A 72,089-nucleotide genomic window follows, 5' to 3' on the forward strand; every position below is an offset into this window, starting at 1 on the left:
CCTCTTATTACCCCTCCTCAAAAGAAGGTGGGGGGGGGAATACAATGAAATAGGGCTAGAGGTGAGATAAGGAGAGGACCTTAGGACCTTTATGGGCAAAACAGACTCAGCATAGAGAGATTAATATAATTTATTCTTATTATTAAGAGAATAGAGCAGTGAGAAACTAAAAGCAAGAAAATAAACTAAAACCTTCCCCCTCATCCACTCTCTCCTATGTCTTCCCCGTGAGCGGAGCAGGGGAACGGGGAACAGAGGCCATGGTCAGTCCATAATGCTTCATCTCTGCTGATCCTTCATCCTCCATACCGAGGGGTCCATCCCCCAGGAGCAAACTGCTCCAGCACGGGTCCCCCACGGGCGGCAGCTCCCCCCAGACCCCCTGCTCCTGCGTGGGCTCCTCTCCACGGGCTGCAGCTCCGGCCCGGGGCCTGCTCCTGCGGGGGCTCTCCATGGGCCGCAGCCTCCTCCAGGCCACATCCACCTGCTCCACCGGGGGCTCCTCCACGGGGGGGCTGCAGCGTGGAGATCTGCTCCGTGTGGGACCCATGGGCTGCAGGGGGATAGCCTGCTCCACCGGGGGCCTCTCCACAGGCCGCAGGGGAACTTCAGCACTGGCACCTGCTTCCCTCCTTCGCTGACCTTTATCTTTGCAGGATTGTTTCTCTCACATTTTCTCACTTTTCTCTCCCACCTGCTATTGCACAGTAGTTTTATGTTTGTTTGTTTGTTTGTTTTTGACTTTTTTTTTTTTTTAAATATGCTTTCCCAGCCTGCATCACTCACTGGCTCAGATCTGGTCACTAGTAAGTCCCTTTTGGAGCTGGCTTTTATCGAGCACGGGGATGCTTCCAGAATCTTCTCACAGAAGCCACAGCTGCAGCCCCCTGCCCTGCTACCAAAATCTTGCCTTGTAAGACAAATACAAACAAAACAAAACATTATTCCACATCTACATCATCAGAAGAACCCTAAAGTTGATCCATATCTTGCCTGCATGTTAAAGAGCCCAAATCTATATGAAAGAATATTTCTGGGAGAAGCAAAGGAGAAGGGAGAAGGGTAGGAAGATAAATAATGATAAAGATACTTATGAAACATAATAAGAGTAAAGACTGAGCAATGTTTCAAAATGATCAGTTCCTCAAAATCTTTCATCATCCAAAATACCATGCTCAATGAAAAGTGAATTGAAACACCTTTTTCCTCTGATGCTTTCCAAGAAAAAAAGTACATAAAAACTCTGGCTCAGAAAGTCCAACAAAGAATTAATGCCAGATGTCATCCTTGGAACAAAAGAATGAAAGCATAAATCAATGTCAAGTACACCTAAAATCTGTTAAAACCTCAAGATACCGATGCCTATGTTGAACACCTAGTCTGCTCACTATACAGGAACAGAGAAAAAATAAGCCGCAAAAACAACACACTTCCTGATTCCCACAGCAATTGAGAATATTAAATTAAGAATGTTGCCTGAAGGGCATTGTCTGTGTGGTGTATCTTTAACAAGACAAAGAAAACAGTTATTGGGGAAAGACCTGGAATCAGGTATGAACAGTTACATCCTGCAACATGCACTGCAATATTTTTTAAAATATGTGTTTATTCAAAGTTATTGTCATCTCTAAAATTTCTGTTTATTTGGCAAGGTTTTGGTAGCAGGAGGCCATAAGGGTGGCTTCTGTGAGAAGAATTCATAAGCTACCCCATGTTACATAAAGGCCCCGCTACTGGCCAGAGCCTGGCCAATAAGTGATGTTGTTTGCGCCTCTGTGAGACCATATTTAAGAAAGGGAAAAAAAAAATATGCTGCTACACAGCAGCTGGGGAGAGAGAGGAGTGAGAAGCAGCCTTGCAGGCACCAAGGTCAGTGCAGAAGGAGATGCTCCAGGTGCCAGAGCAGAAGTCCCCTGCGGGCTGTGGAGAGGCCCCCGGTGGAGCAGGCTGTCCCCCTGCAGCCCATGGGTCCCACACGGAGCAGATCTCCACGCTGCAGCCCGTGGAGGAGCCCCCGGTGGAGCAGGTGGATGTGGCCTGGAGGAGGCTGCGGCCCATGGAGAGCCCCCGCAGGAGCAGGCCCCGGGCCGGAGCTGCAGCCCGTGGAGAGGAGCCCACGCAGGAGCAGGGGGTCTGGGGGGAGCTGCCGCCCGTGGGGGACCCGTGCTGGAGCAGTTTGCTCCTGGGGGATGGACACCATGGTACGGAGCCGTGTGGGAGCAGTGCTTGAAGAGCTGCTGCCTGTGGGAAAGCCCCACAGGATCAGTTCAGGAAGGACGGCATCCCGTGGGAGGGACCCCACGGTGCAGGGGAAGAGAGTGATCGAGAAGGAGCAGTGGAGACAAAGTGCTATAGACTGACTGCAGTCCCCATTACCCCGTTCATCTGCGTCACTTGGGGGGAGGAGGTGAAGAGGGTGGATGGGGGGGAAGGGTGTTTTTAGTTTCTTTCCTTTGTTTCTCACTTGTCTAGCTTCTTGGTAATAGGCAATGAATCTTACTGTCTCCCTACTCTGAGTCTGTTTTGCCCGTCACGATAAATGTTGAGCAATCTCCCCATCCATAGCTCAACCCTTGAGCTCTTTGTGTCATATTTTCTCCCTTTTCTCCTCTTTGGGGAGGGGGAGTGAGACAGCGACCATGGTGGAACTCGGCTACCCATCTGAGTAAAACCACCACAGTTCAGGGACATTTCAAGCTCTGTTATCTCCAACTATTAACCTTTCATATTTTAGAGAATATGACAAATTCCAGGGATATCTATTGCACTCATTGTTAACAAAATATGCTTAATATTACTTTATTGTTGCAACCTCTGCCTCTAATTGATGCAGAACCCCTCAAATCAATGAAGCCTGCTCTCCTACTCCTGAAAGAAAAACAAAAATAAAAATCTACCAACCAATATACCCTAACTCAGCCTTGAAACAATTAAAAAAAAAAAAAAGACAAAACAAACAAACAAACAACAACAGCAAAAAGGTTCAATTGATTTGAAAAGAAGAAAACATTATGCATATTGAATAAAGTTATGATCTGCAGTTCCGGTAGCCTTTATAGTGTTATATTTCTTAATATACTTGAAAAACTGCCTAATTCATAAATTCACACTCCCAGATTCAAGAAGGTGACCATTTGAAGAGATGAGACTAGAACAGAAATCAGAGACTAAGGCTGCTGTATCTGAGAAGTCAATACAGACGTGTAAACTTCTCCCAAAGAGCCATGTGCTGAAGGATGACCAGTAACATGATTCTTCACTCAAGGTTTACCCTGCAGCATCTTATGAAGTCATCACCCTATCTATCTCCAGGTAGCACACTATAGAGAGATAATCAACAAACAAATTCGAATCCATTGTGAAAGCTAACATTTTATTTTATTACCCATTCTTCACTTAGGCCAACAGCCTACCGAAATCTGTTCATTAATAGCAGGCCTTCAAACTGACATCATAAAAAAAAATGTGGCTGTTTTTTTGAAACTAAAATGCCCCTAAATACTTTGATTCTCCTAAGCCTCAGTTTCTGCAGCATTCAAACTATTGCTTTTATTAGATACATTTCTTTATTATCAGGAAATGAGCTGCTTCTACTAAGTCAAGCTTGTCTTTACTCAGAGCATAGTTTAATTAATTGTCTAACCCCAATGTGAAAGACCTTATTCTTTAATTAACAATAAGCGCCCAAAAGTTACGCTTACCAATCTTATAATTTTGAGAAAGCTCTTGAGGATTAGCAATGATATTTGATGACTTAAAAATGTGTTATATGTCTTCTGTATATACAGAGGAACACTTCATTCTAAGTCTTTGGGGCTTTACTGACCTTAGCAAGTATTGCTAGGTCTGTGATCTGCTCCTCATCACCTAAAAATAAAAGGTTATTTTCAATTGTAAGTCTAAGAGCAAACCTATATACTCAGATCTTAGACATACAAGGCCAAAATAAAAATACTCCATAGAACAATCCATCTGTAATTATCTCACTGATGTGATTGAAAGCACTAACAAAAAACAACTTTATGACAAAGAACATGAACTGCACTTTTTCATTACCATTTACCATCAGTGTACTTAGAACATACTCTGTAGAGGCAAAATCTGGACCAAAGTCCTGCAGACAGTTATTCCCAAACTAAAGCTCCAGAATCCTCAACAAACCACGAAGTGGTATTTGCACATTTTTTGCAGAAAAATAGCCCACAAATTCTCATCTCTTCCAGGATATGGAGCAATGGAGAAAATACCAGTTCTCAAAATACTGATTAGCTTAACCTATAGCTTGCTGATAGGTTTCTCACCCTTAGTACTCTTAGTGAGCCCAGATCAGTTCGTTCAAATATATATATGTACCTGGAACTAAAGAGCTCTCCAGGTCTTCCAAGCCAATAAGAAACTGTAAGGTCAATGGCAGGATTGGAATTAAATCTTGGCCCATAGTGGAAAAAGACTTAAAAAGCCAATCCTCTCTTCCTCATTTTCTGTCCTGAATTTCATTTTTGAAAGAAAATGATTTCATCATGAAAATATAAAATAAAATAAAATAAAATAATTATTTTTTTAACCCACTAATGAATGGCTTGATGTTCTGTCTCCTGTTTTTCTAGTTTCAATATCTTATGTTAAGCATTGAATTTTGTAACAGGCATCAGTCATATCATATGTATGTCATTTGTCCATGGGATACTGAGACCATACAGCAATAAGTAGAAAAATTGAAAACTAGTCACCAAAAAGACATCTAAGGAAAGTTTTCATTTCATCTACCTGCTTGTTAAAGATCACAGAATACAAGTCTCAGCCTCTCAGCCAGTTTTCTGAACTGTAATTCTGTGGTTGGAGTTGTAGTCATGAGATTGAAGAGCTTTTGGTGGATTTGTTCCCATTGCTATACTTCTCTGTGACACTGTGAATATGGCAATTTGATGTTGAATTCGCTTGTGAATAGTGAATAGCTTGTGAAATGTTCTGTGTGGTTAAAATATGTGTGACTGTAGTAGCTGGGCTTTATGTTTTGTCATTTCTCACAATAGGACACAGAGAAATCCTTGGCAATGGTCTGTAAGTCTGTACACAAGACAATGTACAGCAAGACAACTCAGCCAAAAGGTACCTTGAATATCTAAGAACAGGAAGTAATTGACAGTATTTATAATTTCTTTCTGAAATTAGATAGTATTGTAGGGCACTAAAAATCCAAGCTGATGAGAACTGGGGCTAGCATAGAAGATGGAGAGAAAAGTAACAAAGAAATCAGAAACAGCTAGAAAGTGTTTAATCTATGTGGAGGGGTGAAGGAAAATGTCTTCTGTGAAAATGTGGTTTAGGTACTTTTTTTAGGTACTTTTTTTTTTTTTTTTTTTCCTGGATACAGTTGAATGCTGCTTCATCTTTAAGGTAAGCACTCTGCCAAACTAATAAGTGTCCTATAATGATGTATTTTGTGGATCTAGAGGGATTTTTTTTATTATTTTTTTATTTTTATTTTTTGTGAATCTATCACTGTTTTAGGATTAATGATGCTAAAAAGCTTGACATTTTTTATCTAATTTAATTTTTTTTGCCATCTGATTTGCAAGGATTCAACTAACTAGTTTTAGGGATTATATAATCTTACATCTGGAGGTCAAAGGCAAGCAGATGCAGGTTCTATACACAGATTCCAAAAGCTGTACAGGGTGTCTGTTTTCACTAGTAATTATTGAGCAATCAATTGTTAACCTGTGAGAATTAAAATGCTGATTATTTAGGTTATTTGGTTTCTACTGGTCTTCTAAAATGAGCATTAAGATCAGGGGATGCTAGCTAGGTCCTCGTGTTGTTCCACTGAAGAAGCTTAGCCTCAGTGTGCACTGCGCCTCCATTAGCTCAATGCCAACACAGTCTGAATGAATGAATTGCTGAGGTAAGTGGAAAAGCCTACAGGGTGTCTAAACTGACAAGAAGGCACAGAGACTTAGTAAGCAGCAGCCTTTAGTAATCCTGCTGATTGAGGGACAGCTACACATTGGGGTTATGCCATTGCTTGTCACATGAGGTGCAAAGTGCAAGTGCACTTGCTATGACTCCTCCACTCTGATAAAATGATCTGGGATCAAGGCAAGCTGAGGCAAAGCTGAGGCAAAGCTGGGTGCTTTGATATATATTTTACACACATATATATATTTTCTATATTGAATTCTATTTTCTCTTTCCTAGTGGTATACATTTTTAATCCATTCAGAGTGGTCAATCATTTTTGTTTGCTTGGTTGCTTTGTTTTAACTGGAAACTGAATAAGGCATGAACATGCACTTTAAGAGAACATTGGAAATGTCCTATATAGCAGTCAATTCAGAGTCTACAGTGTGTAAAAAATACCCATAAGTGTTTCTTCTAGACTACAGCTTTACTTTGAAAACAAATGAGTATTGACTGAGATCGTCTATGTAAGCTTGGTTCATTGCATGTTCTTTCTAAAGGGTAGTTCAGGAAAATCCTTATATTTATTATCCCTTCAGTCACCTCTTACCCATTCTTTAGACAAGATAGGAATCTATTTGCTTTGTGAGTCAGCTGTGTTTTCCCATTTACTCTTACAGCTTTGCAATTTTTCTTATTGTTCTTGTAAAATATGACAGCAGTTTAAATTCATACAGCATGATACCCAAAATAATGGTAAACAGTTATATCATTGGAATTTGATAATTCTTTTAAAAATCTTGCTCCCTTATGATGACGAGATTTTTTTAAGCATAGCTTTAATTAGGTGAATGATTTAAATATCTTTCTTTTTTTTTTTGCTAGTTCAATGTATAAAAATCTGTAATAAAATATATAAAACTATAATATTTTGAGCTTTTTCCAAATTAAAAATCAGTTGCACACAGTTGCACTAGGAAAAAAAAAATTATATATATATATATTTTTTTTTTTTTTCAGAAGAGAAGAACTGTATATTACAAAAAACAAAGTAGTCCCTATTGGAGTATTACAAAGTCTGAGATTTTATGTTTGGTTCTTATGATTAAAGCATTTACGGCATCATAAGAACTGTTTAATGAATGTACTGTCTTGTAATACCCCACAGGGTATACTTCATTCTCCTACTGTTACTGCTTTTGTCTCAGCAGATAATCCTACCAGTTTACTGTTAAGAAAGCAAAACTGTTACTGATCATGTATGTTTATTAGAAGCAGTTGGTCATGGAGAACACCAGTGGCTTGAATGATTCAAACTTATCTAGATATTTTACAGGTAATTACACACAAATGAGAATTGATAACTGCTGGGATTTTTCTGTTTTGCATATTATGCTTGATAATATATTGATACACATTGAAATAGCATTATACGTATTGCTGTAATGTGCCTGGACGTGATCAGATGTATAAACTCATGTCCTTAGGTTTTCTACAAGTTAATAATTTATGATCATTGGTTCTTTTCAATCTCCCAGGAATCACTTTTTTTCTGATGTTTCAATTCCTAAATCCAGTGTTGTGAAGTAGTTAAGAAACTTTTATTCTGTCTTTCTTTATATAAATGTAATGGCTAGGAATTTAGTCCAAAATTAGGCATGATTTAAAGCTATTAAATTGCCATGTAAGATTTGATAAATCTTGTTAACTTATTAAAAAACTAAAAAGAGAACCAACTTCCTACATGATTATAGAACAGATCAATAGGAGTGAATCTACAGAATGAAATCAATGGTGATAAAGACTTTATATGTGCACTATATGTAATTTGGCATTGTTTATTTTTTTATTATTTATTTTACTTTCAGGCTAGCTCTGATCTGATACAGTAAACTGAATAGGAATACCCTATATATACCCCTCTGAAACATGTCTTCCAGGTTACTTTTCATCAGAATTGCATCAAGTTTAAGCATGCCAAGACTGGAAATGATGCCTGTTGGAGATGCTTCCTCTTGGGGACTTGTTGAGACCTGGGAACTAAACATTTATTCTGTCACAGATATGACAGGTAAATTACATCTCCAGGTATGTACAAATGGGACTTTCCCTTGAAAGTGAAACATTCAGAAGGTCCAAAAGAAATTTAAACCAGCAGCTCTTTGGGGTTCTTTGATTTGTGGTGAGACATTTTGTAGACAATTCTAGAATGCGATTTTTTGTTACAAAAATATTCCTATAAAGCACTCCAGTTAAATATCAGATGGAATTGTCTAGATTATGTCTTCTATATTTTTAGATTCCTTTAAGAACTACTGTATGAATCACCTAATAACCTTGTCCCTTAAAATTTATGAAAAGACAGGAGATAACAGATGTTAAATCTAGAACATGGAGGAAGTTCTTTGTATTTTCCTGTTTATATAGATTTTTTTTTCTCCTTGTTCCCTGAAGCAGCAGAAGTTTCTAAACTTTTTCTCATGACTGATTACAGCATGAACTCTCTTTTTAAAAAGCTAAATGTATGGAATTCATCTTGGAAATCAGGACTCCCATCCTCTCTGAATTTATCTTTTGCTGAGTATCCTCTAAACTGTCTCATCATGGTGTGTTTCCTACTATTTGTTAGACATCACTTCTTATTTTTCAGCCCATATTTTGAAGAATAGTATGGGCTCTTGAGTCTGCAACTTCTGCCAACCATAACACGGAAAAGGCTTCTTTGCTTGTGTAAGGGAAGTGGTTATGAAGTCTCAACACAGTCTCAATGGGGGTCATATCTATGGCAGCAGCAGCAGCAGTATTTCTGTTCATTTGTAAATAGGAAAAATATTTTTTCAGTAATAACAGGGGTTTTATTTAGCTGCTTTATTTATTTTATTTATATTTTTGTAATACAACAAACTATGCTTTTCTTTCTCCAAAATTTCATATTTCATTTAAAATATATTTTGGAAAGGTTAATTCTAAATGCATTCTTTGAATTATAGTTATTGGAAAATATTAACTACTAGTGAACTTTACTCTCATTGCTACAAAAAGTCAAAATTTCAGGTTTGTGTCCAGCTAAAAGACAACAAAGCTGAGCTCATTTGAATGTCTAAACAGTCAGTCACATAGTTAAATATGTGTGGTACTCTTTGGCCACATTTAGAACAATACTACTGAGGAGTTCTAGGCACATGTCAAGGCCTATTTTATGTCATTTTTAATCCCCTGACTTTTTTTATTTGTTAATTTTGCCCTTTTTTTTTTTTAACTTCTATTTGAGGAACACCTCACCCGTACACAGACACAATGTATGTATTGACACAGAAGTATTTGATTGTGTAAGTATTATTTTGAAGGATTTTCAAAGCTATGTTGAAAGTTGCTGAGGGAGTGGGAATCATTCATTCAGCCAGTACAGTGTTCTTACATATTAAAGCAGAAATATTAGAAAGAGTTACCACTAGAACAATTTGCCAGCAATGCAAAGACTGAAACATATCCTGTTAAACAGTTCCTTCAATAAATATATAAATCCTAGTCTCTTTGTGAAAAAGTTGATGAGACCAAACATCTAAATTTGCTATATAAATTGCTAGTTGTCAGTTGTTCACCTCATTTTCTTGAGCCAATGTTTTATAGAAGACTTTCAAATTGCTTTCTTTTGTTGTCCTTTTGTGGCTCTTTTGAGCCTGAGGTGGTGAACATGCAGTTGTCCTTTTCTACAGTAATATGACTTGCTGGAAGACTGCATTCAGAGATACATTTCCACCTTTTCTTTCTCTTAGAAAAATTACACCCACCTCAGAGAAGACTGCAGTTATGAAAAATATCCCCAAAAGTTTTTAGGTGATCTTTGTTGATCTCAAAGTAAGTAAAATATTTGTCAAGCTTTTTCTCCCTGTGTTTCTCATTATTTTTCATTGAACCTTTTTCAGGTTTTCAGTAGTTTACCGCATAATGATGCTGATCTGTAGGTATTAGGGACATATCTTCTAGTTCCTGCTCTCTTTGTCTGTTGATCTATCATCCTGGAAGGCTGACACATAGCACAGTAGCAAGTGTAGGAGGACAGAATGAAAGGGAAACGTATAAGGCTTAAGGAACAGAATTTAAAGGGCCTATCTTGAGCATCCTGTGCATCAGAGCATTGGAGTTGATTTTGAACAAGTGTGCAAAAAGCCATCCCCCACATGGAGTAATCTTGTATCCCCACTCACCCCCCCAAAACAAACAAACAAACAAACAAACAAAAGCATAAACTTGGAACAAAAGGTCAGAATTCTTTAACTTTAGATTTTTTCTTTTTTCTTTAGTTTGGTCTTGATTCACATCCTAAGATGTTGTGTGCATAAACCCGGATAATAAACTATGTTTCTGCTTCTTTGCAGTTGTTGATCAAGGAACACATCTTTTCAGATATCTGACAGGTAGAGCTTTGCCAACAGAAGTCAGTACAGTAGACCTGGCCATAATTACCTGATGGTATCCCTATTAAAGCAGAATTACCATCCCCATTAAACAGCAGTTATTGCTATTAGGTATCATTAGTCTTAAATTGCTTCCTTGGGAAACATCTCAATTAAGCAAATTTCCCCGTTAAGTGCATCCTGATTAACTGGAGTGCACTGTACTGCTTTGTTTCCTCATGTACCCATTTCAGTAGCCTTCATCTCTCATTGATAACTTTCATAGAAATTACCTCTGGCCTTTCTAAGACTCACTAAAAAAGTACATCCAAATGAAGTACTGACTGCAAAAATCCTAGTTTTTGCTGTCTTGCCAAATTTGTTAATTGCATTTGAAATTCAAAGCCTAATCTTACAATCCTCCCACCTTATTTTTTTTTCCCTCCAGAATCAGGCATTCATTTTAATGAATGCATAATTCTGTTACAGGTTGAGGATGCATTCTGACTTTTGTAAAAGTCTGTGAATTATGGCCACACAAAAGAATAAGTGACATAATTTTACTTTTTGACATATTTTAGAGAAAAAAAAAACTCTGTTGAAACAATGTCACTTTTCTTCCTCTGTAATGCTTGTACTTCAGCGGTCAGGTGCAGTGTTTTTAAAAACAACACAGCAATGAATCTCAACACTTTTATTTTTTGAAAGTGCAGTTTTATTACCAACTTGTTAGAGGTGAAAATATAGCTAGATGTATTAAATGTAGTTGTTAATTCACAGTTCAATTTTCAACAATTAATATAGTTGTAAATGATGCTTGGGTAGAGGGCTAAGATATCGAAACAAACCATTAAATTAAACAAAATCTTCCAGTCAAATTTAAATGTATGAATACTAATGCAACTTCAAGCCAAGTTTAAACTAGAAGAGCATTCTTTTAATTATTGTGTTTTTAAAGTTAAATAGCTTACTTACATAAAAACTTTTTATAAGTACAAATTATAAAATTACATTAATAAAAACAAGTAAAACACATTGATTAGTGACTTATTTTTGAAACCTTAACCATTTTCATTCTACTTGGAAGAATAACTTTGCTTTTCAAAACAGTTGATATTCTTTGTTTACATTAAGTAAATTTTGATTATAATTTGTCATAATCGGCCATCTGCCTTGTCACTGTACACAACTTGAAAGTACTGTACCTATCCAATTTCTCAAATGTAGTCATGAAGAAGAAAAGAAAATGTCAAATGTATTCATTCAGTCCTTCAAGTTATTCTTTGGGACACTAGATATTCACAGAGAAATACTGAGTAAGCAATTTGATCTGACTTCTGAAGTTTTGCAATGGTGAGCACATACATACACAAATACTTCTGAAATTTTTTTAGAATCTTAGCTACTAAACATACCTTTCTTCCTTTCTTGGAAGCTGATTTCAGGCTGTAAATCAACATCTTCCATGAGAAGACTTTTTGGGAGAGTGTTTTTCATATTTTTGTAACAGTACTATATTTTATCTATCCATTTTCATAAGTCTTGATAGCTCATGACACTGCATTAAACAGTGTTATAAGATTGTAAAAGATTTTTCACTCTAAAAGCCAAGAAGTACCACTGCAATCTCTTTTCTCTTTTAATAAAACAGATGAGAAGATGTCCATAAAAAAAGTAAAATCATATACTTCTGATTTTAAAATTACCAGTGATGAGGAACTCATTGTAAAACATAGTAAACTTTCCAAGTGGTCTCACTCTTCTAAAAAGAGTCTGTGTTTTTGCTTGGAATTTATTTTCCTTTTGTTTCCAATACCTAGGCTTTGTTTGTTACACTGGAGATTATGTTATTTCCCTTATTTAAAGACTATACAAACAGTCCTGGGTTCCTCTCATAAAAACTGATCTAGTTGATATTCATGAGTCTTTAAAATATATTTTCAAATTATTTAGTAATTTTCATAACTGAATTCTTTCTAAAATTCTTCATTGTATCTGATTCGCAGAACTTGACAGTGAAATCAAGGAAAGGAGGGGAAAAAAATAAGTTGTAATGCTGCCAACCCTAGGTTAGCCTTGGCTAGTCTTCAGATTGACTACTTTCATTTGAGGAAAACAGACTATTAATTTCTGTCTCTTTAATAATGTAAGAATGTCTTATGTTCTTTGTTCCCAACTGTAGCATGTGCTGGATTGTAGAAGATGTATTTAGAGAATCTGTTTAAAGGTTACCAGCAGTTTAAATGAAACTGAGATAAGGATCTATGTGATAATTGTGCACGACACAACCCTTAAGGGCCCTTAAGTAAGGACTGAGGAGGTAAGCCTTAGTTTTCAGCCACTACCTCAGCCATGTATCATTTATCTATCTGGACCTGTCCAGGACCTTTTATGCAAATTCTGTGTTTCTTGTGATCACTGAACTTCCTCCTCACATCTCCGTCTTAAACCAACAATGCTACATTTAAGGTAAAATGTTCAACTGAGCGATGACTAATGTCTTGTTGGAGTTGCAATGCTGCCTTCAGCAATGAATTAACTAAGAAATATTCTGCCTTGCCTCTAGATGTGGTCAATCTGAGTATATAATTTGCTTGCTCCCAGCTGTTATGCTAATTCAAGTTTGCACATGTTCTTATTTCATACTATTTGCAAACTTGGTTGGTACTGACTTTTTTTCTTGTTTGTTTGTTACTGAGGAAAAACAGATGGTGTATAGAAAAGACTGTGTTCAACTTCCATAGACCTGCCTCTAATAAATCATGTCATGATAAATCACTTGGAATTGCTTGCAGGGGACCATCCAGATTGGACTCTCTTTTGCCATGTTGAAGTTGTGTGTCTCAATGCTTTATTTATCAAAATGTCATGTGATAATTTACATTTAACTATTACCTATGTGTGGGAACACCATTTATTCAAGAAATGACATCAGTTTAGTTTGAAAGGATCTATTTTCCAATCACATTAATTATATGTGATATCCATCCTTAATTCCTTATTAATTAATTTCATATTGACCATTCTTTTAGTCCATCTGACACTGACAGCTAGGAGACAGATGAATATTTATGCAGGATTCTTCCTTCACTTTAGTTAAGAATTTGTGTTCTATAGTATTTAGAAACCTCAAGGATGTTATGGTGGTAGCATGAAACTTCTAGTACATATTCCTGGACTGAAGTCCCCTATGAAAGGTAACTTCTTTCCATATCTCATTTTGTGATTTGATTTGGTAGTTTCACACACACTGTATCCATTAGAACATGAATCTGTACAATTTAATTCTTGTTCTCCTGAATTAGCCATTGTGGAGAAAAAAAAATAATAGCTTCCTTGATGGAATTCCGTTCTTCATTGCTCACTTAAACCTTCCTCAAATACAACTTAAAGTTTCTCAGTAATATCAGCTGGGTTGAGTGTTGCAAGGAAATTTCATATTTTACCTAAAAAGAGATTGAATTTTTTCTTCTGTCTTTGACATATTGATATGACTTAGTCATTTTTTGTCCAATTTGTACCTCTTGGATTTTATTTCATTTATTAGTGCTCTTTTGATTATGTGAGGCAGGGAATATTTGAACTGTGAGATTTGTCTCCATGGAAGGCAGATCAGCATTGCATAAAAGTGATCAGTCTAAATCAGACTGTTTTCATTGCCTGTCTTCTACTCCCATTGAGACAAATCCTAGGAGGACCCCTGGTCCTCCAGGGGTCTTAGTTCTTTGCAGCACCTTTGAGTTCTGTGAATTTTTCTGAAACCTGTAAGATATGCCAGTGTGTGTGCACGTAGGTGTTTCTGTTGGTTTGTGACAAAACTCAATCACAAATTCTGTTTTGGCTCAGCTGATACAGACAATCCCATTGTCATCAATTAAATCAAGTTATTCAGAGCAATTATGAAATATTTCTAACTCCTTGTAACTTTCTACATCAAACATTGTTATTTAACATAACGTATCAACTTGATTTAAAAAATGAACTGAAGACTCAGCATTTAATTACATTTGTTGTAAAAAGAAAAACAAGAATTTTTACCATGATTTTCCTGAATGACCATCTTTGCATTTTTATTGAATGCTGCTTGTCTCAGACTTTTAAGAAATCTGCAGTTATAGGATGTAATGGGAAAAATGCTGTAATCAAGAAAGTATTTCATTCAGTAAAAGAGCAAAATAGGACTAAATTAAATGGTCTTTCATGGTAGCTGGCAATCCTTTTTCTATATAGTGGAAAGGTGCTGAGAGCTGAGCAGTCATGAAACAATGAGCTTCAAGGCAAAGGAAGACTTCTGTAACTCTGTAACTACTCTTGTTCAATATGCACATTTTCTTGGATTAATTTTTTTTCTGCTTGAATAAATGAAAAAGTGTAGAGAGTTGTGGAATTTATTGTAAAAAGCTCTAAGAAAACCATATTTTACTCTTGCCTTCCAGCAAACAAATGAAAACCCAGAGATTTCTAATAGATTGAAACACATGCCCATAGGATTGATTGCTAGAGAAATATAGAGATAGCAATAAGTCAGTACTGGAATTTTTATATGAATTGTGTCAATCCTCTTAAAGGAAACCTCTGAAAAGCTGGCTAGCACATGACTGAAATTTTAATTGTAAAAATATATATAATCAAGAATAGAGGTTAGATGGGAACAAAAGAAAATGAAACTCACATTTCCACATACTATTAATCATTTCACATCAAAGGCCACAAGGCCATAAGGACTTTTTAAAAGTTTAAATGCTTCCTACAAAATTTATTATAAGTTTACAAAAGTTAGTTTCTTAATGAAGAAAAAACTTATTTGATCTGCAGTCAAGTTCACACAGAGTAAATTATACTTAAACCTCTACATCTACAAGTCAGCTCCTTGCTTGCTACCAGTACCATTTGGGAGTGAAACAACTTTCGTCTAAGATAAGTCTGGCATATTCTAAATAACAACTTATTGCAGAAGCTACTATGGACAGAGTGTATGGATGCACATCACCATATAGATAAGTGATTTCATAGAATCATGGAGTCATTAAGGTTGGAAAAGACCTCCAAGATCACCTGGTCCAACCATTCTACTACATCCTACTAGCAATGTCACCCACTAAACCCTAAGCACCAAGTCCAACCGTTCCTTAAACAGCCCTGGGGACAGCGACTCCACCACTTCCCTGGGCAACTCATTCCAATGTCTGACTACTCTTTCTGAGAATAAATTTATCCTAATTTCCAACCTAACCACTCCTGACCCTGGCACAACTTGAGGTCGTTCCCTCTAATCCTATCAGTAGTTACTTATGAGAAGAGGCTGACCCCTAGCTCCCCACACCTTCCTTTCAGGTAGCTGTAGAGAGCAATAAGGTCTCCCCTGAGCCTCCTGTTTTCCAGACTAAACAAACCTAGTTCCCTCAGCTGTTCCTCATAAGACTTGTGTCCTAGGCCCTTCATCAGCTTCGTAACCCTTGTCTCGATTAGCCATTCTGCCCCAAACCTATAGCATTGCATAGGGTTGTTGTGATCAAAGTGCAGGATCTGGCACTTAGCCATATTGAACCTCATCCCATTGGCCTTTGCCCATCGACCCATCCTGTCCAGGTCCCTCTGCAGGGCCTTCCTACCCTCTGTCAGATTGACACTTCCCTCCAACTTGGTGTCATCTGCAAACCTACTGAGGGTGCACTCAATTCCCTGATCCAAATCATCAATAAAGATATTAAAGAGGATGGCCCCAATACTGACCCCTGCGGAAGTCCACTTGTGACCAGCTGGATTTCACTCCATTCACCACTACTTCCTGGGCCCGGCTGTCCAGCCAGCTTTTAACCCAGCAAAGAGTGTACCTGTCCAAGCCAAGGGCTGCAAGTTTCTCCAGAGGAATAATATTGGGCGACCACGTCAAAGACGTTACTGAAAGTCTCTCCTGAGAAAGTACAATTAACTGAATGAAAATAAGCATGTAAATATAATTTAAAGAGTCTGAATCTGGCCTTATTTGTTTGGATGTTAGATCTGAAGCTGAAGATCTTTTCCTTTTTCTTTCTTTTCTTTTTTCTTTTAATGTAGTTCCTGAAAAAAAAAAAATAATTTAAAAATGTCACTTAGCAATGCATTATATTTGTCCAATCCTCATGCAGTTTTGCTCAGATGAAAATATAACTTGTGACTGTAGAAAAGAAAAAAATAAACAAATTAGTGTTGCCTAACAGTCTGATATTTGAAATAGGCAATATCTTTGCATACTCTGTGCATTGTGACATCTCTCCATAGCTACAATAACTTCAGTTAGATGCCAACAAATGGTTCAGTTTGAACCTATCTTTCACTTGCAGAACTAGCAGAGATCAGACAGTATATTATATTATATACTTTTTGTATATGATATGTATACTTTTTTAGTATATGATATTATATAATTTTTGCCTCTGGTTTCTGTGTGTCAAGCCAAACGATGAAGTGGTGAACAATTAAAATATCAATATTTAGAAGAAATGTGTTTGCAGCAGCAAACAACACAAATTTTGTCACTAATTGTGCTTTATTTTGCTCAAATAGTTGCAAGTGGTCAGAATAACTTTTTCTTGTACTAGTTACAAATGCACTTTTTTCCTTCCATAAAGAAAAAAACATTTGAGATTTATTTGGAATTCTAAGCATTTCAGGTCATTTAAGTCTCTGTCTTTGTTTTTTATTAACTTGATTAATCTTGTCAGTATGCTGATCACTGTAAGCAAAAGCTCATTGATAACATTTAAAAATAATTTTGACTTTAATACTTTAAAAAGATAGTACCTATTGCATTTACATGCAGCTATATGAGTAGTTATACCAGTTCTCTATGAGTTTTACAGTGCATAAACATATCTTTTTGTCATTTACTTATTTACTTAATGGCTTGTCTAATAAGGAAAATCACAAACTGAACATTAAATCTTCCACTTTTCTCTTGCCCTCCCCAGACAGCTCCTAAAACTGGATATATATGATGCAAATGTTGGGCGTTATACGGTATTAACCTGTTGTGCTACAGTAAAATGACCATGAATGAGATTTTGCTACAACTTTAATGACTGATGCTATTTCCCCTACTAATATTGAATAATAACTTTGCTTTCCAGTTGATCTCATATAAGTTAATGGGGCTTCTTGTAAAATTAGACATTATTTAACTGAATATGACCAGAATTTCATGGCTATTGAGATAAATGTGAAATTCATTAGTAATGGAATTAAAGTTAAAATTCTGGCATAAATTATAAACTGGGTAAGAGAGACAGATAAGGCTGAGAAAGAAAAGAAAACAACAACAAACAACAACCCTCCAAAGGTCTCTTAAAAGAATCTCCTGCTGGACCAACCTAGAAGGCAGAACAAGGTACATGGTTGAAATGTTTTGAACTGTATGCAATTTAAAAGCTATAGCTCCGCTCCTTGCTTGGGCAGATACCTGTTCCATTGTAGATCTCACAATCAAAATATTAACTCACTATGGGGCAGTAAGTCAATAATTCTAAAAAATTAAAAAAAAAGAAAAAAAAAGAGTGAAATATATATATTGTACAAGTACTGAAAAAATGCAGTGCTATAAATCAGAGGTGTATTATTGGAAATTGTACATTCTGTACTATTCACTTAATCTTGGGTTATCAGAAGTACTTAAAATTCCTTTCTGTGAAAATCATTGTCCAAAGTATCTTTTAAGAATCTAGGATAATGTCTCCAGAAAGATAATACAATAGCAGAAATTGGTATTCAGAAATAAAGGAAAAAGCAGTAGCTATAATTGAGAAATTTTCATAAGCTTTCAACTGATTAGTTTAAATAAAATAAAGGGAAAGGCAATGGATGTTGCTAATTAGCTATGTGAAAATACACTCATTTACAATGAAAGGTAACTTACAGTAAATTTGTACTCTCCAACACAAGAACTTTGATTCAGTGGCTCAATTATGGACAGACAGAGCCACAGCAGGCATTCTAGGATGTCTGAGACATTGATGTGAGACTGGCAGAGGTCAGGCAGATCCACTATGAGAACCAGATGCCTCTGGAGTGGCAACTGGAAGACAGGCAAAATATTTTCAAGTATCCAAACTGACAATAGGTATTCATGGATGGGAACTGAATGCAATTGAATGCAAAAAGTTCTCATTGGAAAATGATCATTTCTGGTCCAAAAATAGAGCAAAGCCTCATTTGAAAGAAGCTAGGCCACATTTAGAAAGAAGTAATTTAAGTGAAAAAACAACATACTCTTTATGCTTAAAATGTGATCATATCTTTACTAAAGGATTACAATTATTTTTCTGATAAGCATTATGTTAATCTAATCTTGATCTCTATATCAAAAATCAAGGAAATACTTTGAGATCTTGGCTTTCTAAATAGTTGGGAAATGTGCCTAAATACTAGCCCAGTCATCTGGGGTCCGACATTTATTTGTGAACAATTTAAAAGGGAAAAAAAAAATAAAAAATGCTAGGATGTCTTTTTTTTTTTTTTCATTCCAGCATTCCAGGCACACAAAAATATATTCATAAGAAATTTGAAAGGAAGGCATAGGATTTGTAAGAATAGTGCCAAGTAAATGTTACTAACATTAAGAAGTAGATATTTAAAACACTTAACAGATGTAGTTAGTTTTTCACATAATGTTATGTATTTCATGAGTTTGTAAAAATGAAGAATGAAGGGGTCATAATGATTGCAAAAGTGGAATTTAGTATGTAACTAATTGAATCTTGGAATTTGTTACACTTAAAAAGGTGATTCTCAAACCCTTTCGTCCAGAATGTGATCCAGAAGTGGTGAAGAACAGACACCCTTTCCTTGTTAAATCTTGATTATATGACGTTACATAAAAGTCAGTAAAATAGCTTGTGATCTAAGGTGATAGAAAAGGAAAATCCTGTCCCTGCTCTGTTATCCTACCATTATTCAAGCTTCAGCCTTCAGCATTTATATTGATGTATTAATTTTTGAGAAAAGCAAGTATTTCCTCTAGTGTAAACTTATGGTTTCCCATCAGCTTATAATGTTCTTTTGGAGGATAAATTAATATTCATGGTTTATCATTGGGTACTAAGACTGCGGATTATTACCAAACGAGGCAAATGTTTAAAACTAGAATTCTTTACTTATTAGAAATTATAGTACATTATTAATAAAGATTATTGTGATTATTGATAGGCCAAATAATGTGTTTTGTATTTGAAATACCCTGCAAGCAGGTCCACTGGAAAAAACTCTATTTGTTTACAGTTTAAATGATCTGAAAATAAACCTACTAGGAAACTTCAGTTTATTAAATGGAGAGAGAGAACGTTGAAATGTCAGTCTTAGATTATGTAGGCTTTTGGGTTTAATCTCTCAGGTCTATAAAACAATTAGAATATCACTGACATGAGTCTCACTTTGTACTGCTGGGAACAGCTACTCTAACATCAGAGAGAGATTTTGCGTTTATACCAGCTGTGGGTCTGGGTTATTTATCTGCCTATATTGCTAATTAGAGATATCTGTGTCTAATGAAAAATCACCCTATACATTTTTTTAATAGGTGATAAGGGAAATGGGAGATCAAGTGACATACAATAGGGGCAGGACTTCTTATATTTAAGATTGCTCAAGAATTCATATTCAAGACCAATCTGCCAATAGTTATGCAAGCTTTTATTTTCCCGTGTCAGGTATTCCTGATAAAGCTTTACAAAAAATAAATTATTAATAATAATAATAATAATAAAATAAAGAACAACAACAAAATAACTGAGGTTTCAGGGACAGAATGGAAAAAAAGCACAAATTTTGGCAAGAATCAGTGTGTAGGAACAGTAAGGGGACAGGATGACAGAATGTCAAGATATGATGAGCGTGTCAGAACAATAGGTGTAGACCTTAAAATCAGGCATCAGCATGGTGTTACACACAAATCAAACCACTGCACTGAAAAGAATATGAAAATGGCAACATCTGACTCTGAAAATGGAGTATAACATCATAATTTTTTAAAGAAGAAAAAATTTCCCTCATATTTGCTCTCAAAAAAGAGGACTCCAGAATAGGAGAGTTCTATGTATTGAACTAAAGTAAAGTGAGCAATGACTGTCAGCTGCCTTCCACGCCACGAACTAGTTCAAGAGGGGATGTTGAATTTGCCAGTGTGCAGTGTGCAGTAGGTGCTCAGTGCTAAGTGCACCATCCACCTAAGGTTTTATGGATGAGCTTTGAGATAGTAGCAACACAGGGTGACTGTATACTCAAGTCACCCCACTCAGCCTGAAAAGGAAGGACTTGGGATGTGCTGTAGAGTGTAAGTCTCATAAAACAAGATGGTAGGGAGGTAAGAGAGGAGGACAGACTGTTCTGTTTTGAGAACTGGGAGGAGGTATAGTAGGAAAAAATGTACAGGAGTAGACGCCACCTGACTAGTTTTTCCTCAGTTTTATAGCCTTTTTTGTACATACACAACAGCAATTGTGCTTGTTGTGACGATGCATTGATGACCAACTTCCTGCCTCAATTCTGATTTTTCTTCTTTCTACACATTGAGATTTGAGACTTTATAGTTAGGTAAGGTTAGTTAACTCTCCTTTATGTATTACTTTTCTTACCTTAAGGGAAAATCTTGAAGTCTTGTTCCAGAGCAGTCCTTACCAATGTGCTCTACAGAGTGAGCGCAGGGAGCAGTGATGTATGAGATGCCCTTTATCTACTTCATACAAGGTTAGCTTATAGTTGCTTTCCAAAAAGCCTGCTTAAAAAAAAAAAAAAAAGACATCTGCTTTTCTGTTTTGCATAATACTAATAATTATGTAATTATAGCTCATTAGCATGCATATGCACATGGTGTTTTGTTCTGTTTTGTGGCCTGACATATATAAAACTCACTACTATTTGGAAGATCATTTAAAAATAAACCATCATTGAACAAGAAGCCAGAAATGCGTGACAGGCTTTATTCAGAACAGAATACGCAAAATTTGTCTTGGCTGGGGTTTAGCTGCTTTTTAATAGACTATTAGCTCCAATTTGCTACTGCTTTATTTGTGACAATGCACTCTGATCTGAGCATTTTTTGTGAACTGTCTTGCTCTGAATATAACTACGAAAATATTCCAAAAATGCCATTCAGCAATGACATACAAGTTGAACTTGTGTGTGCTTAGCAAGAATTGCATCCATTAATTACAAGATGTTTTCTACCTCTGATTGAAAGCTTTCAGATGAACCATTTCTAGTGAGAAAAAGGAAGATCTGTAACACTTCTGCAAGACCACGTTGATTCTAAGTTTTCACTAGAAACCTTTCAAATGATGCAGAATTTTGTTAATAACTCTTTCTAATCCTGATCTGTTTATAGTCTTAGGATGTTTAAGTATGTGGTCTTTGCTATACTATTTGAATTTTTTTTTGGTTTTGTCAAAATCAAACTTTTATAACTTTTTTTTGTCCATTCTCCACCAATACTCCTTGTGTCACTGTTGATCCCTCCTTTCATTTTGATGAAATAACCTCCTGGTCATTTTCATGAAATTTTGATGGACATTTTGATGAAATGATCTCCTGGTCATTTTGTCTGTTTGTCTGTTTTACAATGTTGATTCATACCTGATTTTTATATCTTTGAATTTCTGGTGAGAGGAAAATATCATTATCCGACAATCAATGTTTTCTGCTATGGTAGCTCTCAAGTCAATTAGTCTTGCGTGGTCCCTCTAAAGTCTGTGCAGGGTATTAGGGAGCACAGGAGATGTAATCTCTTCTAATATAAATTCTGCCTCACATGTGAGTGAGAGTACTTCAGTCTCCTGGTGAGCTGGGGCACAAGTTGGGGACAAAAAGACCATTAAGCATGAGTAGTTATGGTGTTACGGTACTTGTGTTTGGTGTAGTGTTCTCAAGTTGTTCTTAGTTTCTCTCTGCTCCTGGGGTTATTCACACATTTTACCGTTGATCATTAAGGGACTAACACAGATCAAAGAGCAGTTGTTACCCTGTTTATGGTAAGTCAGAGAGGCGATAAATTTTGTAAGCTCCCTGTCACAGTTTAATTTCAGCATTCTTGTCCTGCAGAGAGGATCCATCTCAAACAAACAAACAAACAACAACATTGTTTTCACTCAAGATATCCTATTCTGGCAGGCAGAGTAAATTACCGTGGGGCAAATAAATAAATAAATAAATAAGGTTCAGACTTCTACAGGAAGAATAAAACTTAAAATTCAGGCCCTAGCTTCCTAGAAAAGTTCTTTAATGGTAAAACTGTCCTGAGAAAGTGGACACAAAAGACCTGCATTAACTGTCTCCTTCCTATAGTTGGGATCTTGGTAACTAGGTGTTTCCTTACACTCTCACAGAAGAGTCAGATACCTCAAATATCTCCTAGATGTCTATTAAATGTATACTTGCAAAACCTAAATTAGCTGAGCTGGATTAAGTGTATGAGTTTTGGATGAACTGCAGAGGTGAATTTGTCATTTAGATTTTTCTTATTGTCTATTTTCCCCGTCATCTCTTAAGATACAAGTAATACTATAAAAATTATTTGCAGTATACAATTTGGTATCTAAATAAGACGCTGTCTCTAAATCTGTGTCTGCAATTTGATGGCATATGTGGCTATTTTTGTAAAGTGTAAGAATTATAGATGTATAATCAGAATAATTTAGCTTGTAAAGGAGCCAGGAGAGTGACCCAGATACAATACACCCACCCCAAAACAGACGTGATTGTGAACTTTGCTGTGACCTACCTGCTCATTGCTCCAGTTGAGACCTGGTTCAAAAGACCAGAAATATATTTTCTGTTAGGGAACCACCTACTATTCTGAATAACCTGAAGAGACTGCATTCCTGCCTTTCAAATTTCTATACCAACATCTCAAAAGAAGGTAAAAGAATTACCCAAAAATGGCTGGTGATTTTGCCCCAGAAAGGTTTAAGGAAACTGAGTTTTTCATGAGCTTTGGTTCTATTACACAAACTGAAAAGAGAAAAAAAAAAAAAAAAGGCCAAAGATAAACAAAGTTTCCTTATGAAAAGATTTTTTTCAGGCTGGTGTATTCAAATTGATTAATACATGCCTGACAAATTCATAAATCCTTCTTGAGGTCAGAGAAGGAAATATTAAAAGCATTTCCATTCCTGCCCCTAGTTTTAGCTTTGCATAGTCAATGTGGTCTTTAAAAAAATAAATAAAAAAATAAGGAAACAAATCTAGCAAGGATTTTAAAATATTTCTTCGTGAATATGAAAGTATGAAAGTTCAGTATCTCTATGTTCTCTGTATAGAACTTTACAAAAATCTACATTTTAGGAAATTACGGCAAAGTTTTTTTTTTTTTTTAAATGTAAATGAAATGTCAGAGAAACAAACAAACATACAAGAAGGTATTCCTGTGTTACTCAGTAAGGAAAGCACGTGCTATTTATATAATCATGCTAGTATTAAATTTCTAGTTATCAGTAATTAAATCAGTGTGCATTACATAAAGTTCATATTACAATATAAGATAGTTTAGCAATCTGCTTTTTTGAAAGACATTTTATTTATTAGTTAAAGGATGCCTTATTTAGAAGTTGGAAATACATCTTTATTGACCTCTGTTCTCTGAAATACTCCATTATTGGTGTACTCCTTCTGCAGTAACACTGACGAGTGCCCATTCAACTAGGCATTCACCTTTTCCTCTTTCTTACCTGAGGCACATTATATCAGTAAGGACTTTAATCCATTGATCTGCTTCAGTCTGGATTGTTATGTCTTGGACTTATGCTGAAAGTATTTTGTTGCTGATGGTATCCATAAGCAAAAACTAAATCACAAAAGTTCTCAGAATCTGTTTTGGACAATTTAGCCTAATCCACTGATACTGATGTCCTTCAGTGTTATCTGATGATCAACCCAAATTAGAGTTCCCTACCTTCCCTTCTAACATAAAGCTTAATTTATTCTTTTAATTCAGATGGTTGTGGGAGTGTTAGTGTAGGTGGGTTTAACTTGAAGTGAAGCAACAGCAGCAACTTACATATGTTATTTTGCTTAAATGTTTTTGTGAACATAAACTGTCCTTACCTTCAGGAAGAAACAACAACTGTGAAACTTTAAAAAGCACAACATTATTTTCTGCTTTATAAACTTCTGTTTGCATTCATCCAAAGATATGTTTTTACTATTACACTCCAGTTATTTATGGCTAATGTATTATATCATTTCAAAATATTGGTGAATATTTCTTTTTTCAGCCAATGCATTGGATTCAGAAAATGGAAATCTGAATGGGTAGAAATAGGTCATTCTTCTGCCATGTAACTCAGACTTCACTGATACTATTTCCAGATTGATTACAATATGAAATAGAACATACCTGTGTCGCTTACCTCTGGGATTTTTTTAGGTATAGGAATACATAATACATTCATATCCAAAGAAGGACAATGAAGATGGTGAAGGGTTTAGCTAGAGAAAAAGTCTTATGAGGAACAGTTGAGGGAACTGGCATTATTTAGCCAAGGAGGCTGAGAGCCTTATGACTCTAAAACAAAGGAGGTTGTAGTGGGGTAAGGGTCGGTCTCTTCTCCCAAGCAATAAATGATAGGACTTGAAGAAATGGCCTCAAGTTGCACCAGGGGAGGTTTAGGTTGGATGTTAGATAAAAATACTTCACTGAAAGGGTTGTGAGGCATTGGAACAGGCTGCCAAGGAAGTAGTCCAGTCAACGTCCCTGGAGGTATTCAAAAGACATGTAGAAGTGGTGCTTAGGGATGTAGTTTGGTGGTAGACTTCACAGTGCTAGGCTAATGGCTAGACTTGATGATATTAGAGTTCTTTTCCAACCTAAAGAATTCTATGATTCTATAATTTAAGTAGTTTAAGTAATGTTTTAAGAAGCATGAGAAAAAAAAGAAAAAAAAGAAAAAAAAGAACTCCTTAAGGGCTGGTTAGTTAATTGGCTTTTGTCAAAAGCAGAGTTGTTGAATGAGACAATTGTTGTCTCTGTGGATATTGTTTACAAGATATATAAGAAGTGACTGAGGGAACCGGGATTGTTTAGTCTGGAGAAAAGTAGGTTGAGGAGAGACCTCATTGTTCTTTACAATTACCTGAAAGGAGGTTGAAGCAAGATGGGTGTAGGTGTCTTTTCTCAGGTGACAAGTGACAGGACACAAGGATCAAGATCAGGTCTCAAGATATGCCAGGGGAGGTTTAGGCTGGATATTAGGAAGAATGTATTCACTGAAAGGTAGTTTAGGCATTGGAACAGGCTGCCTAGGGAAGTGGTGAAGTAGCCATCCGTGGAGGTATTTAAGAGATGTGTGGATGTAGTGCTTAGGGGCATGGTTTAGTGTTGGACTTGATAATGTTAGGTGGATGGTTGGACTTGGTGTTCTTTGGGGTCTCTTCCAGCTAAAATGATTAACTAGAAAATTGGTAGCAGTGTGATTAGTTAAAAATTATAAGCTAAAAGGTCTTGATTATCACACACAGTTATAGAAACAGTCATTGTGACTCTCATGACCTTTTCTTTCAATACATAATTAAATAAATAAATGAAAATCCACTTTCATGAAGAGCTGTTGAAATATGAAGGTGTGTAATTTTTTGGTTGGTTGGTTGGTTGGTTGGATGGTTGTCTTGTTTGTTTGGTGGTGGTGGTGTTTTTTTTTTGTTGTTATTGTTTGTTTTTCGGTAGCTGTCTGAAACTTCTTTTGCAAGTGTTTGCTGACAGATTTCTGTGTGAGTATCATCATTCTTTAGGGCTAAGATATTTACTAAGTTGAGGCAGCATAAACTCATCCAGAGTGAAAAAATGCTTTTGTAATATTAATAATTAACTCTTTCTATTAATCTATTTATTTATTTATTTATTTATTTACTAGATCATTATTTACTGTTTATTGAAAAGCTTCATCTGAAACACTTGCTACCCTTCACGTCCAGTTTGCTTAAGAGAAAATTTTCTCATTGGGCTGAATTGTTGGGTCTCTTAGTAAATAAACCTCAGTGCCTTCAGACATATCAGAAAGTATCTTCTTGTCTCTTCTGGTTTCACTTTTTTACGATCTGAGTTTTCAAAACACTGCAAAGTTTATTTCTGATTAATATTAGTTTAGTGAGAAAGAAGGAAAACATGATAGCCATCAATCAAACCATCAGTCTGAAGGAGAATGATGAAAAATGGATGTAGCCAACCACTACAGGATTGCAAAAATAACTCTGGAGTAATAAAAAGTTGCCCAATTATTTCAATTTATAAACACATCAAGAAGAGTGACTTGTGTTGTGTTGAACTCGCTCATGTTGTACATTGCATGCATAACTTAATAATGATATTACCCGATCAACTTAGAGGTAATCAGAAAAAAAGTTTTAATACATATAAAGTAACCTATAGTGACATAAAACTTTTCTGTAATTCTATTATGCAGATCCAGTATTATATAGTATTTGTAAATGAGCTAATAATAGCACTTCTATGATTTATTTTGGATAAATCCATATATATCTCAGAAACACTCTCAGCAAAGCATCGTTATTACTTTATTAAATACTACTTTTGCCTACTTGAGCTTAACAAACAAATCTAATGGTATGAAAGAATTTAATTTCAGAGCTGAATGATAATTTGTCAGGCATGGTTAATTCACATAATTCAAAGTTAATTATGTTTGCTATATTAGAGAGTGCTGTAATTTTGTTCTGTTCAGCTGCAGCTTTTATTAAATCTTACATTTTGATTAGGCAAGCCATGCTTTAGGAGTGTAACAGCAAATTATATAAAAAAAAAAAAAAAAAGGTGTCAAGGTGTGGGGAAGGGGTTTTTAAGCACATGCTTTTGTTCATGTTCACATCCACTCTTGTGTTAAACAACTTTGTCAACCCAAAGCTGACTCAAATACAGTAGAGTATTTACTGACAGTCCATCCTATTTGCGATCTTTCCATTTATTCAGCATTTGGAAATGTTACAACTTATGTTCCCAAACCACTTGATATACTCATGTACAGTGGGTTCTTCAGCTGTACTTCTTGGACAAAGCAGTACTTCTCCAGCTCTATTCCTCTGTGGAAGTGAAAGGTTTCATAGAAGAACAGTGTTTTAAAAAATCAATTAGAAAGTATCAGAGACTTTTAGACATTGGAACAGTTAACTTCATTATATTTGTGGCACTGATTAGGTATGGTTAACTTTGTATTCAATAAATACATTTAACCAGTGGTAAAACAGGTATAATCTGTACAGATTGTCTTTCTAGACAAAGAAAGGCAGGTGAACGTGTGCCCTGGTTTCAGTTAGGACAGAGTTAATTTTCCTCCTAGTAACTGGTAGGGTGTTATGTTTTGGATAAGGATGAGAAGAGCGCTGATAACACGCTCATGTTTTAATTGTTGCAGAGCAGTGTTTACACCAGGCCAAGGACTTTTCGGCTTCTCACTCTGTCCTGCCAGCGAGCAGGCTGGGGGTGCAGCAGGAGCTGGGAGGGGACAGACCCAGGACAGCTGACCCAAACTGGCCAAAGGTCCATACCATCTGGCGTCATGCTAAACAATATATAGGGGTGGCTGGCCGGGGTGGGGGGCCGGCTGCTCGGGGATAGGCTGGGCATCGGTCAGCGGGTGGTGAGCAATTGCATTGTGCGTCACTTGTTTCTTACACATTATTATTAGTAATACTACTATTATTATTATTATTGTTATTATTATTTTCCTGTCTTAATAAACTGTCTTTATCTCAACTCACAGGCTTCACTTTCCCGTTTCTCTCCCCCATCCCAGAGAGGGAGGGGGGAGAGTGAGCGAACAGCTGAGTGGTGTTTAGCTGCCAGCTGGGTGAAACCACAACATGTGAAGATGCTGGCTTTTTCACAGTCTGAGAATGTATGGGACCTGTCTGTTTTTGAAGGCATTCACCTGGGTTCAAGACCCATTCTGAGTTGCCTGCCTGTAAAATCTTGGTGATGTTTTTTAGGTTTATGTGACTAGGTTAAGGTGTCCAATATGAATGTTATCTTCATTTGAGTTTGAATTGTTTTCCTTTTGATATATGCTATAAAATGGGAATAAATTTATTGTCCTGCCTCACAGCAATGTTATGATACCAAATAAAGCAAGTTGTTAATGTTTTCCAGTCATACAGCAATGTTAGTATGGAATATAGCTACTATACCAAGGTAACAAAAGTATGCTCTAGTACAGTAAAACACTGGACTAAAAGCAATAAGAGTTTCTGACTCGTTTCATTGTGAGGGCTCACAGTCTGAGAAAAAGACTTGTTTTCTAAGTTCTCAGGGCTGGTTCCACTATCACTGGACTTCGTCCGTGGATGTGTACTTAAAACATTAGATACATTTTCCAACAAAAACTTCTCTCCTTAATGCAGCTTTGAGGTTCCTTTCACCACGTGGATTTTTTTTTTTTTTGGTTTGCTTTTTTCCCCACTAAAATAAGCCTTTCTGTTACAATATTTAATTTTGATTTCCTTGTTTAAAAATCTGCATATGTTTGTATATTTGCTCACGTGAAAAACAAACTGTTGGCAAAGAATTACAGGTTCTCAGACTCGAGTACTTGAATGGAAAGGAAAGAGCTGCATATGCCAAACACTTCCAGAAAATAATCTTCCTCACTGAGCAGACTCAGTTAATCATGGAATCCCATTGTTCCTTGAATAAGTCAGGCTCCTATGACAACAGCAAAATGGGACCCATTAGTCAGTAGCTCAGAGCTCATCCCGTATTGATGGAGTCTTAACTGCCTTCATAATTCTTGTGTCCAGAAGGAGGGAGGCCTGAATAAAATCTTGAACATGTACCCTTAATTTCTTATCTTTTGTTGTTCTTTAGGTATAACTTTTCTGCGTGCATTGTATATTTATATGTGGTCTTGTAGTTAACTGCATGGAGTATGTCATTGCTGCTCTCAGACTGCAAGAAGCTGAGAAATAAACCAGGCCTTTGAAGCCAGCAATTTTATTAAAATGTTAACAGTCAGTGAGTATCTGTGGATGCTGAGGACATAAATCACTTAATGACTGTTGAAATTCCAAGCCAAAAGATTTCCACAAACCTGAGGATCCCTGTTGCAAAGAGAACTACTATTGGGGTGAAATCCTTTTGCTTTTTTTGTATCAAATATAATCACATAACATCTTCCTCTCTTCTGTCAAATATTCTTTTTCAAGCTTTTGACAAAGTAAACATAATATTTGGTTTTGCTTAGGAAGAACTTTAGCAGGAAGAAGAGAAACTTCTGAAGAATGTTGAGATCATTTATGTTTAATTATTGCACAGTGTCAGGCCCTGGGTTGGCTCTGAATGCATTTACTGATGCAGTCATCTTCTTGTCATTCTTACTCAGAAGCCTGTTCTTACTGCTTCAGCTGTATCCTGAGTATTAATAAAGTCTCAAATATTATTTTTAGAGGAAAAGTGTTTCCTAGTATGTCTGTCACGTCACTGGTTGATAATGACTGGAGTAAAATGTCAATGTACTGAACACTCATGGGATGTCAAATATTAATCTCCACAAATATGAGCTGTTAATACCTTTGACTATCATAGAATCATAGAAAGGCTTGGGTTCTAAGGGACTTTAAAAATTATCTAGTTGCAACCCTTCAACTACAGTCAGGGATGCCACCCCCTCGATCAAGTTGCCCAGGGTCCCAACCAACCTGGCCTGAACACTTCCAGGGATGAGGGCCTGTAAGTGCAATGCCTCTTGTAGCTGAAGCAGGAAGGCCTCATCATCAGGCTCCCCTTGATCAGGTGCCCTGCAATAGACCCCAGCCACAAGATGTCCTTAACTGGTCCAGTGCTTAACTTTTGGACACAAGCTCTTGACCTGTCTGTGTCTGTTCCTCAAAGACAGGTTTTGGCAATCTATCCACTTCTTTACATGAAGTGCAACACCCTCACCCTTCCTTCCCTGCCTATTTATATATATTTATATACATATATATTACTATATAGTGTGTATATATATATAACTATATATAGTATCGATGTTACTATATATATAGTAATATATGTATATATATATGCATATATATTACTGGAAACCAATATGAAGGAATCACTGGTGTAAAGGAATTGTCTGTTTAAAACAAATGATGTTATCTTCTCACTAAATGTCTCTTTAATCTCACCCTCTGTATGGCCTTTCCTGAAATATAGTGTCCTACTTTCAGCAAGATTTCTCCTTTACAGGCATCGAATGTTTCTGAATCATACTCTTATTAACAGCAAAAAAATTCCAGTAATAATGGGTGGTATCTCTAAGGTGGCCTATATTGTATTCCAGCATTGTAGTGAGTTTTTTTTTTCTTTTTTTTTTTTTTCTCACTTATGGAAACAAGATGCAAAGAATCAATATTTATTTTCATCACCTTCTCAGAACTGCTGTATTTGTCTATCGTTACTGCTTATATAATACATTAATAGGAAAAGCATTGTCAGCAGTGAACTTTACAAGAAGCTGTGGGAGAGTTTAATTATAAGACAATGTGAATGGAGAAATCTGGAATTGAAAATTCATGGCTGGTGCTGGGAAGCTGTATCTATATAAGAAATCGTAGTGTTATGATGGTACTTGTGCTGTTCTCTGCTGTGATCCACAGATGAAGGGGATTATTCCCCATCATCGAATTGGACACAATTTGATCGTATTAATGAAGAACACATTTAATGGGAAGTATCTAGTTAAGAAACTATTCAAAGTCCTGAGAAAATATCTACTTACTTAAAATAAATAAATAAATAATCAAATAAGCAAGTAAACCAGGAGAACCAGCTCCCTCTTTCTACAGCTCATGTTTGGATAGAAGAGCAAAATTATACCCTTCAACCACAGAAAATTCTTAGACATCTGAGAAGATGCAAAGTTTCTCCAGCAAAAAAAAATGGTGGTGGTTGATAACAAGTGCTTCAGACTGTGTGAGCCTCCTGGGGCTGTATCTTCCAGCTTCACTGCTGTTTTTTCACAGACGGAATTCATGTCATTTCCCTGACAGCACACACAGATTACATTGTGCTGAAGAGTCCAAATTATTACGTTACTAGAAAACTTGCAAATTCTTGGTTTTGCTTATGCACTACTCATATCTACTTGTGGATGCTGAGAAAGCACAGTCTACTGAGAAAGCTGATAGCTAGAAGTGAGGCTTGTGGCTTGTATGGCTGAATTGACCAGCAATTTACACGTGAGCTTAAGCATACCACTCTAATTTAAATGTCTAGTGGTGATCTGCTTGATGCGTTTGATGACTTCAGATTTTTTGATTAATTCTGCCAGCTGAAGTTTAGACAAAAATTCTGCTTTGCTTCTTATGCTTTAAACTTCCAGGAGCTCTAGTTTGTCATCCGGTGACATGTAATAGCTAAAACAAATGGGAACAGACTTTGCAAAATAATTTCCAAAGGCAATTGTTTTTCACATTATGCACTGTAAGAAAAATACAGACGTAAGCAAAAATACAAAATGTCAAATGATTTCCTACTGCAATTTTCTGACCATTATTTAGTGCTCTTTAGGATATAGTCAGAATGCACCATAGAGTCGCAGATACTACAGCATACAGAGCACAGAACTGGAGCGACTTTGTTGCTGAATCCAGTTTTCTGCTGACAGAGACAAGTTTCATCCCAATTTAATCACAGAATCACAGAATTGAAGGGGTTGGAAGGGACCTCGAAAGATCATCGGGTCCAACCCCCCTGCCAAAGCATGTTCCCTAGAGCAGGTTGCCCAGGTAGGCGTCCAGACGGGCCTTGAATATCTCCAGAGAAGGAGACTCCACAACCTCCCTGGGCAGCCTGTTCCTGTGCTCTGTCACCCTCACTGCGAAGAAGTTCTTTTGCATATTGGTGCAGAACTTCCTGTGCTCCATCTTGTGGCCATTGCCCCTTGTCCTGTCCCCACAAACCACTGAAAAGAGGCTGGCCAAATCCCTCTGTCTCCCACACCTCAGGTATTTATACACATTGATGAGATCCCCTCTCAGTCTTCTTTTCTCCAGGCTGAACAGACCCAGGTCTCTCAGCCTTTCTTCATAGGGAAGATGCTCCAGGCCCCGTATCATCTTTGTGGCCCTCCGCTGGACTCTTTCCAGGAGATCCCTGCCTTTTTTGTACCTGGGACCTCAGAACTGGACACAGTACTCCAGGTGAGGCCTGACCAGGGCAGAGTAGAGGGGGAGGATCACCTCCCTTGACCTGCTGGCCACGCTCCTTTTAATGGACGCCAGGATCCCATTGGCCCTGTTGGCCATGAGGGCACACTGCTGGCTCATGGTCAACCTGTCATCCACTAGGACTGCCAGGTCCTTCTCTGCAGACCTCCTCTCCAGCAGGTTGTCCCCCAGCCTGTACTGATACGTCCAGTTGTTCCTTCCCAGGTGCAGGACTCTACACTTGCTCTTATTAAACCTCATTTGGTTTCTTCCTGCCCAGCTCTCCAGGTGGTCCAGCCTCTCTGAATGGCGGCACAGCCTTCTGGCATGTCAGCTACTCCTCACAGCTTTTGTATCATCGGCATATTTGCTGAGGGTGGACACTATTCCCTCATCGAGGTCGTCGATGAAGATGTTGAACAAGACCAGACCCAGAACCAACCCCTGGGGAACACCGCTCGTCACAGGTCTCCAGCTGGACTGTGCGCCACCAATCACCACTCTCTGAGCTCAGCCAGTCAGCCAGTTCTCAACCCACCTTACTGTCCACTCCTCTATCCCACACTTTCTCAGCTTTGCTAGCAGGATGTCATGGGAGACAGTACCAAAAGCCTTGCTAAAGTCAAGGTAGATGACATCCACTGCTCTCCCCCCATCTACCCAGCTGGTGATGTCATCATAGAAGGCAACAAGGTTGGTCAAACATGATTTCCCCTTGATGAATCCATGCTGACTACTCCTCATAACCTTCTTCTCTTCCAGTTGCTTGGAGATGGCATCTAGAACAAACTGTTCCAACACCTTCCCAGGGACAGAGGTGAGACTGACTGGCCTGTAGTTTCCCAGATCCTCCTTCTTTCCCTTCTTGAAGACCGGAGTGACATTGGCTATCCTCCAGTCTTCAGGCACCTCTCCTGTTCTCCAAGATCTTTCAAATATGATAGAGAGCAGTTCAGTGATCACCTCTGCCAGCTCCCTCAGGACACGTGGATGCATCCCATCAGGGCCCATGGAGTTGTGTGTGTTGATCCCACTCAGATGCTCCCGAACCATGCCCTCCTCAACCAGAGGGGAGCTCTCCACTTCTCAGACTCTTTCTCCTCCCTCCAGTATTCAGGAGCCCCGGGGCCGAGTCTCTGAAGCAAAGACCAAAGGAAAGAAGACATTCAGTATCTCCACCTTCTCAGCATCCCCTGTTACCAGGACACCCCCCTCATTCAGCAGGGGACCCACATTATCTCTAGTCTTCCATTTACTCTTTACATACTTAAAAAACAAACAAACAAACAAACAAACAAACAAAAACTTATTATTATCCTTTATCTCCTTTGCCAGCTTCATCTCCAGGTAGGTTTTAGCCTTCCTCGTTGCATCCTTGCAGGCCCTGACAACACTCCTATACTCCTCCCAAGAGGACAGACCCTTTTTCCACATTTCATAGATCTTCTTCCTTTTGATCTTGCCAATGAGCTCCTTGCTCATCCATGCAGGTCTCCTGCCCCCCTTCCCTGATTTCCTACTCTTTGGGATGCACCGATCCTGAGCTTGGAAGAAGTGCTGTTTAAATGTTGCCCAGCTCTCACAAGCGCTGTTACCTTTTAGCAATCTAGCCCATGAGATAACCCCTAGTAGGTCCCAGAAGAGGTCAAAGTTGGCTCTTCAAAAATCCAGGGTAGCAATCCTACTTTTTGTCTCATTTCTTCCACCAAGTTCCATCTTGAACTCTACCATCTCATGATTGCTCCATCCAAAACTGCCTCCAGCCTTCACATCCCTAACAAGCCCATCCCTGTTGGTAAGGACAAGGTCCAGAAGCACCCCCTGCCTTGTCAGCTCCTCCATCACCTGCGTCAAAAAGTTATCTTCAACGCATTGTAGGAACCATTTGGACTGCACGTGCCTGGCTGAGTTGCTTACCCAACAGATGTCTGGATAATTAAAGTCCCCCATAAGAACCAGCACCTGGGATCACGAGGCTATTTCCAGCTGCTTGTAGAAGGCCTCATCGACCTCCTCCTCCTGATCTGGTGACCTGTAGTACGCCCCCACAACACTGTTGCTCATACCAGCCCGCCCCTTAAATCTCACCCACAAGCTCTCCACTCGTTCTTCACCTTCCCCCAGGTGGAGCTGTGTACACTCTAATTGCTCTCTCACATAAAGGAGAACTCCCCCCCCTCACTTCCCCTGGCTGTCTTTCCTAAAAAGGACATAGCCCTCCATGACAGTGTTCCAGTCGTGCAAGCTGTCCCACCATGTTGCTGTGATCGCAGTGAGATTGTGGCCCCTCGACCATACACAGATCTCCAGCTCATCCTGTTTATTACCCATGCTTCGCGCATTGGTATACAGGCACTTAAGGGAAGCAGCAGGTGTGGTTGCCCCTAGAGGGACGCAGGAAGATTCCGGACGGGGTACCAGGAACATTGCCTTCTCTGAGGAGCTCTTGGACAATCCTATGGGACAACTCAGGGTTTTTTCCCTAGTATCTTCAACAGCAACAGCAGTCACAACATCCCCCAGCCCTTCTCGGTCACATCTAACTCCCTTCCCCTGTTGAACTTAGTTTAAAGCCCTGGTAATCAGCCCAGAGAGCTTTCTCCCCAATACACTTGTGCCCCACTTGCTGAGTCGGAGTCCATCAGCAGCCCACATACCCAGCTTCTCAAAGGCCTGCCCAAGATCAAAATACCCAAAGCCTTGGTCTAGACACCACCCCCTCGGCCAGTCATTTACCTGTTCCATTCTTCTCCTTCTTTCTGGGTCCTGGTCACCCATCGGGAGGACAGAGGAGAACACTACCTGCACCCCCAATCCCTTCAACATCCTTCGCAGGGATGCAAAGTCCTTTTTAATATTACTCATTTTCCTTGTTGCAGCTTCCTGGGACCCAGCCTGAATGACAAGAGGATAGTAGTGCTCCGGTTTAATGAGCTGTAGCAGAGCCTTCCTAACGTCTCTGACACGTGCTCTAGGAAGACAACATACCTCTCTGGAGAGGTTATCTAGATGGCAAACGGGAGCCTCGGTGCCCCCCAGCAAAGAGTCCCCGACCATTAAGACTCTCCGTCCTTTTTTTTGTGGCACTGGTTTTGATGCAGTGCCCTGTCTGGCCCCAATCCCTATGCTTGGTACTTCCCTCAACCTTGACATGGTTCTCAGCGCCTTGTTTCCAACTGCTGTCCAGACCCTCATCCTTTTGCTGCTCTAGAGCCTCAAATCTATTACCCAGGAACACCGTGGGGGTTGGTGGCACCGTGGGTATTAGGGGCAGATGTCTCCTTCTGCTTCGAGCTGAGACGAGGGTCCAGCCCCTTTCCTCTCTAGGACGGTTGAGCCCTCTGTCCTACAGGTGAGCAGCTGGATCAGCTACTACCCCTTGCAGGGACTTAGGAGGGGGCTGCTAGGCCACAGTAGGGGCAGGTTGACACTTCCTATCTGTATCCCTCAGAGACTCCTGGGAGTCCCTCAGGCTGTTGATTTCTCACTGCAGCCCGGCCATCTGTTCAAGCAGTTCCTTGAGCAGGGCACATCTGCACCCACGATAGCCCTCTCTTCCCTCAGGACCCAGGGGAGCCTCCAGATTCCAGAGTTTCCCACAGTCTCCCGTATGGACTAGCACCCACCCTCAGGGGATCCAGCTGGGTGCCCACATGAGCCTAAAGAAGCTGCGTCCCCTCAGGTTGGGTTGCAGCCTCAGCCCAGCCGCTGCAACGGGTGCCCACCATGGTGAATTTTAAGTTTTAAGACGCAGAGTTCCCAGAGGAGAGGTGAGGAAAAGAAAGGGAGAAGACGACCCTCCCCACGCTCCTCCCTGCCCCGGCTGAACTGCCTGCACCAACTGCCCTGCCGGCCCTGTCCTGCTTACGGTGCTCCCTGGGGACGGCCTTTATACCGTCAGGGGTTGGTTGGCTGCTGTCACCCCTGGCTCTACCCACACCTCGTCAGCGCCCGAGGCGCCACAAGCACAGCTCCTGCCCGCTCGGGGCGGGGCCTGGGCTGCAGCTCTGACTGAAGGGCTCTGTGCCGCGTTACTGGGAGGGGCTGAGGGGTTGGTTCCATCCACCTTCCTGTCAGGAGCCCTAGCTGCGGCTGATCTGCGTGAAGTCCTCGCTGAAATGGTGGTCACTTAAAGGCCATCCTGAAATCTACAAAGATATTCTGGAACATGATACCTCTCATGACTATAAATGCCCCAAACTGAGGAATAAGGTTGTCCAGGAACACTTTAAGCATTTTTTTTTTTTTTCTATCCAAAGTGTTCATTACTTAAGTAGTTCTTTCTTCACCGAATACATACATCCACCAGTGTAGGAAGAGAGAAAATACTGCTCTGTTCAAACTGCGTTATGCCATAGGTTATTCTATAACACCCAGCCTGACCCTCCCCTGTCCCAGCCCCATGCCGTTCCCTCGGGTCCTGTCGCTGTCCCCAGAGAGCAGAGCTCAGCGCCTGCCCCTCCGCTCCCCTCGTGAGGGAGCTGCAGGCCGCCATGAGGCCTCCCCTCGGCCTGCTCTGCTCGGGGCTGAACAAACCAAGGGGCCTCAGCTGCTCCTTGTATGTCTTGCCCTCCAGACCCTTCACCATCTCTGTAGCCCTCCTTTGGACACTATTTAATAATCTTATGTGCTTTTTATATTGTGGTGCCCAAACTGCACAAAAAAAAAAAAAAAAGTTTAAAGCATAAGTCCCCTTATCATCATCTCGGTGTGTACTTTTCTATACTCTGGAAATCTGGAAAACTTATTTTACTGCAAATTTCAACTACTATGTTCAGGCATGGTCTTGCTGGTAGCCCTCAGCCTTCTTTGTCATAACCTCCCTACACCTAAACACAAGAAGTGGGTAAAAATGCAGCGGCAACAATCATAAGATGGCAAACACACAAAATTAGAGATAAAAAACAAAATACCTGATTAAAAAAAAAATCAACTTCTCTGAGTTTTCTCAAGGAATATGGGCTTTAATTTCCTTCACCATTCAGATGTATTTTTCTATATATTTTGTGTTGTGTAATTATATCAGAAAAACAATGCATTTTGGGATTCCCTGGTATTGCTAACTTTAGCCTGAAAACAGTCAAGAGCATTTATATGTATATATATATATATATATATATACATATATATATATATATAAACTACATGGTAGTTAAGAGTATGTATGTTTTAAACATAAGGATGGATGTTCGAGCTGTTGGCCTAGGTTCTTACTGTTGTGGAAAAGAGGAGTATAAGAAGTTAGTGAAAGGAAGTTAAATTCTGCTTATTAAACTAAGCAGATGGAAAGGTGAAAAATAGCTTTTCCCATTATTTAATAACTCTTCCTGTTCCCATGTTAAAGGAGTTATTTGCTCAATAAGAAGTGAAGTACTTTTCTAAGTAATGTAGAGAATAAATGATATGAGAAAATCTAATTACTACTAATTATTGCCCTATACCCCCATACCACACTTTTCCAGTGAGTTTGGGCTGAAACTGCAATGTCAATAACAAGTATTAGATTCATATTATTCTCTTTCCTTTTTTTCATTATATAAGGACTTCATTTGGCAGTGCTTTTGAATTTTTTATACAATCTATTAGCATGATGGGTTGAGGTAATAGTCATTTTTGCTCTGTGAATCCTCACTGAGAATATATTTTTTTTTCTATGTAGTGACTAGATGTCTCAATTAAAATAGAATAACTCATACTAGAGACAAATATATGGAGAGAAGGCAGGCCTAATGAAAGACCATATCTAAATGGACAAAAGCTAGGAGAAAGGGAATCTGATTATTTCCCATTTTACATCTGTTTCTGAAGCTCAGTGTAATAGTGAGCCAGATTTTCAAGCATTTAGCAACCTAAAGATGCAGATGGTGCCTTTGTGTTTTTAAAAGCACCTGTCTGTGCATTAATACAGCTGTGTATTAACTGGCATTAGAAATCTGATTTGGATTTGCTTGTTTAGCTTATACAAGAAATCTGTTGGAAAACCAGGAATGAAGTTTTAAATCAGGTGTTTTAACAAAAATCTCCTCTCTCCTTTTTTATGTAATGCATAAAAATGCATGAAATGACTCTTCAGCTGACACAGTCTATGAGGAGATCTATGAAATGAGTTCCTTCAATTAAAGCTAACTAACATTTGAACAGGCTGGAGTGCTGGAACATATTCTCAGATCTTTTCTCTTGCAATCCTGAACTCCTTTCTCAAAGTTCCCTGCAAGCTGCACTCTTTTCCCTGCCTTGACTGATCCCTTTTAAGGTTGTCTTTCTGTTATACCCAGAAAATGGGAAGTAGAAGTTTATTTGTATGAATGTTGGAGGGCTGGTTTTGTTAAAACTCATTTTTAAAAGGTCTAATTGCATTTGCTTACTGAAAGCACATCAGAAACATCACTATCATTCCAAATGTACATTTAAAAATTAAATGTGACACAGTGCTTATAAATGGATTGCTCCAAAGCCTGGAAAATACTACCTTGGAAAGGGGCTGACAAAGTTTTTTTTCGTGCATTTTATTTTTGCCTGATTCCAAGTTTTGAGCACATACCTTTATATCAGGTAAGAGAGAGGTGCAGACCCACCTCTCAAGAGTTCAGTAACTCTGCTCTGATTACCTGCATTAAAAATTACAGATGGGATGGGTACACTGAATATAACAAGCAGTACAATTACTGTAAATGTGTTATTCTAGGACAAATTTGTAGACAGCTGGTCTGAGACATAGCATTGTGTATGCTAGAATTAGAAGAATGAGGCAGAATGTTAAAGGCAGGAATGAAACATGCATCTTCACTAATTTATCTTAAACTTCTAAAAGCAGATGAATAATTATAAAAGAGCTCCCTTGGGGACCTCCCAACATTTGCTATAGATAAAGGGCCTTTCCACTGAAGCACCATACTGTGTTCAGCCTCCATATTCAGCTGTGTCAGCAGATTATGTTTAAAATCCACTTAACAGTAAACTTGGGGTCTAGGTATGTTTTCCTCTTAATTAACCTGCATAATCTGTTCTTTTTACATAAATCATCCCTTCATTTGCATTTTAATTAGAGAGTGTGCAAAATGTCAGGTTTAATTGGCTTAGGAAAGCTTGGTACAACAAAGCCCTCCACCGAATGTAGCTGTGGGCAGTGCACTGAACAGCTGGTTGCAGTTCAGATTAGGACTTCAGTACATGTGAGGGGCTTTTCTCACCTAGTTTTCTGGGACTAAATATATCAACACTAATTTCCTGATGAGGAAAACTGACGGACTTGTAGACCCTCTGTTCCTGCTTCTGAATGATATTTAGCCTGTTTCCTCTTGTATATATCCAGCTGTTACACTGAAATCCTGACGGATTAAAATCCTCATCTCTTGATTTCTGAATCTATGCTTTCTCAGCCAGTTATCATCGGTAATCTTAGAAAGGGAGAAAAGACATTGTAGTGAGCTCCCTTGTATATTTTAATGAAATTGTCACTTCCCACCTGGCTGACAGGTGATGTTCTGGAGTCCTCACTTGGTACCAGTGCCTCCAGGCTATTTTGACCTATTTAACTTTCTCACTTCTCATTCCCCTAAAAAAGTATTTGTCCCCAGTAAGACAGTCTAACCCTGCTCTTCACGAGAGACATCAACAAGAAAGGGTACAGGTTTCACTGCCTGTACTGGGGTGTAGTGGTAAGCAGCCTGGAGAGATGGAGTGCTGCTGTGACCTAGGAGGAAATAATCATGCTGTCAGTGCTTGAGCTTTGCAAGTCAGGGACACTGCTAATGACCACCAAGATGCAGGTGGGCTCCATATTCTGAAATACTTTTTTTTGTTTGTTTGTTTGTTTTTGTGGAAGCCTTCAGGGAAGAGTTTAATTCTAGGTACACCTTATTGGCATTTACTGAGATTAAAAACTTTAGTTTGTATGAACACAGGACATTACTGAGTTTACTGTTCATTCTGATTTTCTCTTCCTCCTCTCAGTTCACTCTCTTGTCTTCACATTTCTTTATTCCCTGTAGTAGTTTGTTGTAAGTAATTATCTGAAATAATTGTTTTTATGTTTAAGGGTATATTGGACTGTTTTCAGTTCCAGGTTTGGCAAGCATACATGTCTTGTCAGATAAGGGTAAAGTCTTTGAAAGTAGGAATGGAAAAATATGTTATGGATTTTTTTTTTCTAGACTTTTTTCAGATGCCTGCAATGAAACAGCTGGAAAATAGAGAATCACTCAAAGACAGCTATTCTCCTCCTTCAGTGAAAAAATTTCACTGAAGGTTTGTTATGAAAACTCTGAAAAATATATTAACTGTTTTATTGTTTTCTTATTTTTAGTGGTTTTTTATAAAGGTAGAGATTTCAATCACCTCATTTTGAGAATCCATGTCCCTGTTGAAAACAGAAGAGATTGAAAATGACTCTTCATATTACTCATTCATGTCCAATACAGTTTCATCAAATTCTATAATATGTACATATATGGCAGATGTTATTGTGACACTTTTACTGATATGTTTCATTTCAATATATTGCACTTGAATAAAAGCTTAATAAAAATAAAATCTTCTTAGTAAATCTAAGAAAAAAAAATTAATGGTAGGTATTTATGTAACTTGGTGACAAGCGCATGTGAAAGGAATTGAGTAAGATGATTTAGATTAGGGTTGGCCAACATTATAGCAAATTACCTTGGGTCAAAAAGATTACTTTTAAGATTTAAATAACTTGTACTACCTTAGTTAAGTATGTTTGAGATCTAATCTGTCAAAGAGAGAGGTGGTACCTATGTGACTGCTAATAACAGTCTTATGGAGATCACTCACCACTCACTACTTCGATTTAACACACAACCACTTCTTAAACTGAAGCAAAGTAATTTAAATAACATCCTTTGGACACACACACACACACACAAAAGCCTAAAACAGAACAAAAGCCATAAAAAAAAACAACTTAAAATCCTTAACTCTGTGAATTCTTATAGGGAGGATTTGTCCCTTGCAGAAATCATTGAAGAAGTGGGATTGTTCTACTTTCTACTTTCCTCCGGCCTCTGGAAGGTTGGAAGGATGGTGGTAGTCACTGCCTCACAATCCATTAGGAAGGAAAAAAAAAAAATAAAAAAAAGAAACAGAACAAAACAAACAAGCAAACAAAACAACCAAAAACAAAACAAAACAAAACAAAACAAACAAAAAACTCAACAAGAAGAAAGCCTTGATGTTTGAGATGGCTACTGAAACTGCCAGGCATGCATTCTCTGAGGGAGAAATGTGTATATAGAGGGGGACAATTGTAGCCCATGGAGAAATACTCAAGTTATACTCAAGTCATATTTTGCACTTAATATAACTGTCCTTAACTTCCCATTTGTCTGTGGTCATGTCTACTTTTCACAAAAAAAAAAAAAAAAAGACAACAACAATTACAACAACAACAACAACAAAACACAACAAAACAAACAAACAAACGCTAAGAGCCAGAACAAATCTGCCAGCAAAAGCTCCTGTACAGAGAAGGTACTGGCTACTTTGGCTGTGTTGAGTGACAGCTACAGATCTTACTATCAGATGTTGTCACTGCCAGCAGACATACTGGAATAGAGCTGCTGTTTTTATATTTTTAATATTATAATATTAATTATTTTAATATATTTAATATATCCATTTATTTAATATATATATTTATAATATATTCAATATTATAATATTAATTATTTAAATGTTATAATGGATGCCATTAAAATAGACAAAAGTTAATTTTCATAAATTAGCCTTTGATTTAAATTCAAAAAAATATTTTATTTTTAATAAAATGCTGTATTTAACCTTTTATTGTTGTAGGTATTGCCAGAAGCTGGAGACCCAGTATATACCAAAGAACATACACTGAAGAATGCTCTTTTTAATTAAAGAAAATATATACCCCTGAAGATGAAATCATCTTGCTGTTCCAAACCTCTATAGTCTGTAAATTGGCAAAATCTAGGTGTACAGTTCAACTAGAATATAATATTAATTTCTGCATCAAGCAGGAGAATTAGTGGTACTTTAACAAGATTTACTTGAAGCTCTGCTCTTTCACTCCCGATATTTAGAGGAGACTAGCAGACAGTTCTGTGCTGTACTGAGAAAGTATTAAGCCCTCCAGTCTCAACTGCATCCCTGCTAATCCATACCAGCAGATTTTAAATATATTCTATGTAACCTGGGCCCTTTGCCCTTTCCCTATCACTGATACAATTCTTCAGCTGGAAATGCTACATTATTGAGACAAACTCTGATCTTATTGCATCAATCTAAACCCAGTGTTGTTCCAATGAAGTAGAAAGCTTAATGAAATTATTATGGAATTTACCTAGGCCAGTATCTTTACTTTTTACATGTAGATAGACAACAAATTAAATCCCACTATCCAGAGCAGAACTTGAATTAAGAAATTTCATTTACATGGAAGTGGGCACCGTAGCATGAACATATTCTCTTTTATGTTCAAGTTTTAGCGGGATCCTGTTTTAACTGGTATAAATCCACGTGCAATGCAAAATGAAAACAAGTGCATGGTGAATGTTATATTCCCCCGAAGATATTGTTATGCTCAAAGACTTGTCATAGGCAAAAAGGAAGTGCATCTCACTTTTAAAGCCAAGAATTTTTTAGTAGTGCAACCAAAATATTAACAGTATAGTAAAAAATATTATTATTATTATAAATCTAATTATTACAGGAAAAGAAAATAAAGGAAAATACTGTACTACAGGGTGAAAAATGTTGCAATGATAATGCAGTTTAAATTGGTGTATTTCCTCTCTAAGATTTGCATTTCTTTAGCTGACCATGGGCAAGTTGTTTATAGCCCTGGGGCCTTGACTGTCATCTTGTGTCCTTTCCCTTATCATCTCATGTCTACTGTCTCCTACAATGCATCTTGTGTCCCCACTTTCAAGGTCTCTGCTGTCATACCAGACCTTTGTTCCTCTACAGTACATCATTAAGCTAAGGACATAAATATTTCATTCTATGCAGAACAGTTGCTTGTCACTACTTTTTATATAGAAAATGTTGTTATAATATACAAAGATAAGCAAAACAAGTTAGGCATAGACACTTGGTCATTAGAAAGACTGCTTTCACAGCCAAATGAACTAAAGCAAAGTACCAGACAAGCCAATGCATGGTCAGACCAAGCAAAACAGACAGAACTCAATCTTAAAACTGTACAAAATTAGCAAAATCATGGCCTCTGATAGGAAATAGCAATATTTCATGCACTGAGCTATCAAGCTACAAAGTCAAAGGATAGTTCAGCAGCTCAGCAAGCTTAACAAGTTGAACACTGTTAACAGTACTTGGTTGTTCTTTATTTTGTTTCTTAATTTTAATCCATATAGTGACATATATTATTTTTCATACTCTTTTGAACAAATTCCTTGTTGTAGTTCTGTCCTGCTTTTTGTTGTTTTTGCTGTTTGTTTGTTTGTTTTGTTTTGATTTGATTTTTTTTTTCTTCATAGTAGCCAGAATGGTGCCATGCTTTAAATTTAAGGTGAAAATAGTGGTGATAAGACACAGATTTTTTAGTTGATGTTGAACAGAGCTTACACAGAGTCAATGGCTTTCCTGCTTCTCATGCTGCCCTTCCAGCAAGGATGCTGGGGGTACACAAGAAGTTGTGAGGGGACACAGACAGGACAGCTGACTCAACCTGACCAAAGGGATCTCCCATACAGGGGAGCATGACAGCATGAGGAACAAAGAAAACTGAGGGGAGTTGGCTGGGGTAGCTGCCATTGCTTAAGGACTGGCTGTGCATCACTATAGTGATGCGTTGTGCATCACTTGTGTTTTTTTTGTTTGATTTTATTTATTTATTTATTTTATTTTTTTTTATTAAACCACGTTTATCTCAACCCACAAGTTTGCTAACTTTTGCTTTTCTGTTTCTTTTCCACTTCATCCAGCTGGGGAAGTGGAAGGAAGGCTGTGTGGTGCTTAGCTCTTTACTGGCTTTAAACATAACAAGTCTATGAGCTATATGTTCTCATATGCATGGGCAATTCACAGGACATATTATAAAATGAGGTATTTTCTCCTAACATATTGCTGAAAAATAATGGAATGCACTTCTTCGGTAATACTATGGGCAGCTTAAACGGGTGGAAATCTTGATATTAAAATTCCCCACAGCTGCCCTATAGGAGGTTGACCTTCAAACCCACTTGGTAACTAACTTTTTGTTTCTATTATTATACAGCATTCAGCTGCCAGACTACAAATCAAGTATCTTACTTGTTTTGTTGGTGTTGATTTTAGTTATGGTATTGACAACCACATTGTAGTGGTGTTAGCATAATAAACCTTGATGCAAGATCTTATGGATTGGAAAGATGTCATTCATTTTCAACATTTTAAAGCAAGTTGATTTCACACTTTCATGCACTCTCACTTGTGAACTCAAATGCATCAACACATGTGCCCAAGCAATCAGATCAAGATCACATCGTGCAATGCAGAAGACAGTGCGTGCATGTCTGTCTGGTCCTCATTGCATTGCTGGAGCTCCTCTCAGCTGTCAATGACAAATGAGTCTTTGTACAAACCTCTCATATCCCTCAGGATCTGTTGGCTATTTTAGGGTAGACCTTCACTTCAGATCTTGCTTACTTCAGCTGCCAAAAACCTCAAGACACACTGCTGTCTATTGTCTGTTTTTCCTCTTTTGGCAGGTATGAGAAATCTTGCCAAGAGGAAAAAACTAGTGCACATGACACGCTGCAGCCTTGCTGCCACTCTGTCAGTGTCAGGACACTGTCTCTTTTGCTGGTGAGTCATCTGCTCTTTAGATTGCAGGCTCTTTGCTTTGGACATCAGCACTACCTTCCTCGATTTTGCTGATGAAAACAGTGCCCTGGGAACACTGTCCCTTATCATCAGGCCACTCTTAAGTCTTTGTTCTGCTTTCTTTCTCATGCTTACACACACGATTCCATTCAGACTTCCTTCATAACAATCTCAGTATTTATTGTGAATTTCTACTGTGCAAACAAGGAAAACTCCAATTTTCTCAGATAAATCCTTTTTCCATACTTAAAACTATTTTAGGCTTATGAATTCACATACCACTGTTCTTCTTCCTATATGGTAGTTTCTCAAAGGTAATCACAAGTAAATACAAACAGAAGTTACCACAGAGATAAGCACAAGCTATGGTCAGTGCAGGCAAGTCACAGATAATCGAATACTATCATAAAAACACAGAAATTAGTGTCCTACAAAAACATAACCTTCCCTACAGGAAAAAAAAAAAAAAAAAAAAAAAAGCTAATACAAATGTTGCATGATGGCTGTCCAATAGCATTCTTATTGTTGCTTTCACCTTCCTTTCTTAGTGATTACATCCATTTGTTGGGCCTTGATTTAAATTAGATTGAGAAAGGTCTAAGGGCAAGGTCATATCATACTATACATTTGAACGATGTCTGGCACAGTGTTACACTTTTGACAGGTTTCCCAGGAATTGCTGTAATAGGAACAATAACAAATAACATCCATAATAACATTTGACTTAATAGGATTACAACATATATATCCTAATGCAAATTTATTATTTTAATCCCTTGAAGTTTGGTCAATACATGCTTCTGTAGATTTTATCTTTAAAAATATCAACACTTAAAGAAACTTCTATACTGAATTTTTAGCAACGATAGGAAATATTCTTTCTTCCTAGTGTTGCTCATGATAATGTTATTGCTGTACTTCAGAATTCTGCATGGATAGCTACATTTTTTACATTTTTATTTATTTCCTGTAGTTACTTGCTCTTCTATTTATTTCTTAGGTCAGGGGACTTATCATAAGCTTGCTGCAGCTTGCTAAGCAAGAGAACTTCTCTGTGATAATACTCTGGTTTTCCATGGTTTGGCACATATCTGCATGTGATACTGGTTCAGTTTCTCGGTTGTGGAAATCTGCATTACCAGTTTATACATGTTAGAGACAGGGTCTGATTCTTGTGCAATGGGGTTTAAATGTAACTGAAACCAAAACTTTTTAATGTGAATACAGTGTTAGATTTCAGCCCATGTGAAGATGTGGTTAAAAGACCATTACACTGAGAAAACAGCTTGAAATTTTTCATTTTGAAAGAAATTAACAGCTATGCTTCTAGCCTACTGAGAATAAAAGACAACTATTAAATGCTATTACTCAATAAATAGTGCTTTAGTTGCACAGATATGTAATCAGCAAATAGGGAAATGGCTTCACACTGGCTCTCTGCTTACATTACTTTTTTTCTTTAGGAAAAGCTAAATATGTATTACTGGAATGAGTAGTTGTACTCTTGCAGCATACAATTAACTTTCATAGATCCTTCTTTTTTTGTTTTGTTTTGTTTTGTTTTCTCTGTTTGTAAAGGATTGTTCTCTTAATCCTTAGGTTCTTAGATTGCTGTTCAATTGAAAGTTTTGTGGTTTTTGTTTTTCATTCTTTCACTATACATTAATTGAGCTCAGTAGGATTGAAGGCACTTCTGTTAAACATACGTGATCAGAGACGGCTGTGTGCTTGTAAAGATACTGCAGATCCTGAGATCATTTAGATAATTTGAACTTGCCAGGGACAAAGAAGCATGTCTATAATCAAAGTACAGGGACAAGTAGCAAAACAAATCACAAAATAAAAAAGTTCATTGAAACACCTATTTGCTGTAGACTGGTGTAACAAACATTTAAATAGAAAATGTCATAACAGAAGTGTCAAAATCCCTTCCAGGTGTCTTTTGCTGCTCAGCTGGCACACAGCTAGACAACATTCTAAACAAAACACCTTCCAAGCCCACACCAGCTTCAGCCTGCAAGCTGTTTTCTGCTCTGAATTGGCCTTACCATTTTACACCTGCTTACTGTAATACCTCAGAGTTCATCTAGAAAAGTCCAATGTGCTTTGACCTACAAAGTACATTTTGCTGTTTACAAGTTGTAGTTCTGCAGCTTTTGGGGCTGTTCATTGCTTCCTTCAGACTGACAAATTATCTGTGATCTTGTAGCATTCCCTGAAATACCAGCCTTCCAGAATGGTTCACAGATGCTATAATGGTTTTTGCCACTCCACAGATTTGCTTCAGATAGCTTGAAATCCATTCAAACTCAAGGGAATACATGTAATTTGTAGATTCTACTTAGACTAATGTGAAAGTGTTAGAAAGAAGTTGCATACATGTTCTGAGTTGAAATACATCTAAATTCAGAAAGTATTAAATTAGTATTTAATTAAGCCATAGTTCTCCTGATCTAATAGAAATCTGTTCATTATTATCTATGTCATGAAAATGGGTGTGGAATAAGCATTCCAGACATTTAGATTTTTCTATGAACTGAGGTGAACCAGATATTATGGAAATTTTGAAGTATTGGCTTAAGATTGTTTTAAAATATTTTGCACCTTTGTTCTTCTGGGATTGGAATGGGCTAAAATTCTGCAAGAGGAAGTTCTCATCCATCAGCTCTAAATGCAATAGCGTAGTCCTCAATCTACAAAGAACTTACATGCAGACCTAATATTATTTAAATATGTCTATTAAATCAGTGAGATATTCAAATACTGTGTTATTAAAGCATGTATATCCAGTGTGAGAGTCCTGAATTAACCTCTGACCTGACCATTTTGAAGAGGTAAAAGTCATCACTTGGCTTTTGTGCACACACCTCAAGCCCTGCTTCATTTCGTTCAGCCCTGGAAACAAGGAAAGATGCACTTGGGTGGTGGCAGAGCCTCTGGCTTTAAGCCTCTCTTGATGTTCATTTACTTTTATTTATATATTTATTTGCTATAGTAAACATAATTATATTATGAACCTAAAGAGAAATGAACACATGCTTTTTCTCAAATGGAATATTGTGTATAGTGGGTGCTGAGACTAGGAGTGATATTGCACTGTGCACCTTTTTTTTTTTTTTTTTAATGCTTACTTCAAGATGTATTTTTCTCTCTGCATTGTTTTTGAACAATGTTGACAAGCAAATATTCAGCAACATTACAGGAAGAATAAAGAAAAAGAAAAACACAAATTCTTGCTGCTGCTGCTGACCAGCTTTGAGTTATATATTTCCAAGAAAATAATTAAATGGTGATAGAAATATGTATAACCAGAAAAAGAGCTGTACCCACTTCTCTTCACCCACAAAATATATTCCATAACATTTCTCCAGCACAAAATCTCAACATTTACTATCTTAAAGAAAACTGCATGCTTCTTCAAGGAAAGTCAAGGTTTTACCATAGCACTGTCAAATTAAAACGTCTGGACAATTACACCTTTTTTTTTTTTTTTCTTTTCTTCATAGCAAAGCACGAACTATTTAATAGACAGACTCTTTATACTCAATACCCTGGGGCACCCTGATCCTCTGCTGAAATCCCTGGTCTCATCTGCTGTAATTGCATGTGTCACAGCCTTCTTTTAGCTTATTATGTATATTACTTGGGTTGCTACGAGGAATTTGTGCGGTAGGAGCTGAGCCTGAATCTTTTCCCCCAGTTTTACATTTTGTTGCATGTGAATGCAGCCAAAGAAGCAGCAAGTGTAAGTGGCAACTGGACTTCTTACTTCTTGGCAGTGCATCTGAACACACACAGACATCACTGTAAAATAAGGCTTTATTTATGCTATGTACAATTTGAACTTTATAAACAGATAGAGGTTTTATAATATTTGAAATTCTGTTCCTTGTACTGCCTAAAAGTGTTTCAGATCTTTATTCATGGACTAAATATTACAATGATGTGAGCTAGTGCTTTGATTTATTTGGGTAGTTTGTACAGTGGAAATCTCGAGTGTTAAAATGTGGTTTCTCTGAAAAAAACAAACACCACAACAACAACGACAAAAGCATAAAAATCTCTGAAAGTGAGAAACTCACAGACCATTTAAGTGTGAAACAAAAAGTGACTAGGATTCAGCCTGTCTTTTCAGCTTAAGTAGTCATTGCCATTTGTATTTATTACGTTTCTCAAATGTCATATCATGCCAGAAGTCTTGTATATTCATAATGAATACAATAAAAACATATTTCTCCCATTCCTGAGTGCATTCATTCATGGTGACAGAAAGAATTTACTGATAAAGGGAAGAGAAGCAAAATGATTATTGTGAACATAATAAGAGGGACCCTGCTTCAATTTCTTTTTTGCTTTTATGCTCTTTCTTAAGTCACACTTCAGGCATTGTGAGGGAGAAAATTCCTACTAGATGAAAGATGCTGGTGACTTCAGTATAACCAAACCAGCATGCATGCAAAATTTAAGTTCCCTCAAGCTGTTTAAAATAGTTACCTCAAGCTGTTTAAAATAGTTACCCACGTCAGTGAGGTTTAAAAAACATGGTAAAGGCTATAATATCATTGGGTTTATACATAACCTCTAAAGTAAGAAAAAACCTCCAGTTTAGAATACAGAAAAATGTACATTTCTCAAAAGTGACATTTCCACAGCACAATAGAAGGAAAGCACCAAAAGTTCCTGCCTTTTTTTTTTTTTTAGGCTAATGAATCATGTAACTCCTAATGCATAACATCCTAATGCATTTTGTATGTATACAAAATAAGACAGATTTTAAAAGCCCAAGAGAAAACTCCACCTTATTGCTATTTGGTGATTAAGCTCTTACCAAAAATTGTCTCTAAGTACATACAGTTGTGCTTCTGTAAAAGGCCATCTGCCATCTTAGAAGGGCTGAGCAGCTGGGTGTCCGTATCTTGCTACTTACCACCCCCAAACTAGACATTTCCCTATTTAGGTCCCCTGAGAGGAGTCCAATCTGCTATATTTGCTTGCCCATGCCTAATACATACTGATAGCTACAAACTTTATATAAACCACATCAGTCTTGGTCATACTTAATTAGAAGTGATGCTAGCAGGACAGAAGAAGGGAATGTTGCTACTCTTCTTCTACTTTAATTGATGTTAATTAGGCTAATTAACTAGCTTCAAAAAAGCCAAAGCACTGGAGCAACTCAGGAGGATCTTTATTATTAATCATAATTTTAACAGTGAATTTTGTTATTTTTATTAAGTTATATTTTTTCCTCTGATAATAATTTTGAGCTGTTAACATGAATTAGTTTTTCAATTAATACACTGTTTTATCTATTAAATCTTTTTTGGGTAAACGTGTTTGGTTTTGTTTACATTGAATGCTGATGCGACTCATCCATAATTCAGGTATGGACTACTAAACTTCTTCCAAGTCCATTATCCACCAGCCTGGGCTCTCAAAAGCTTTTAGGACATCCACAAGTGGGTTGTGCTAGCCAGGCTACAGCTGATAACACAAGTGTTGGCATTTCCTTCCAACCAAAGGATAAGACAAAATGGAGACAGCCTGAAACATGGATTACTTACAAAATCAGTACTTACAGCACTTCCCCAAGATGCTCTCCAAAACCACAGGGCATTTACACTACCTTCTTGGATCACAGATTTGTAAGAGTGAGGATATCTGCCATCATTTCTGTCAAAACTATGAAACTAGTTACAAATATGAGTTCAAAATGTGATAAGCCACTGCTGAAGTAAGAGTGCTACATGATTCTAAATTTTCTGTAAGGGTTTTTCCTTGTGAGAATGAATCTTAATTTGTTTCAAGACAAAATATTTTTCCCCTGGTTGTAACACTCGGATATTCAAGCCTTATCTGTTGAATACATCAAGCACCTCATTTGTCTACTATGTGGTTGTAAGAAGGAACTTAAGCTTCTGAAATGCTTTAAGAATTAGACTTTGCAAATATTACTGTTATCCCTTGATTCTTCACTTGTGAAAGTGTAAGAGGGCACATTGGTGACTGTAACTGTGTGGTATTATATGATCTTCTGAGAAAAAGCAATATTAAAAAAAGTAATAATTTTAGCATATATAATTTGATGCTTTGATTCATCATTAAAAAACAAACAAACAAAAAAAAAACAACTTTTCTTTACTTAGTTTACTCTCTTTTCTACTGCTTGCTGAACAAATTCCAGTCTGTCTCCCTGATGCTATTTCTGTGACAAAAGACTTTCAGAATTGTATAATTCTTGAGTTCCGTGTCAATCACCTCTTGCATTTCAGTTCTAAACATAAATGCTAATAAGCTAGTTGCACAGTTAAAAAAAGAAAAAAAAAAAGCTTCTATTGAAATACATGTTCACTAGTAGGTGTGCTATCTTCTTTGCTTTATAAGAAGCCTTTGGAATTTAATCTAGGCAACTCTATAATTGCACATATAATCCTACTTGTTGATTAATACCTGTTTTATAATTATTTTACTGAAATTACTATCAATTAATAAATTGACTAACAAGTTACCACTTAATGCAGTAACATGATCCTTTATATCATGGAATTGCTAAAATTTCCATCTATTTTAAGTGTAATTTTAGATGACAATCAAAACATGCTGTAAATCAAAGTCATCATTAATCTTATAGAATTTGTGGATTTTTTGGTGAATGCTAGCACTGTGTCACTATTCAATTTCATTCATAATGTTTGGATATGGCAAGGTAGATAATTAGATGTCAGTTTGCTCACTGTCCTCACAGACATCTATGCATATTAGCTGAAAGATTTCCTTCTGTTAGTTTTTTGTCAAGGTAAAACTAGCCCATGATGCCAAATCTTCAGGACATTTATGTTGTATGTATGTTTCATGTAACAGTGGAGCAAGTACCTGCAGAATAATTTCTTGCAGATGCAGTTATTGTTTGCCACAAATATGAATTTTTTGCTTATCATGTGCCTTACATAATGCAGATTTAGTTTCCAATCTTGAAACTAAATTCAATCCAATCTCGAACTTTGCCTCTGGTCCTTGAGGCAAAAATAAATTGGTAAACTGTTGTGGGATAAGTCAAAGTAACTGCCCCAAAAGAGCAATATTCAACACAAAATTGCTTAGCTACTTTACACAGGTCTTTGTTTCAGGGAGTCTATGAGGAAACTGAGATTAGTTTTAAAGAAATTAAACCAGGTCTCAGACATGTTCATGATGCATGAAACTGTGCATTGTCAGTGAGCACATCTGTATTCAAAAGAAGGGCAGGGCCTGGCCTTTGGAAATGTCATGCATATCATGCAAGTTGACTTCTTTGGGGTGTTAGTCAACATACCATGGATTGGGGCCAGGAGAAGTGGAAAGGGATATCATAAAAGGACAACTGAGGAGACCTTCTGAATACTTTTGGATTTTCAGTACTGAAGGAGAGGAACAGAATGTGCCTCTAAATCTGCCTTTGACCTTGCACTATGACAAGGTTTCTGGTTTACTAGATGATCTTCGTAAACTCTCTGTTCTTCTGAAACTTTCCACATTACTGTGATGCTATCACTGCCATTCATCTAGTCAAGAGCACAGTGTAGTGTTTCAAAACCTGTATGCTGGAAAATGCTCATAGATAGACATGAAACTGGCAAACAGTTAATGATTTCAGCCTACAGCCTCATAGAAATATGAAATGGTCTTTCCATACCAGAAACACATTTAACCTGTTAAGCCTAACTCTTCAAAGTCAAGCATTGGCAAGCTTATCTGTTGTGTAAACAGAACAGTATCATATATATGTGTGTATGTATATATATATACATATATATTTTTTTTTCCAAATCTTTGTCTTTATCTGCACTGCTGTATGAGGGAACTTAGTGATGCAACATGATAAACTATCTCCACAAGATGATCATGCATATGATCAGTCAGATTCAATATGTTTATATCATCCTGTAGGCATGGCTCATTAGTATGCTTCTCTCAAAAAGCTAGTGAAGGAATTATCAGGTCTTCTGCTGCTATGTATCATTATTATTCCTTTTTAATTTACTACTAATACCTAATTACTCTTGCATAGAAGAAATATTTCCAAATGGCACTCTTCTAGACTTGGCAATATTTTATCTTTACTAGTATTTCATTTAAGCCACCCTTATGTATTGGGTTTATGTGTCAAAGTTTTTCTAGTGGGAATGCTGCAAATGTGGTCTTTGTGAGAAGAGTCCAGAAACTACCCTATGTTAGATCTGATCCAGTTCCAGAAAGGACCTGCTGCTGGCCAGAGCTGAGATGGTGAATGATACTGCATGTGCCTCTGTGAGAGCAGATTTAAGAAACAGAAAAACTTCTGCGTCACAGCAGGTGAGAGAGAGAAGTGAAAAAGTGTGAGAGAAGCAGCCCTGCAGACCCCCAGGTCAGTGCAGCAGGAGGGCAGGAGGTGCTCCAGGCACGCAGCAGCAGTTCCCCTGCGGCCTGCGGAGAGGCCCCTGGTGGAGCAGGCTGTCCCCCTGCAGCCCATGGGTCCCACACGGAGCAGATCTCCACGCTGCAGCCCGTGGAGGAGCCCCCGGTGGAGCAGGTGGATGTGGCCTGGAGGAGGCTGCGGCCCATGGAGAGCCCCCGCAGGAGCAGGCCCCGGGCCGGAGCTGCAGCCCGTGGAGAGGAGCCCCCGCAGGAGCAGGGGGTCTGGGGGGAGCTGCCGCCCGTGGGGGACCCGTGCTGGAGCAGTTTGCTCCTGGGGGATGGACCTCATGGTACGGAGCCGTGTGGGAGCAGTTCTTGGAGAGCTGCTGCCTGTGGGCAGCCCCCACAGGCTCAGTTCGGGAAGGACGGCATCCCGTGGGAGGGACCCCACGTGGAGCAGGGGCAGAGAGGGACCGTGAAGGAGCAGCGGAGGCGAAGCGTTAGGGACTGACCGCAGCCCCCGTTCTCTGTTCCCCTGCAGTGCTTGGAGGGAGGAGGTGGAAGAGGGTGGAAGGTGGGTTTAATTTGCTTTTCGTTTCTCACTGCTCTAGCTTGCTAGTAATAGGCAATAACTATATTAATCTCCATATATTGAGTCAGTTTTCCAGTGACAGTAATTGGTGAGTGATCTTCCCATACTTATAGTGACCCTTGAGCCCTTTTCCATATTTTCTCCCCCTCTTTCTTTGAAGAGGTATACTGAGAAAACAGTTGTGGTAGAATTCAGCTTCATGTCTGGGTGAAACCACCACCACGATTCCGATTCCTCCTTCCATGACCCTTTTTCCTCTTCCCAAAACCACGGGAGGAGCACAGGAGGGGCCTTGAGGGCTGAATGTTTACACGTGGTAAGCACTCACCCAGCAGAGTGTATATAGCCTTTATGTCTGCATGTAATTGAGAGATGCAACTAAATGCACAATGAGCAGTGAAGTGGATTGGATTTTAGTTCTGGCTGAACAACATGTATCCTTAGAGGGACCCTGCAGACTTTAGAGATGCACTACAATTTATGTGTTGGACAAAAGCACACCTTTCTTTTTTGTCACCATTTTCGCTTCTTTTCGTCTGTCTTTGGCAAAGCTTGCAGAAGTTGTCAGAGAATGTTATCAAAGGGGTCATGCTGAAGTTATTATGTGATATAAGTGGTAGGGTGCCGCTTCTACTCCAGGTCCCACTTCCCATAGTCTTCATTTAAACCATTGTCAGAATGCCTGTTCTCTGTAAGATAAGCACTAGCAACACCACCTCTATCAAAGCGCAAAATTTGCCTAGTTTGCCATTTTCCACTTAATAGTATCTTCAAACATAAAACTAGCTACCAATGAATATTCAGACCATATATATCTCTGTGAACTCATGAGAGAAGTGCCACATTTCTGAGATGTGGCTGCTGTTAAATCACCATTACATTTTCACCCTTGGGCCTTTTTTCCAGTCTTTTCCCTTGTAGCCATTGATCACAGAGTTCAAATCAGAACTACCTATTATACACCATTTTTCTTTTGTTTTCTCTTGCATGCCTACGATTATACAAAACTACTGGTACACTAATGTGTTATCCTAAAACCGTGTTAGGAGAAACCTTTATATGAAATGGAGAAGCAGTTTCAGGTTGTGCTGTTATTTGGCATCAACATAGTTATTATGTTACTTGTATGTCATGATGTTGATACCCGTTTAGTTATATTATGAAATATTACTATTTTTAGTAATTATATCATTATAAATCTTTCACATTTCTTTTCATCTATGAAACAGAAGTCAATGAAATGTTCCTAGCAGAAGCTAAATCATTGTACAGAATATATTAAAAAAAAAAAAAAAAAGATGCAGAGAAGAGCTGTGCAGCTTATGGTAGAGATTCTTGTGATTATTATTTTGACAGTATATTTAAAAATAATTTTATTATTTTTTTTACAAGCTTTAGTACTATTACTTGTACTAGTGCTATTGTTGCTGCTATTCTCAATAGTGATCCTTTCTTCATCCTTGTCTGGTCTTGGGAAGCTTCATCCTACAAAGATTTATTGATCTGTTGTGGAAATAAAGAAAAACAGACAAACAAAAAAAAAGAGATACTGATTAAGCAAAACATTTCCAGTGATTATATTTATCCTTGTCTTGAGGACTAAAACATTTTTTTTTTTGGGTTGTTGTGGTGGTGTTTTTGTTTGTTTGTTTGTTGATTTCCTGAGCTTATCATTTACTAAATATGTTTTACATTTGGAATCCTGTGAATTTACATTAGAAGCCTAGGAATTTGAAGGCCATTTTCCTCAGGCTGTGGGTCTTTGATTTGAACTCTGATGGTTCACTGTTTTTCAACAACTGAACTTACCTGAATTGTGTGTTGACTTTTTTAAAGATGCATCTGAAACAATAATACAGGGTACCTATATGTTAGTAAAATGGAGTTAGTGTTCTGTGTTCTGGATTCCTTTTTCTAATATTTTACAGTTATAAAATTTAACTGTTGTTAGCATGAGCACATTAGATGAAAGGAGTGAGGACTATCAAACTGCAGGAGTAAAACTGTTTACGTTAGCATCCATTCCAAGGTTAAGAACTCAAATCAGTTGTGGAAGGTTTTATGCAAGGTACAGTATGTTTTACTAGTATATATGTATGACTTCTGTGTACAAGAATTATTCAATCTTTCTTGATATACTAGAAATTTTTACATTCCTTAATATGAATCTGGAATCTGAGTGTCTCAAACCACAACAAGAATTGTCTAACATATACTTGAACTTGTAGCTTGTGTCTACTGTGTTTGTGACTTGTGTACAGTGATTACCTACTTCTGTAGATAATCCAATGGCACTTTTTTCTTTTGAAGGATAATACACCTGTAACTGATTGTAATTGTTTCTTCTAAGGATCTGGCATATCCATTTTTATGCCTTATGTTTGCTCTGCTGTCTGTTTTCATTTCTCCATTAGAATGACACAAATTCATCAAATGTTCTATTTTTGGTATATCTGCCACATCAAACACCATCATCTGTAAGTTGACAGCTGTGGTTATGTTCTGTAGCTGTCCATTATTTGGAAGTCCTTTCACGTACTTTCTTCATTCTTGTCAACACAGAGGCTTGAACTTAAGTGCAGACTAAATTTTTTGGTCAGCCTGTCCATAAGGTATCTGTGCTCAGGAGCAGACAGACATTTTCACTCGTCATTAATGCCACCCCAGTCCTCTGCTGTTCTTCTCTGTTTGTACTGTAGCAGACATGGCAGAAGTTTAACAACAGCTGCAAAATGCAGTTTCTGAACCACAGTGGGCTTACTGGCTCAAATCAACATTCATCTGTGGTTGAAGCAAAGATGCTGGACTATAAATGGCAAGACTGAGCTGCAGGATCATATTTGCTTTTATCACTTTCACAGAGGTTTAACTCGCATAGGGATAGGATGAACAAGGTGATTACACATGAAATTCTTGCACTAGATTAACCAGAGGCCATTTATGAGCGGCAAAGCTCCTAAGTAGCCCAGATGTTTATAGGAAAGGTAAAATCTAAGCACTAGCACATCTGGCTCTCAAATACTTCTGGAAAATATATAAATAAGTAAATAAATAAATAAATAAATATTGGGATGCTTTTGAAAAGTTGGCTTTTGTCAGTTTATTCAAATCACAAACTTTGTGGTAAGGAAAGAAACAGAACTTCAGCACAAAAGTACTGTGCCTTTAAATATTTAATCAGACTCCTTTATGGAAGAGTGAAGACATTAACTGAGAATGTAATACTGATTGATCCATTAATCATATGATAATAAATTAAAATATTTATTTGTGAGAAGATGAAAACATGGAAATATGCTTTGATCCCTTTCCTATCAAAGCTCAAAAAATACATTTGTACAACTACGTAGAAATCTCACACACACACACACACGGTCTGCATCCTCTACTCAATGAGATTGTCTGGTCTTTACTGTTACAAGGTTACTGTTCATTTGGATTAAAGCATAATTCTGAGGTCTTACTTTTTTGGCTCATTACAAATAACAGAAACCTAAGAGCAAGCTCAAGCCTTTAGAAAAACTGAAGAAGCAGAAGTTATATTTTATGGGTTTGAGTGAAAAAGGAAACACTGAGCTGTGCTTCATATAAATAATTTCTCACTTTTTTTTTTTTTTTTTAGTAACTGTAAGGCACTTAGTAAGTACACACTCTAATACATTAATAATGACATTTTCCCACACAAAGTTCATTAGTTCTTCAGAACAGCAACTCATTTTGTTTTTCTACTCTGGTAACCACTTATCATGGTCAAGGATAAGTATTCTTAGAGTCTTTTCAAGCCTGTGTGATGTGTCTGTAATATAAACATTGTTTAATGGTTATTGCTTATCTGTCTTCAAGCAATTTTCTTTGCTCACAGTGGAGGGTTTAGATCTTAAGTAGAGAAACTAAAGCCTGATTTAAGCTCATGAGGTTTTGGTGAAAGCTAGAAACTCATTATCCTCTGTGATGTGTTGAGGGTTATGTCATTATCTAACAATGTAAAACTGAAACTCCTGTGTAAATGGCTTTACCCCTAGTCTGTATAAGTGCCTTTTTTCATAATTGAAGACTGAAATTCATTTGAGGAATTGCATGAATATTCTCTTAAATATACATATCTCTCCCAGAACTTCCACAAAAAAAATAGGTCATTTTCAACTTCTAATCAGAATGAGTTATAATAATTATAACCATTATAATTTCAATTTTCTTATAAATATTGAATTCATTTTTACAAAATAAGACTGAAAACTTCTTACCATAGGAAGCACTTCTTTATTAGCAAAACATACAAAGCTAATATAATTTCTGTTTAGTGAGAAAGGGGATACTGTTAAATAGGACCAAGGATTAAGATGAGAATTGAGAGAGCTCTGTTCTGTAAGTAAAACTGCCTTCATCTTGCTTCCTGTCAATGAACTAATTGGGAAGTCCTTGTGCACCTCCAAGTAGTACATCTGTAAAGTGGAAATTACACCTTTGCAAGTTGTTTTGAGGTCTGTGAGTGAGAACAGACTATCTAAATGCAGTGTAAATTTTGCTGGTTATATATTTCCATTAAATTAACTGCTGTTATTTCAGGAAGACTGTGCCTGAGTGTGTGTTTTCTCTAAAGAAAGAAAGATGTTATAAATTAGACAATTTTATTGTATTTATGAAATCCTTTTAAAAAGACAGTATTGAGCTACAAAAAATAAAGTCTTTTGTTGTTGTTTTGTTTTGTTTTGACATGGGGTCAACAGATTTTTTTAAATTATTATTATTTATTTTTCTGTTGGTCATTACCTATTGGGTTGAGACCTCTGAAAAGTATAGTGATGTAATTTCTGATCTAGGTTCTTTATCAGACTGGAGTATGAAATAGCTACAGTGTGATGGTTCTGTACTTTCAAAACTATTGTGAAAACTATTTATTCTCTTAAATAGATTTCTTATCACATGTTTGCAAAATTCTTTTTACTTTCTAGACTGTGTTTTCTCTAGTGATTGCTTTTGTTACATCTCTGTTTATTTTATAACTAGTGGTTTAGACATTTTCTTGTTTGGAGGCTTATTGAACTTGTGCCTGACATATTCCAGTGAGATCCTAAACATTCAGCATAATAATGTTCACATAAGGCTTTGAAGGTCTCTACTGTTTTGCAGAATACCTAAATGGCATTTTTTCTCTAGTTTGCTGAGAATAACACAAAGACTTCGTTTGATCAGCATATAAAAACTTTAAGATATGAATGTCCTTTTGAGAGCCTATTTCAATATGGAAACTATTTCAGTATGGAAGAGGAGCCTGAATCATTTCCTCCACATTTCATAGAATGATAGAATGGCTTAAGATGGAAGGGACCTTAAAGATCATCTAGTTCCAACTCCCCTGCCATAGGCAGGGATGCCACCCACTAGATCAGGGTGCCAAAGCCCCAACCAATCTGGCCTTGAACACCTCCAGGGGCATCCACAGCTTCTCTGGGCAACCTGTGCCAGTTCCTCACTACCCTCTGAGTGAAGAATTTCCTCCTAACCTCTAATCTCAATCTCCCCTCTTTTCGATTAAAACCATTCCCCCGTGTCCTATCATTATCTGCCTGAACAAAAAGTTTCTCTCCATCTTTTTTATAAGTCCCCTTTACATTTTGAAAGGTCATAATGAGGTCTCCCTGGAGCCTTCTCTTCTCCAGGCTGAACATCCTCAGCTCTTTCAGCCTTTCTTCATAAGAGAGGTGCTCCAGCCCTCTGATTAATTTTGTGGCCCTCCTCTAGACCCACTCTAACAGATCCACATCCTTCTTGTGCTGGGGGCCCCAGACCTGGATGCAGCACTCTAGGTGGGGCCTCATGAGGGCAGAGCAGAGGGGGACAATCACCTCCCTCGACCTGCTGGCCACTCCTCTGTTTATGCAGTTGTCAGTATGGTTGGCCTTCTGGATTGCATGTTCACGCTGCTGGCTAAATTCAAGGTTTTGTCCGCCAGAACCTCTAAACCTTTTCTGTAGGGCGGCTCTCAATTAGTTCTTCTCCCAGTCTGTACTCATGTCTGGAATTACACTGATCCAGAGCAGTTTACACTGCTCTAACTCCCTTGATTTAAATCATGTTTCATTGTAATAATATATGAGTTCCCTAGTGGTAGTTATGATTAGAAATACAGTCTGGATTGTATAAATATATGAAAATGCATAATCATTATGGATTTACCTAAAAGAACTGAAGACTAAATGTAATCCATAATATTAAAACAATACCATGTTAACAGTATTTGTATGACATGCTGGGTGCACCATTTTTAGGTAATTAACACAAGGAATGTAATTGTTAGAGACAATGATTTTCTGTACAGAATTTAATTTGAACCATATTTTAAGCTGAAATAATGGTTCTGATTTTAAGTCCAAATAACCAAATCAAAGATCTGGTTTAGCCCTACAAGTGTATCAGAATAATGTCTGATGTACGTTCCAGTGAAATTTAGCGGGTATTTGGGAACTACATGACCATATTAATCCTGGAAAAGATTGCTAGCCAAATCTGTCTGAGTCTTATTAAATGGTAATAAATTTGTGATCTCAGTAGATTCTGACAGAAGTTGTGGTTTGTTGTTGTTGTTTATTTGTTTATTTATTTATGTATTTATTTTTAATTTTTTAGGTTGCCTAACTACATTACTGACTCTTGAAAACAGGATCATCTCTTAATCCCTAACAATATTTCTAACTGTATCACAACCAAATAATTTATGTTCTGGAATGACTCTTCTTTATTGTTTGAAAAACAAAACAAAATAAAACAGCACAGTCAATTGAACAACCCCCTTTCCGTACCCCCCCCCAAACAAGCAAAAAACCAAAACAAACAAACAAGCAAAAACACATTTATATTAACATTGTCATGAATTATATTTATTATATAAAAATTATATATTAATTATATTATGTATATAACAGTATATTATTATATTATATAAAATTATATATTGGTTATATATTTATTATTATCCAATTATATTTATTGGACCAAGTTTTCTAATGTTTCAGGTCAACAGGTGTTTATCAGATAGTCACAATAAACTGTTTCATAAATAACCTTAGAAAGTAGAAGGCTCTGTAGAAATGTTGATCATCTTCCTTCCTTGACCCCGATCATCTTCCTTCCTTGGTCCCATGATTCTGTTAGGTGCCAGTTCATTGTACCTGGCAAGAGTCAGGTACTACACAAGTCTTGTCTCCCCAAGGAGTTACTGTGAAAAGAATAAGGTGTTTAATACCCATTCTTCCCAGACGCAATGAGGTATTAGCTGTTCTTCCACCTCCAAATGTACAGCACATTACTGTATGGATATTTCTAAAGATGTTTAAAGGAAGGTTTAGCATTCTAGGGAGTGTCCTTAACAGGCCCATGATCTAGCTCTCTACCATAAGACTACTTAAAGATTTTGATATTAAAGCTATTATGAAGTAAACGGTACTTTAGGCTCACTAGACCAATTAACGTCATCTACCTAGACTTCTGCAAGGCCTTTGACATGGTCCCACATGACATCATGGTCTCCAAATTGGAGAGATATGGATTTGATGGGTGGACCATTCAGTGGATAAGGAGTTGGCTTGAAGGTCACATTGAGATAGTGGTGGTCAATGGCTCTATGTCCAAGTGGAGGCTGGTGACAAGAGGTGTTGGACCAGTACTAATTAATATCTTTATCAATGACATAGACAGTGGGATCGAGTGCACCCTCAGCAAGTTTGTAGATGACACCAAGCTGAGTGGTGTGTTTGATACAATAGAAGGAAGGGATGTCATCCACTGGGACCTGGACAAGCTTGAGAAGTGGGCCCATGTGAACATAATGAGGATCAACAAGTCCAAGTGCAAGGTGCTGCACCTGGATCCAGGCAATCCCAGACATGAGTACAGACTGGGAAAAGAACTCATTGAGAGCAGCCCTGCAGATACGGATGTGGGGGTTCTGATGATGAAAAGCTTGACATGAGTTGACAGTGGGCACTTGCAGCCCAGAAGGCCAGCTGCACCCTGGTCTGCATCAAAAGAGGGAGGGCCAGCAGGTCAAGGGACATCCTGTAAGCACCCCATATTCCTGTTTGTCTCTGTAGTGTGAATAGGGCAGGGGGATAAGTCTGGGACAGAGACCTTTTTACAGAAACCCTGTATGCCAAACTTCTTATTTAATGGAAACCAGGGCATGTTGGAAAGATAGGGATAGATGGACAACTGTCATCCACCCCAATTGTAACAGACAGGGTTTATATCCAGACAGATCCCGGATCATGTTTCCCAGACATGATCCAGATCGTGTTTAACCAGTTTCAAGGGCAAGCAGCTTTTGTCTGTTTTGTACCCATTCAAACAGATGTGACCCCAGAGTTAAAAGGGGGGGTCGCTGCTTACAAAGAAATAGACAGATACACAGTCAGAAATTGCTTGCCTTGATCTGATTAGATCCTGGGAAAATGTAGTCTTATCTAAAAGTGGAAATTGTGGAGATTCTGTCTTGGCAAGCATGAGACAAGAAACTTTAATTTTCTTATAGAAGCTGGAAAGAAGGAGGATAGAATTCTATTTTTAGAACAAGCAAGAAATAGGAATTTGAAATTCACCTCAGTGTCTAATTAAAGAAATTAGTAGCAGGACATCTTATTGTCTAAAGTAAACTTGCAACTTTATTTCTTTTTCTTGAGAGGTTGAAGCATGCTCATTTATTGTCTCCCAAAGCCTACAATATCCCTGCCAAGTTATCAGATACCTTTTCACCCTTCAGCTTAAAAATATAGTAGTATTTGTTTAAAAGGTATTACAAATAGTGAGTCGAATTTTATGCAGTTAAAGAATATGTTTAAATGAGCTTTAGAATAATCTTAATTATAGTTTATTGTATAAAGTTGTACATTATATTTTTTCATGAGCTTTTAGATTCTAACAGTTTGGCCATCATATATTAAATATTGTTATTTAGCTGTCATAATGTTTTTGCTTCACTTAAGAGGTGAGAAAAAGATAGCTCATTTACAGTTCTCCTGTTCCTGAAGTATCATCATAAAGGATAGGGTTAGCTTTAGTATGTGATGCTACTGTTAGACTTCAGAGTACATTTTATACTGTTGGTGCTAGAATCAGTCTTGGAAAGATACTTTTTATTCTCATTACAAGACTTATAATTTTTCATAAAATTTCTTTTCTTGGTTTCAACCATTTATGCTGCTTAATATGAATCTCTCAGGTAAATCTCTATATTATGTGGGCTGAAAAAAATTTCCTTTAAGACTCCAAATACTGATGCACATAGTTTATATTAAATAATTGTAGCATTATTATTAGGGACAGTCTTTTCTCCTGGAATGGTTTCTTAGATAAAAAATTTCTACTGATGGGAATTTTACCAAGAGAAAATTAAAATGCAAACATCTGAAAAGGTGTCAGGAATTAAGTAGGATTTTTAGTAACATCACCACACTTCAGTACAGTTTAACTGTTGGGCCGTTCTCAGCTACCCACAGATTGACATTAATATAGCAAAGAAGCTTAGATATTGTCTTACATCTAAGCAAAAATCACAGGAGCTAGAACTTAGTGCATAGAGTTGCAAATGCCTGGGCAGGTTCCTGCTTGTTTTTGGCTAGGTTTACTAGCTCAGTGCCAGCCTGAGTCTCTGCAGAGCCATTTGGGTATGTCTGCAATGTGATATCCAAGCACCTATATCACCCACCTTTTTTTTTTTTACATTAGAGAGCTATCCCAATTCACAATAATTGAACACTGGCTGTAATTGCATCTAGTGGTACAGGAGAGCCTGGCCCCAAGGGTTTCAACTTTGAAGATGAACCCCAGATTTTTCTCTTTGAGCTGATGTGTGGAATTGCAAATGAGGCTGAGTTAAAATGGAGCTAAGTTGGATATAAGCAAAATCATCTGACATTGGTATGGGAATTGATCTTTATGTAAGTCAGCAAAGCACAAACACATCCTTACCATGAAGGAGCCTGGAACTGGTATGTGATGCATCAGAAAGCAAATGGTACTAAGCAGAACAGGTTAGCACATGGCAACTGTGAGAAAGCTGTGGATGTTGAGGTATGTTGGTACCAGAGCAGCTAGTAATGTTGTAACTTGGCTATACTTAAGGAAATATGACACCACACTGCTCTATCATCTTTGTGTAGATTGTGTGACTTTGGGCCATGTGCAACTTGCACAAGTCATAATATCAAATTATTTTGAATTTTAAATGTATACATCAAAAGTAAATATGCTTACTGAAGTAAAACTTTTTTTTTCTTTTTTTTTTCTTTTTTTTTTTTTTCCCCCTATAGCATAACTCTGTGTGTTATGTAATAAGCAGATGTGGCAGCTGAGGCTATGGCTACATTTGCCTTCATTATTAACACACATTAGTATTTTCTATCAGTATCTTGGAATTTCTCATAATAAATAAATAAATAAATAAATCATTTTCCCACATTTTTAGCCACTTTTATTTGAGGACTTTCAGCACATACATGTGTTGGGTCAGGAACTTAAAGTTTTGAAGGGGCATTTCATTATCTATAACTGGGGGTTCCAAGCCTTTCAAATCTTTAGTAAAGATAAGCAGGGTTAATCAAGTGAGCTTCCCTATTGATCATCTCAGAGGAGCACAGGACTTACGCTAATAGTCTTCCTTACAATTGAATTACTTTTCATCAGGCATCACAACCAAGAGAAAGGAAAGGAAGTGCTGCCAGGATGCTTCCCACTGCTAAACTGAAGAAAGTAGAAGCTTCTTTCTGAGAACTCTAAGAGAAATTTGGGTCAAGGACATAGGGAAGGAAGCCAGCAGTCACACTTTTATCCACACTGAGGATGAAAGCTCCAAATTCTCTATATGTGATATTTATTCATGCCTAGAGGAAGCTTGTTTACAACATTGCATTTATAGAATAAGTAGAAAATTATGTAAGTACTGTCATTACTGCAACAACAACAAAAAAAATAATAATACACATGGCTATGACTTGGGAACGAGATAGCATGGTCTTGGGTCTTTTTGGTTGTAAAGTCATTGAGTATATTGTTTTGTGGTATACACTTTTAAGTTAAGTTAGGAGAAAGTAAGGGTAACAGATTAATAATTCAAGGAATCGTGATTTATTCAAATGTAAGTCAGTCTGCTTTATTTGTATTTGTCAAGGTATCTGGATATCAAAGTTAATATTCACCTGTATTTCATTGAATGTGCGCTACCATTTTTATTTTATATGACCAATGGCATTTCAAATTGTTTGTAGCTGTTTTGTCAGAAAGTCAGCACAATTCTTGTAACAAGCACAATGCTGCCAGTCTACAGAAGGGAGGTATGGACTATATCGCGGAAAGTAACAGCCATTGTTATTTAGTATGGATGTATGTACTGAAGATGTCTCTCCACAGCTTTAATGGTTTGATTACCAGCTTTATTGTGTTGTATTACAGCAAACACAAATGCAATGGCACAAATCATCAAGCAATGGGAACAAGTATCCTACCATCCTACGTGCGGCTTCTAGGTAAAGTCCACTGATGCTGAGTGAGGATAAAAAATATTGTGCTCTGTGTGTGGAGTCATGTCAGGCAAAAAAATTGTCTGAGCAATTAGAGGAAGCAGAGGGAGTCTGGGTTTGACCTGGATCCTGAAGTAGAAGAGCAAATCAGTGTTAGCAAAGTTGGAACTACCCATCTATGTTGCTGCCACAGACTATTTATTTATCTCATGTGCCTGTTTTTCCGCTTTCATCACAGCAGTCCTTAGAGACATTGCTGGGGAAGGAAATGTTTGAGATGAAGGAGCACACATATTTTGGCAAATATATGCATGTTCTTTTGAACCCTAATTCAATCCTTTGCTGAGAAATGTATTATTCTGCACTGTGAACACAGACTTTTTTTTTTTTTTTTTTAAGAGAAAGCTTTAACTGGCATTTTATTGCATCCATGATGTAGTGGACCACATCTTTATTTGATGAAGACCAGATAATATATATTGAGATTCCAGCTAGTACTTCTTACTATACCTTTGTAACAGCTTTGGTGCATTGCCTATAAAGACATAAAGCATGCCATCTCTGTATCTCTTCCACTAAATCTGTGTTGCTCTATTGGTTGTGCCTTTTTTGAAAACTTTCGAGTAGCTGAGTATTTCCCACTTATATTTTTTCCTATTTCCACAGCTTTTCTGTGTTTTTATGAAAGAAATAGGAGCTCTTCGTGAGGGAAAAAAAAAAAGTTACCATAATTCCCACTTGAAACAGCTTATTTTCTATCCATGATGTATTCACCATCGTCACGCTTAAATTACTTTCATTGATTTATCTTGTTTACATTGTCTTCTGTAACTAGTTGACTAAAATTCTGCCCACCATTGTACCAATTCCACTAACTGTTTATACTATTACAGAAAATATTTGTGAGAAAAGGATTAATGAATTAGTCCGTGATGCCGTTACAGCTGCAACATTATATCATTCTATTGAAATATTAATAACCTTCTATGAGACCAGATGGAGGGCTGGAGCCAGTAGAAATCTCCAGTTCATGGAAGTTTGAATAATCATGGCCATATGGAAATCTGCTGCCTTATTCCTGTAGCAATGCCATAGTGATGGTTTATCTCAATTTTAAACATTTGCAATGAACTCTTTAATGAGGAGTAATAGAGGGATCCTCTTATTCATTTGTTAATTAGAAGTACAGCTTCTGGCTAGTATTAGGTTGAAAATAATTGATTTATATTTCAAAGATGTACACCATGTGTATTATTACACAAAGATGATCTAGTGAACTAATCTCATCACAAAGATGACATTCCAAAATATATCCTTAATATGCTGTGCAACAAGTAAAATAAAGTTATGTGGTTTTTTTGTTTTGTTTTGGTTTGGTTTGGTTTTAATTCATGGGAGTATTTTTTATACCAGACATGTATGGCTGGCAATATTTTTCAATATAAAGATGTTCTTCAGGTTTTCAAAGGTGGATACATTTTGAGAGAGATGGTTTTGAAAGACAATATATCTGTGTTTTACTCTTGCTAAAACAAATTTGTAACTAGCAAAATTTTGTAATTTGTAGCAAATTTGTGACTAGCAAATCATGATCTAATTGGTTTTGTTGTCTGTTACTTTTTAATAGGCCATTTTTGTAATCATCCTCCCTCAGACTTTTGGTCGTCTTATTTAACTGCTTTTCAGGCTTTTGCAGTTTGAGCAACCAAAGATGTCACACCTTCTGTATTGTAACTGAAAAAAGAAAAAAACACAAAAAACACAAAAAACATTTTTTATTTGTTTGTTGTTTTGTTTTGTTTTGTTTTCTCTCCAGATTTCAGGGACCTAAACTCATCTTCAGTGAAAGGTACCCTGCACTCCCCTCATAGCACACCTCAAATATCACTAGTGCTAACTTCCTTTGTAGTTTAGGCTTGGATAGACAATCTTTTCTCTGAACATCTGTAGGATCTTAATGCCTCTGAGCCAGCCTGGCTCTCTCTGTTGTGAAGATCTGGCAGCAGCATAAGCAGTAGGATGCCCTTTCTTGCCTACTCAAATCCTGCTGTTTGGCAGAGCAAAGGTGTGGATGTTTCCTAGCAGAAGACAGGATCCAAGTATGAAAACTCACTGTGTGTCTGTTAGGTACAAAAGGTGAAGGCCCACTGAGCTGAAAATTTGCTGGTGAAATTAAGAGGGTTTTAAAATAAGGTGATTGTGGTAAGATCTAATAGGATAATATGCTGTTCTGTTTTCTATCAGGACACTTGGTTTACTCAATTACTACATTATTAGATTGTACTGCTGAAGTAATGGTAATTTTCATATGCTGTGTCATAGAATAGTTGTGCTGTCAAGATTTGTTCTCTAAAGGAGCATTTATGTGGCAAATGTGATCCTGAATAGATCTTAGGAAAGTAATTAAAATTCTAGATCTAAACATGCAGACAGATGAACTAATAAATGAACAAATTACTCTACATATTACAGGGAGTATGGGCCTGGCAGAACAATTAACTGGACCAAAGGACCTCTTCTTTTCCCAAGGACAATATAGAAGGACTTGGGGGTGTGTAACATGATCATTCCTGTGGTGAGGCAGGCCTTTTATGTGGTAAGGAAAGGACTTCAGCATGTAAAGATCCACCATTAACACTGAAATAAAATTAGTGGCCTAGACAGCCAGGAAGCTGGCTATTGCTAATTTACAATGCTTAAGCCTGTTTTGACATTTGCTCTGTTCAATTCATAGACTCCCACTGACTTCTGGGACTTTGGAACAGACCTTCAGTGATTTTTTTTTTTTTTTTTATAATTGTTTGTAGCTGGCATTAAAAGTATGTTTAGATTTTTTTGTTAGAGTTTGGATCATGGAAATCCAAAAATTTGATGAAAAAATATTTTCAAAAGATTTCTCCAGATGTTAATCACTGCATGATATGGCATCATCAGAGTTTAGTGAAATTTCAAAGATATATAGGAAAAACAACTTTAGATACCAAATATTCTGTCTAAAGTTCATTACAGAAATAAGCTGTTCCATTCACTTACTTTTCACTACAGGTGAATTCAGATTCAAGGGTAACTGATATGATTCAAATGCCTTTTCTGTCTCTGTGCGCAAAGCTCAATTTAGGTTTAATTATATCACTCACCCGAGGCTTGTTATGGATGTGTTTAAATTTTTGCAGGGTGGAAAAAAAAAACAGTTAATATCTAATCAGTGCTCATGGGCTTCTAAAGAGGTTTAATGTTTCCTATATTTAGTAAAATTATATCAAGACTGAGGTTGTTTGCTCTGATGTACTCTGATTTTGGACAAGACTCTTCTTTTAACTAACAAACTCCCCAAATGATTTCTTTTTTTTTTTGAGGGGGGGTGTAGAATTATTTCTAATGTACTGCTCTGCTGAATGAAAGGTTTATAAAAGTGCTGGTGTAAGAAGCTTCGAATTCAGCTTATCAGTTTTATTGACAAAGCATACCAGGTAGGTGTTCTTCCCAATACCCTGTCAAGAGTCCTTACTGACTTTTCTTCCATGGGAAATACACATTTACAGAAGGGTATTTCTCACTTCTTCTCTTTGTTCAGTCTTTGTATTCTCTTTCTTTCTTTTTTTTTTTTTTTTTTTTTTTAACAAAGGGAGTAATTAGAAATGTATTATCCTTAGTGTCTGTTGTAATACTTCACATGGCTAAGTGTTCGTAAACTGGTGATAATCTGTACATTCTTTGGTCTTCATTAAACAGACTGATTTCAAGGCGAAAAAGTACTTATTCCTCTCATGTTTAGGTCACTTAGATTGACTTTGTTTTCATTTTACTTGCTTTGGATTGCAATAAATTAAACTGGATATTTTTTTCTAGTAGGCAGACATTTCCCCCCCCCCCCCCCCCCTCTGTTTTTACAGATAAACACTAATCTGAAATTCTAGGAATATGAAAATGACCCTACAGAATCTTTTGTCATGACACAGGACTGCAGACTATCTTCAAGGTCATTGAGTTCATTTTCAAATGCAACCTTTGTAAGTTGCAAACTTATTAAGTGTTCTGATTTTCCTCAGCTGGGCAGCTGAAATCCAGCACAACCACTCTCTCACTCCCCTCCCCTCAAAGAGAAAGGGGAGAAAATACGATGAAAAGGGCTCAAGGGTTGAGATAAGGAAAAGGAGATTGCTCAGCAATTATCATCATGGGCAAAACAGACAGCATAGAGAGATTAATGTAATTTATTATTTATTACTAGCAAACTAGAACAGTGAGAAACTAAAAATAAACACCCTCTCCCCATCCACCCTCTTCCACCTCCTCCCCCTGAGCAGCACAGGGTAACGGGGAATGGGGGGGCTGCGGTCAGTCCCTAACGCTTCATCTCCGGTGCTCCTTCACAGTCACTCTCTGTCCCTGCTCCAGTGTGGGGTCCCTCCCACACAATGTTTTCCTTCCCAAACTGATCCTGTGTGCACTTCCCACAAGCAGCAGATCTTCAAGAACTGCTCCAATATGTGTCTGTACCACAGGCGGCAGCTCCCCCCAGACCCCTGCTCCTGCGTGGGCTCCTCTCCACGGGCTGCAGCTCCGGCCCGGGGCCTGCTCCTGCGGGGGCTCTCCATGGGCCGCAGACTCCTCCAGGCCACCTCCACCTGCTCCACCGGGGGCTCCTCCACGGGCTGCAGCGTGGAGATCTGCTCCGTGTGGGACCCGTGGGCTGCAGGGGGACAGCCTGCTCCACCAGGGGCCTCTCCACAGGCCGCAGGGGAACTTCTGCTCCATGCCTGGAGCACCTCCTGCCCTCCTTCTGCACTCACCTCGGGGTCTGCAAGGCTGTTTTTCACTGCTTGTTCTACCAGCTGCTGTTGCACAGCAGTTTTTTTTCCTTTAAATCTGCTCTCCCAGAGGCACGAAGAACATCGCTCATTGGGTCGGCTCTGGCCAGCAGTGGGTCCCTTTGGTGCCAGCTGAAACTAGCTCCTATCTTACATGGGGCAGCTTCTGGATTCTTCTCATAGAGACCAGTCCTAAAGCCCACTGCTACCAAAACTATGCCATGTAAACCCAAAACATCAAATCATGTAGGAGTTTTCTCTTAAATATATCTATAGATGCCTTTCCAGTGAATGTTACTTTTTTTTTTTTTTTTCTTTCTTTTAGCAGAGGTTCTTTTCTTTGGTATTCACCTTTGATGCATTTAAAGTGAAGACTATTCTGTCAATTTGACTTTTTCTGAGCTAGCCAAAATGAGATAGTCTTGTAGGCTCCTTTAGCATGGTTCCTTTTATCTCACTCAACTTACTCTTTTATTGCACCCTGTTGCAGTTGAAGGATATCCTCTCAAGGACTGTTAACCAGAATTACGCACAGTATTCTAAGACAAATCTCTGGGTTTTCTGATATCCATATTTTTTTATCACTGTGTCATTTGTGGCTCATGGACTTCTGAAAAATAACTTGGAGTTCCTTTTCTTTCACAGTGATTTTCATCTGATAGACTCCTTACACCACTTCCTATCACTCTAGTCACTCTAGTCTTCACTGTTAGCCTGCCCATCCTGTTTGATTTTCTGAATCTGTTGAGTTCTGACATTACTTTTTAGCAGCGTCAACAGTATTTTTCCTGTGCCAACCCATGTAACTACCAAATAAAGCACTCTGCAAGACTGTTTTGAAGTGATATCATCAATGGTGATATTATTCCAACCTACTTCTAGCATCTGCTTACTTCCTTTCCAAACACCTAAGTCTCATTCTAATCATTGTTTTATTTCTAGCTAGATGTGGTACAAACTGTCCATATACCTATTATTTTCCTTCTCCTTTCTTTTCCAGTAGTACTAATTCCTGGCTGTTGAGCAGTGCTGCAGATATTTTGTATCCTCTGTCTCCTTTCAGCACACCAAGGTCCATGCTCGGTGTCCCAGTGTGGTTCCATGACACGGTGCCAGGGGGCTGGTATAATTTTACCTTTTATCTTGGGAGCTGTATGGATTCTTACTGTATCAAATGTTTTTATGCAGCCCTTGTTCATAAAAGACCTTTACTGGTGTGAATAGATGTTACTTATCTACGATTAGAAAGTGAGAACAAGTTCTGAATAAAATCTTATAAGTAGCTATCCATTGCTGGAATAAACTCACAGATACAGTTGCTGAGTATCCGAGCTTCTGGATTTTATATTACAGGGAGGACTTGTGTTTAATTTTCTCTGTCATCTCCAAGTCTGATCTATGTACAATATACAGCAAAACAGATCTCACTCAATTTGTCTACTGTCTAGATTGCAGTCAGGGTTGACAAGTTTAGAAGGTTAAAATATATACGCGTTGGGTGTAAATTAAGTACCTTGAGTCTGTGAAGGACTGA

This window comes from Anser anser (genome assembly GCF_964211835.1).
Source record: "Anser anser genome assembly, chromosome: 3".
In the NCBI taxonomy this organism is placed as follows: Eukaryota; Metazoa; Chordata; class Aves; order Anseriformes; family Anatidae; genus Anser; species Anser anser.